The 72,089-nt window shown below is 34.7% G+C and overlaps 2 protein-coding genes across 2 annotated transcripts; both read right to left on the bottom strand.

The window, feature by feature from the left end:
- Positions 1-24,336: 24,336 nt before the first annotated feature.
- MS3_00006521 (uncharacterized protein) lies at positions 24,337-50,646 on the bottom strand. Its single transcript, XM_051214689.1, has 10 exons — positions 50,560-50,646; positions 48,629-48,802; positions 47,458-47,707; positions 47,175-47,410; positions 44,026-44,202; positions 39,406-39,831; positions 34,480-34,747; positions 32,179-32,489; positions 29,996-30,322; positions 24,337-27,445 (listed from the first exon to the last, which is right to left on the bottom strand). Exons 1-10 carry the CDS (start codon positions 50,572-50,574, stop codon positions 26,699-26,701), a joined length of 2,931 nt encoding a protein of 976 aa, XP_051067871.1. The 5' UTR covers positions 50,575-50,646; the 3' UTR covers positions 24,337-26,698.
- Positions 50,647-61,210: 10,564 nt separating this feature from the next.
- Positions 61,211-65,704, bottom strand: MS3_00006520 (uncharacterized protein). The gene has a single exon (XM_051214688.1). It carries the CDS (start codon positions 65,567-65,569, stop codon positions 61,964-61,966), a length of 3,606 nt encoding a protein of 1,201 aa, XP_051067870.1. The 5' UTR covers positions 65,570-65,704; the 3' UTR covers positions 61,211-61,963.
- Between the last annotated feature and the right edge of the window lie 6,385 nt (positions 65,705-72,089).

Below are 72,089 nucleotides of genomic sequence, written 5' to 3'. Positions count from 1 at the left end.
TCAGGTGAAATTGATGGGAAACTCTGATACTAATTTCTAAGCTAATTGGAAAACCCCGGCAAGGTGCATTGGCAACATTGAATCAATGCTACGCATTAGATAAGAAACCCTATCACTTATTGTAACTACTACAAGCATTAATTTTGAACCATCCAAATCGTGATTGATTTGTTGCATGACTGAAATCTTAACACTGGTTTACACTGGTAGTAACCAATTCCAACTTTTGTATAATGCATAGTTTTGACCATATTTCAAAAAAATTAGATACTGCATCCAACCATCTGGAATCCCACATGTTATACTAAAATGCCAGTTACATAAACTTTAAGCCTGGTTGACGTAGTTCAGAGACATTATTCACTAACCAATGATAAATCAGTGCAAATCATATGATCTTGATTTATTTTTATGTTTGATAGAATGCAAACTTTAATTTTGTTTTAAGTTATTCACTTTAAATTTATCAGTTGATAGTGTGATATTACTTTTTTTTAACCGTATCCTAAGTAGTAAATTATCTCAATGGGTTTGCAGCATGTATCGTAAAGTGTCCAGTTAAATCGTATATCGGTAAGGTAATATAACTCTTTTGGTATGAAAAATTAAATTTTTAATTGAAGTGGATTCTAGTAGTATTTGAATCACTTGGTATTATGTGAGATAATCAAAGCCTATAAAAACAGTCTATTTAGTGTAGAAGAGGAAAATGATTGACGTAAATATAAACTATTCTATATGAATCATTTCTAATTAATTTCTGTAATGGGAACCACAATGCAGGTTGTATTTAGTAAAAATTAATTATATGACTCATCTAGAATGGATTATTCAAAGAACAAATTTCCTATTTTTTTATCTACCAACTCTCAATATCTTACTGCTCAAAATAATTTTACCAAGTTAACAGGTTTAATTTTTCATAACTTTTAGTGTATACAAGGTTTGAATATCTCACATATTGCCAAGTCATTGACATACAATTAAAATTCACTTAGATTACATTTGTGATCATCTTGGTTTAATGTGATTGACTAGCTTATCAACATGCAATTTAACCTATAAGTTGTATCCATTTTATTTAATTTAGTTATAATGGGGTTTTATAACCAAGTTGAAGAACTATTCACACATCCATGAATCCAGTAGTAACTCGCTCTAATTTTTAATGCATAGAAATGAAAGATAATTCTGTTAAGAAATGAAAAAAATCAACCGAAGTCAGTTGATCACACAATTCATCAAATAGTAACTTAATTATTCTGAGGTCTTTGAAAGCGTTTTTTTCAATTTTAGATGTGAGGTTACTTGGCATACAAAGCTGTTGATTCTATGTCGAGGCACTTGTAAATGAATTTCAGACAACTACGTTAACATGACACGTTTCAGTAAATTTATGACTAATTTTAAAATATTTCATGTAGGTTAGTCTAAGATGTGACACAAAATCGTGAAATAGCTGGTCGTCAGTTTGAAATTTTCGGAGTACTATTAATCAATAAGGCTAGTTGCTTATATTTGTCTGGGAATATAATGTTGTTTTGTGCTGACTTTCCTTGAGTTTCTAAATTTCATTCAATGATTTGTTTTCTCTGCTATTTAGTACGGTTTGTCAAGTTGATATACTCTTGAATAGGGACATTTTTGGGTTTTTTTTCATCTGCTTATGAATAAACAGACAAAAGATTATATGCGACATATTACTTTTTGCTACTAAACTTCTATCTGTGATGATAAAAGTCCGTCACCCCAGTAGTCCTGATCGACAAAGTTACTCGTGTCCATTAATCTAATTTCCTTCAATTATAAATTATGTCTCTTTACTAAGCGGTTATGCTAGCTACTAAACATGTGGTGTATCTAAAAGACTTCCTGTATTCTTCGTTGAACATCATTTCGACCAAATAAGACTCTTAAACCTAAATCAATAGTAAGTGTAATTAAGCTTAACTTATACTCCATCTCTCACACACTGTGTCTTATTAATACTTCGCACTTTTTAACTGGTTTGCCACAAATCTGGGTGTCCAGTGAAACAGTCACAGTATTTGAATATCCTTTTGAGGTGCACATAATTTTGTAAGTGTGAAAGTACGTATTTTGAATGGAACAAGAGAAGGATTTATGAAATATTTTCTGAACACATGTATTGATGAAACCTTTCCTTTCATGAAAGCAACGATTTTTTTAAGTGAGATAACTAAATACTTAGTGATTAGCAAACAGAACAAGAATATTTTCAAAACCTTGAAAAAAATCAAGAAACGTTGGACGCTTGATTTATCTCGATTTATAGAAGACAGTGATATAAGTATTGGCCACGTTATCTTCATATACAGAAAATGTAAATTTTCTTAAAAATTTTGGTTCAATTAACTGTATGTGATCATACAAACAAAATCTCAAATTATACAGTGTCATAATTGGTTGGTCTCAATAGGTACATAAACAAAACATTTCCATTATAACAGTGAATGAGTCACTCATGGATAACTGACATTTATTGTTTATCTGTAAAAGATGTAACGATGATAAATGAGTCCAAACAGAATAAATAAAAAATCACCCTGATAGAGATTACGATGAATGAGTTGTGTTAACCACATCGCTTTCAAACGTTATGTCAGAAGAAATAGTATGTGACTATAAGTGCACAGTCAATCACTTGACTTGATGAGAACAATGTAAATATAGCTGATTGTTCATGAAACTCAAATTATTGATCTAACGCCTCAATGAATAAATGTTTGATGATGAAATAAATGGTCAGCAAAATATGAGTGAATGGATATAGAAAAATCATACAATTATTTACAAAATAAAACATGGTTGAAACTCATATAAAAAGGAAATGATTATTGGGTTCAGATTTTGTAGGACATTTACCAACCGGTGTAATTATTACTTATTTTTTTAAGATTTCTTATAGTCTGTCATGTCATCAAGAATTCTGACTAACATATAAGGAATTAAAACCATAATGTTGAGAACTTTTCTTCTATTCTGTATTGATATTTTATTGTTTCACTGTATAGGATGTTCAATACTTCATGATTTGTAACGTTTTTTTAAATAAATCACGTATGAATACAGTATTTACTCATATTGATATATCAGTTTAATTATTTGTTCAAGAAGATAGGGCTCTGAAAAGCTGTGGAATTCGGGGAATATGTAAGCAACAACAAACAAATATTAGGAAATGGCACTACATAAAGTAGCATCTGATGTATTCAAGAACTATTTAACTCCTAGTACAAACATAAATATTGATGGTAAAGCGTTACTTTCTTCTTCTTCTTCTTCTCCTTCTATTTCTTAATTTTTCATGTTTATGTTTAAAATACACTAGAAAAGTACAGATGTAAAACATCCGTTTCATAATTCATGCAACATTCTCTTTCTTAAGATGTATCCTTTAATAAATCACGTGTATATTATGTATTTGGAAACATGTTTTTTTACTTCAAAATTGATGCAAAATGATGACCTGATCTGTACAGATTGTAAACACACACTTTGTTTATAAAACAAATATTATAGAATGCTATTCACGTGTATCGTGAAATCTCCACTTTACCTTTTATTTATAGTCTTCTGTGTAAACGACATTTCATCAAATGCGTCTGTTTAAAAAAACCCAGATTATGTTATCTAGAAGTAGCAGAAGTCCGACAAAAATTTTTTTTTCCTTGCAGTCACTAACATTGGAAACCCAAGACATCAGTGCCTAGTTTCGTATAGGAACCGTCAGCTGAGTGTAACAGACTACAGACCTATGTTAAGTGTTATTCCTCATACGATGGTATTATTCCATTACAAATTCAAGTTATTTAAAATAATCATCACATTTCATCTCGATCTACTGAATTCAGTGAGAACTAGGAACATAACAGTAATTACCGCCAAGTGGTTAGTTAACTACGCGTACGGCTTATTTGTAACGCTTCTGACTGCGGGATTGGTCGATATGCATTTGAATTCTACAGGAACATCAGACTTTTTAAGACTGCATATACGTCTTGCTGATAAGTACCAACTTGTGTAAAAATCGCGGTCCAGTCACTCCTACTGGTTAATTACAACTACTTAACACTAAATAGAGTACTCGAGAATGTTTGGCTACCCAAACCACTGGGGGCACCGAAACTTGATAGATTGAATTACATTAACAATAAAACTATCAAACATGATATTGGCTATCTATAAATGATCAACTTATTAAAAACACATTTCTTTATCATATTGATATGGGTAGTTATAGCTTAATCAATTGGAGTATGAATGATTTATAAAAATGACCTTTTCCAGTTGTCTGTTCCATGTATTCACATCTTAAGAAGGACTATAAATAAATTACTTACTTACTTACTTACGCCTGTTACTCCTAATGGAGCATAGGCCGCAGACCAGCATTCTCCAACCCACTCTGTCCTGGTCCTTCATTTCCACTTCCACCCAATTCTTGTTCATTTCTCTCATTTCTATTTCCATTTCTCGGCGTAATGTGTTCTTTGGTCTTCCTCTTTTCCTTTGGCCTTCAGGATTCCATGTGAGGGCTTGTCTTGTGACGCAGTTTTGTGCTTTCCTCAATGTGTGTCCTATCCACTTCCAGCGCTTCTTCCTGATTTCTTCCTCCACTGGGATCTGGTTTGTTCTCTCCCGCAGTACGTTGTTGCTAATGGTGTCCGGCCAACGGATCTGAAGTATTTTGCGTAGACAACTGTTAATAAACACCTGTATTTTCTGGATGATGGCTTTCGTAGTTCTCCAGGTTTCCGTCCCACACAGTAGAACTGTCTTGACATTTGTATTGAAAATCCTGACCTTAGTGTTGATTGACAGTTGCTTTGAGTTGCAAATGTTCCTCATTTGCAAATATGCTGCTCTTGCTTTGCCGATCCGCGCCTTCACATCTGCATCAGATCCACCCTGTTTATCAATGATGCTGCCCAAATATGTAAAGGTTTTTACATCTTCCAAATCTTCTCCGTCAATTGTGATTAGATTGGTGCATGCTGTGTTGTATCGGAGAATTTTGCTTTTCCCTTTGTGTATATTGAGACCTACTGCTGCTGAGGCTGCTGCCACACTGTTCGTCTTCTCTTGCATTTGTTGTTGCGTTTGGGATAGAAAGGCCAGATCATCTGCGAAGTCCAGATCGTCCAACTGCATCCTAGATGTCCATTGTATCCCGTGCTTCCCTTCAGATGTTGACGTCTTGATGATCCAGCCGATCACCAGGAGAAAGAGAAAGGGTGAGAGTAAGCAACCTTGCCTACCACCGGTCTTCACTTCGAACGACTTTGTCAACTGTCCTCCATACACGATTTTGCAGTGTAATCCATCATAGGAATTCTGCATGATATTGACTATCTTCTGAGGCACGCCGTAGTATCGAAGAAGCTTTCATAGTGTTGTTCTGTCCATGCTATCAAATGCCTTTTCGTAGTCAATGAAGTTGATGTAGAGTGATGAATTCCATTCAATTGATTGTTCCACAATGATCCGTAGAGTTGCGATTTGGTCTGTACACGATCTATCCTTACGGAATCCTGCCTGTTGGTCACGAAGTTGGGTGTCTACGCAGTCCTTCATCCTGTTTAACAATACCCTGTTGAAGACTCTTTTTCGGTATTGAGAGAAGAGTGATGCCTCTGTAGTTATCACAGTTGCTGAGATCGCCTTTCTCCGGTATTTTGATGAGGTGTCCTTCTTTTCAGTCTGTTGGTACTTGTTCCTCATCCCAAATATTATTGAAGAGAATGTGGAGTATCCTTGCAGTTGCCGCTACGTCTGCTTTTGGTGCCTCTGCTGGGATGTCTGGTCCTGCTGCTTTTCCACTCTTGATTTGTCTGATGGCCATGCTGATTTCTTCAATTGTTGGTGGGCCAACATTGATTGGGAGGTCCATGGGTGCTGCTTCGATGTTCATACCATAAGTTATTGAATCATTGATCATAAATATATTTTTATTATATCCCAATGAATAGAAAAATTGTATTCATGACGTTTCTTGACTCAATGTAAGCCACTTCTTCAGGGTAAATAAATAACCAAGTTAAATTAACACAAGATTCAATAGTACAAAGGAAACAATGTAGAATATTTCTAGTGTAAATGAATTATATAAATGTGGAGTACTACCAAATCACTACGACTTATATTGAGAGTCAAATAAATTCTTATCAATAGTCTTTGCTTTTTGCACTTCGCGGCCTTTCTGTTATGTTCAATTTGCTGTATTTATTTAGTCTGGGGTTATTAGAAGCGTCTATGAAATCAGATAGAGCATTCAATTACCAAGACTTATTAGTTTGATATACCTGTAGGTTATAATAACACATTGAAGATACAGATAAAATATTTAACTATTACAGGTTCTAGACAGCCTAAAGCAGTTCATGCTATACATTTGTACCATGGAATTTCTTCGACTGGAATCATAATTTGTTACTTATTACTAGCTTGACATTGATAAATCAATAAAGTTATTACTAAGTTACTTTTCATTGTTACTATTTTATATTTACAGTAGAAAACAAAAGAAAACATGGCATACTGTTATGCATTTAATTATCACAAAAATGAATATTAACATCGGCCAAATAGATTGTTTATGTTGTTGTTTTTAAAATATATAACTATTATTTCTGCAGAATTTCTAAAATTCCATTTGTCCACATATCAAATGGTGAAATCAATTATTTTACAGGGATATAGATTTTTATGCTGGGTAAAAGTAACTAACTTATGTCAGTTGGTAAAATATGAGGTTAATGCTTTAGAAACCTGGTTTTTATCTACCTATAGAAATTATTTTGTCTAAAATGTGATACTACCCAATGTATAATATATCTTATGCGGAGAACACCCATGTCTAAATAATCCTTGGTTGTTCAGGTCTGTTGTTTCGACGAATATGTATAAATATATATACACTAAGAAGGATCTGATATACATGATATTGATCACCACCCAGTGATCAATCAACTGTGAATATATATACATCTTTCAGCCTTACTATAGGTACTTGAGTAGTTTCCCCTTTTTAGTGTATTTTATTTACATGGTTGAACTATTCTATATTTCTGAGCTCAAGTAGATCACATTATGAACTTAGGTCTATTTCGGCCTTTATTATCCAAAAAACACAAGTTGGTCATGTTTGGAAACTTTTGCTAAAAAATACAGTGAATTAAAGCAGTTACATAACAATATGATAACTATATCCAAATCTGTTTAGATATTCATATGTAACAGATGTGTTTAATGTATAGTGCATCATCAACAGCATAATTCGCTGGATAGATGAAGCTAAGATAAAGAAAAAGAACAGACATTGTTTAACGACTAATATCATCAATACACCTGATAGCAAAAGAAGTAAGCATCATTCATATTTTCTCATTGATCCGACCTCATTTGTAACCCATAAAGAGATAAAACTTTAATTGACTTGTACTGAAAGAATTCTAAGTAATTAATAAAAGAACTCTTTGCAAAATTATCTACTAAGCAAATGATCAGCATTAAAATCATCTAAATCGTACAGAAAGACTAGATATTCTCTGTTATAAACCTAATCGGTAGCGGTTTGTTTATTTTTTGAGCGATTCTGGACCAATCATATTTTAAAATAAATTACAATCAGTGTGATATATTGAACAGTTAAACTGTCCATAATAAATTTAAAATTTTTGCTAGTGTAATATAAATCGTTATTTCTAGATTTCAACAAAATAAAGAGCTTTGTAAACAGTAGTATAATACAGTATAGAATGTTTATTAAAAGGCTCTTCAGTGTTTATTTGAATAATTCCTTAAAATCTGGCAAACTTAAGTGAAAGCCTCCAACGATCTAACATCTAAACACAGTTCACACGATGTCTTGTCACTTACATTGGTATCAAGATTGCAGCTTGATAGATAAAATATGGCCAGCGAATGTCAAGTAACTACGAAAATCTTAAAATGAAACATAATATTTACTTCGGTTAACTTAATGAAAGCGTGAATCTCCACAAAGATCTGAAATCCCTTTCAAGAATAGGCAATAAGTATTAGAATGCTTTAAGATACTTAGTTCTAGTAAATTTGAAATGCTAAATGTTAACAGTGACTTGTTTCGTTCTTTACAGAATAAATACCAAACTACAAAATGTTTATATTTCAACTTATCAGTTTCACAATTTACAGTTTTGAATTGATAATTTTCAAAAGTTTAGTAGACGGTGTATTTGTTTGAAGCGATAGGTATAGAGTTCGAATCCTGACGAATATCTGGACGGTCAGTGCTAAATAAATCAAAATAAGCTTTCTGAATTCTACTGTAAGCCGAAAAATGACCTGTTATGTTAATCGTGATGTTTATCTTCACTAAGAAATTTATGACTAATCAGATTTCCAAACATTTTGTTAATGCAATAGTGAATTCGTTCGAGTTGTAATACTTAAAACAAAAGGAATTCTTTTCCATATTGTATTGATAATATCTTGTTGATTTATGAGTAATGAATAAAATTTATAAAGAATTTACTTATTTATGCAATTAGATGATTTCAGTAAAACACCCTTGAATCTGTTTACATGTAAATACTAAACACATAACTTTCTACGTTGCATAACAGCGCAACTTAAAATACAGCGTATTTTAATTTCTTAGCGTTAAATACAATAAACAGATTGTTTATCTACAATTATAAAGTGGGCAATAATTGTGTAATCAAACTGTGTATCCGTGTGTATTTCATATACACACATAGATTTCATTATTTTATTTATTAAATTCTAATATAGGAGTGTTACACTTAACATTTAGTGTAGCTTGCTAATGGTAGCAGCTTTTCAGTCCTTGGAATTACTTTGAATCTATTTGCTTAGTAAACTTCGACTAAAATCATTTCATTTCACGTTCAATGATAAATAGTCTTTTAATTTCTATACATAATAAAATCTTGTATTCTGCCAGCTGTTAAAAGTATGTTTGAAAATTTATTTGTTTGCTTTTCTTTGACTTTTTAAAAATCGTTTCATCATATTTGATACAAGATTACCGCAGAATATCAATTAGTCAATTATTTGCTTACTTATCATAGTTCTATACTAGTCCAATCTTAAAACTTGGACAAATTAAATGTAAAGAGCTTATTTAGTAGATAATAAGGTGCCGCTGAGTACTACATCGAATGAACATTTTATCATGGAGTCCACTATTTGATGAATTCAACCTTCTATCTTAATTACTTATTTTAAAACTTTTAATAAACATTTGTTTTGACTTGAATATAAGTTTTTATGACTTTTGATAAATTTATATATGCATGGGGAATTAGTGAAGATTTTTGGATTTACTTAGTTTACGTCACTGAATTGTTTCAACTGGATAACTACTGTAAACTAGGGAGTACTGAATAGTTGTTTCGTTCTTTTGTGGGATTTCTCAGTAGTTTTATATCACGACTTCTCTAGGAACTGAACCCAGGAAATTTAGTATTGCGACAAGCACTGACCTCGCACAATATTGCATATTGACGGAAGTTAGACGTGTGCAGCATTAAGTGCTGTTCCGGCAATTCTGGAATAAATAATTTTTAACACAATCATAACCAGATCGAAAACAAAGGTAGGCGGTTAGACAATTCTAAAATAAAATGTATCAGCTTTCCAAGTTATCCAGTTTGAATAATTCATATAACCAAAATCACATCGACTAAGCAAAGTATTATAGAAGAATTATAACGAATCATTAAACATATGTGACTCAATCTTCGATATTTATGGCCCTCTCAGTTTACATAATCACAGTTATTCATACATTTAATCTATATGAGTTTTAGATTTAAAAATTATACTTACGAGTAAAAATGATGTATGTTTCTAAAGATCCATCCATTTTATAATTGTGTATAAAAATTTATTTCTATGTAATGAAGATGTTTTCATATATATTCATCATTACGCAAAATTTCTACGCTATGAATAAAATCAAATATCAGCTGACATTTCAGATATTAACAACGAATATTGGCTAAGACTACTGAAGGACAGGTGGGAAAAAAGCATACGATTTAACTAACCAGTTTGTAAATTACTTTTGCCAGCTATCCATCCATTGATTATTTTTGTAGTGACTATGATAATTTACTTTGGTCTTTATAAATAACGTCTTCACACGTAAAGACTTGTAACTTAACTTTATCAATCTTCAGGACTGCAATTGATCAATCACTTTTAACAGGTTTATCCAGATAATGATTTACAAACAGGAAAAAAAAACACATCCTGGATTCATTGATTGACTACAATCCAGATATACTTAGACCTTATAATTTTAAAACTAAACAAACAGATAGTTTATTAAAAACGTTCATACTCAAAAGTAAATTTTTAATATAAGGTGATAATTTGCAAAAATTTAACACTTTCAATACTCGTTCGTTTCCTCTTATAACTAATGTTACTCGTACAGTCATCCATAACTTCCTATTAGCATTTAGTACATTCAAGAAATTAAAGTTATTTGCACCAAAAATACTTATACAGATCACCATCTCTTTTAAATATCATTTTTAATGCATTTGTTTTTAAACGTATTTTTGAACCAGTCCAAATCGATTTATTTTTTCGTTCTTTTTTCTTCTTCTTCTTCATAACTTCATGAGACTGATTGTGTTTTTTTGTTGTAAGATTCAATAAATTCGATAAATCGATTATGACCTCATTTTTATGTTAATTAATTTAATATTTATTCTTAGATTTGATTATTCTATTCAACAACAATAATAATAGTAATGAAATCACCTCATGTTCCGATATTAATACTTTGTTTGACCTTGAGAATTTATTATTTTTTTCATGATAGCTATATTGACCATTACTATATAGAAATGATGAGATTTTAGATAAATGAATTTGATGCATTAATGAATCTAAAGGATAAATTTCTTGATTATAACAATCTTGATTATTTAATAACTTCTAATTCAGATCTGTTTTGAAGATGTAATTAGTTAATCGGGTATTGGTATTATTTAAGGGATTATTGCAACCTAGAAAGTATTAAATGATCAATCAATTATACTTTTATATGGAATATTAAGTAAACAATCGACTCATGAATTCAACTATTAAATTACTACAATTTATACAAACCTCCATTCTGATAATAATCATCATGTACTCACTAGTGACTGGCTTTAGGAAGTATCTCTTGGAGTTCTAGTGAGAAGCCGTGACCAGTGTAGTTCAACTGAATCTGTTGTGAGGCAGTTACTCATTGAAGACAACGATGGATGGTCGCGCAATATTGTGGATCGGTTGAAATTAGACATTAACACCGTTTGATGCCGGTTCATTGGTTTAGAGGTTAAGTGTTCACTAGTGAGACGGAAGGTTTGGGGTTCGAGTCCCGCAAGAGGGATCGTGGATGCACATTGTTGAGAAGTCACATACTATGAAGAAACGGCCGTCCAGTGCTTCCAAGTTTCCCATGGTGGTCTAGCTTAAATAGACTCATGATAATAAACAAGATATAACTGATTGGTTAATTCACTAAACTGAAGGTATTTTCGTTAATTTGTTGTATAGTATAATTCTCAATCATTCGTTATTGATTTGAATCTTAGTTAAAATGGTAACCTTTAGTTAAAAGTCAAACAAATCAATTTTTTATGTTTGCAGCAGCTAATTTTCACCATATTAATGAAATTACACGTAACCGAATGATAACTGTTTTTTTTGGTGGGAAAGCCTTATATTGGCAACTTCCTCTCATTTTCGAATAAACAGAATCTTATCAGCCTAGTAAACTTTTTAAATGAATAAATATATATAAGGCCTATGGATTAGTTCACTGTTCTTGATAAATACAAATAAAACCGACCAATTCAGAGAAAGTAATACTGAGAAAATTTGTATTATTTCAGCATGATATACTGAGTTTGGTAACTTTTAAAGGATTTGGTAAAATATATCATTAACAACTATGGTTTTATAAGAAAATACATATGACACTTTGTTAATGAATGTTATCCACAGCTACATATAATACAAAAAATGTCTTATAATGATCCTGATTTTCTATTAAATGCAGATGTTTTCAGCAAATCAACATAAGAAAACTATTGAACGTATCAATAAATCACATTTATAGCCTTCATCAATAATTTGTATAACTCCTATGAAACGAGTGGCGGCCTGCTTGAGCATCTGGGCTACCTGTTCCTGCCATCTAGACATTAGTTAAAGTTATCTATTCTTTTTGTTTTAATATATCATTATGTCTATTAATCGCATAAGCTATCCTAATGCATTTCTGAAAAGTGTACAACCTTTCGTTGTCAAAGTTACAAAAAACTCAATAATAGAAAATGTGGTTGCTGGCAATATACAACGAAAAGAATGCACATTATTCAGATGTTCATTTACTGGACTTCTAACATCTAACTGGCGATCACTCAATATTCATCGCCAGGACCGACCAAGAAGAAAGAAACGGAAACTTGTTGAAATAATTTGCGCTGAGAATTCTATATTGTGCCAAAAATATAATATTGAATAAAGCTAATAATAATAATAATAATGTAATGGGTTAAATCAAGAAATAAGAATTTAGACAGGTGAAATTGCTATGTTACACTGATATCATAAGCCTTGGATGTCAACCTATATCAGACATAGTTTCGTAAGACGTATATAAGTGGAATGTTCAATTTAAATTGAGTAACTTTTCCAGATAAAATCTATAAAAAGGCCAATAAATAAGTTAAGAAAAATAATTTAAAAGTACACTTTCAGATTGCATTTTCAATAGGAAATAGGTCATATAAAAATCGCTAGAAAGAGATAACATGAAAATTAAACCAAACGAAATATAATTGTTTCTTAGTAAAGTAATTAACATTTTTTAAATGAGTAAAAAATAAGGATAATATTGACTGTAAAGCTATTAAGTAATCATTAGAAAATTATTTGGGCTAAAGGGGTGTATAGATAGGGGTAATCAATAAATTCTTTTAAGTAGTTAAAAAGAAGGAGAAAATAAGTAGTAAATTTAGTTTAAGACGTTCAAAGAAAACAAAAACTTTGGAGGAAACAAGCATCCAAATAAAATGTGAAAGACATAAATAACTTCTTTACAATGCAAATTTCTCGGCTACCAGAGTTAATGGTACGACTACGCAGTTGTCCAGACCATAATAGATGAAGCGGGACTCAAATCTGTGTTTTAGAAGTCGGAAGTTGAACATCCTAAATATTGAGCTATCACTTCACAGATTGTGTGAAATTCACTTAACCTCACTAATCTGGACTTTATTGGAATGAATTTATCATAATCTTTTTATTGACAAACACTATGATAAATCTTGATACGTCTACGTTGACCATATGACGCACTATTGACAAATGAAAATATCAGATTCTTGACAAGTATTTTCTTGAGAATAAGCTAAGGGTTCTATTAGAAATCTAGCTCCGATTTTGTGAACTTCTTTCTATTATATATGTGTTTTCTAGTTGGAAAATAGGACGTTCTGAAACTCATGTTACACAGCCAACTGTAATGGTAAGGATAAAAAAAATAGGATATTACACTACATACTTCCTTCATCGTTGATTCGTTTGCAATCACGGATACTTGTGTGGTTAGAGATGTAAAACATTCATTACTTATTTCTCTAGAAATGTTTTTACAAAGTTGCCTTTAAAGCTTTGGTAAAAAAAACCATACACTTAATCTTTATTTGACGGTGACGAGATGAGAAATATGAACGTTTTTTGCTAAAACCAAATTGATAGTTGTAAGCCATTTCAATAAGAAAGTTAAGAAACTCTAATTTCGAATCAGTTCTACAAACCAGCCACAAGATTTAAAAGGAATGATTGATACATATGCAAATAGTTCCCTTCCGTTATCTATGAAATACCTCAAAGAATACGACTCTACCATTATGTTGATTGTAATTTAGGACTAGAAATTCCTACCTATATAAACTACAATCATGGAATAGTTATTCACCAAACTTATCTATTTTAAAACAAAACGTTTAGCCTAAACATTTCATTATCCTATGTTATAACCAGTCTGGATATCAAGATTTATTATCCTTCATTTACAATTCAAAATGATCCGTCTTATCTATTAGTTGAAATACTGAACTTAAAACTTGATAATTAAACGATAATTAATCAATGATCACAATGGATAGTTTTACGAATTCTAACAGTTGAAAGAAACAAATTAATTTTCTTCCAGAAACAATTACTAACCAAAATTAATTTTAAAAAAAAGTGGTATGACCTATAATTAAGACAAACAATAAAAAAAAATCATCCCACTAACATAAACTTATTTCAGTTATTATTCACAAAGGAAAATAAAACAAGTCATAGTAAGCTTTCATTCATCCAATGAAAAATCTAACTAAAGAAATTATATATATATGCCTATAGGCTATTATGAAATAAAATGATGCGGTCAATGTTCTTTGTTTCTATCTATATATCTATCGACATACAAATAATCATATTGATAGATAAATACCTTTATAATTTCAGATCCGTACTACACCACTCACTGTTTTCTTCCAGTTATTTCGATAATCACGTGTGTTTTTGTACATTGCAATTTTGGATTATTTTGTAAATGTTGCAGTATTGTTGTAAATTTTCATGATGGTCAAGATATTACAATTGATTGAGAAATCAGTAGTAACCAATATTTCTGCTTGTCTAGTCCTTCAGTACTGATAGAACTCTATCTGTAAAGTTGTAATGTGGATATTAATCTAAGTGAAAAAAAACATCATGTGCACTATGGTGAGATGTTAGATGGTTAAATGTAGTCGATAAAATCTCTGGACTTAGGTTTCGTGATAATTGACACTCTTCAAAAAGGGATTTCTACAATCTTGCATGAATTGTTTCTCTAAGTGGAATTCGAACCTACAACTCTCGGTTGCATGGTCTCGAATGTTACAAATGAACTACTTGGGATACAAACCACTTGGCGTAGGACTGAGATATTTTACAATTGATTGGCCACTGAGTACTGATCAGTGTCCTATTTCTCTAGTCATTTATTCCAAGTCATATTTCGTCAACCAAGTTAGAACGTAAACATATTGTTCTTTTCTAATCATTATGCAATTTGTCAGTTATGCCAACCTACTCTTATTTAAATTATGTCAATCTGTTTTGACAATTTCCGTTGTTTTCTTGTTTCTTTTTGTTTTGTGTTCCTTTTTATTGGTAGATAATAACAAATAATTCTACTGGTTAACGTTTATTTTCAAGTAACTGCTCATTATTCATTACAAGCCGACAAACTTCTGTGGAAATCTTTACTATGGTCTATTATTTAGCATAGTTGAGTGATTGATAGCATTGTTATTGTATTTATCTAACATTTTACAATTTTTGTAAAAGGTCAAGTATAGACTTTTTACAATAATCATGTCATACCACATATGTAGTGAAACTTTTACCACTCTACAAATTTTAGTTCTTGAACAAACAACAAAAGGTGTCAATATAATTGAATGTTTACTTCAAGGTTGAATTACCCATAGAGATGAAAAGTTATTTCGAGAGTAATAAGCTAATTAATTGCTGGGTTTTGTCAATCAAATTAAGAAATGAGATAAACACATCAGCTGATGAAATTCATCCAGATAGAGCTGATATGGTATTTTTACGATTCCGTAATATTAATATGAAATACCATTGATAATTTGGAACATTTTCTTAATCAGTGAACAGAATAAATAAATCTTTTTAAAAAAAGATCAAAATATCTTAGATGAATCTGTACATTATTGAAATTGTTATCAAATTGAATAAATATTCAAATCTTACAATACAATGATTTTAATTGGTGGCCTGCTCAAATACTTGGGCTACCTGTTCCTGCCGTCTAGGTATTTCAACATGTCTGTTTTAACGCATCATATATTTAATAGTTGCATAACCTATTCAGGTGAGTTTGAGAAAAGTTTACGACCTTTTGCTGTAAAAATTACAAGAAAGTACAATCAGAGACATCGTGGTTGCTGAAAATGTGCATTGAAAAGAATTAACTTTATTCAAATGTCGTTTCCTGAACTGCTAACATCTGACTTGCGATCGCTCAATATTTATCGTCAGGATCGATCAAGAAATAAGAAAAGGAAATACTTTGTGCTGATAATTCCATATTGTATCAAAAATACAATATTGGATAAAGCCATTCCTACTAATAATAATAATGTATCTAATAATTTACTTTAATGTCAAAAAGATTGACGTTACAGATTATCACAAATTCACCAAATATATTTGCTGTATTTTCTTGTTACTAATAAGATAAGCAGACCCAAAGATGAAGTCATATTTGCGAAAGAAGAAAAGCGTTGCACGGCTCCAAATAATTCCTTAAGAAAAGTCCAAATAGGAGTTGAAAACTCTGGGAAACATTTTATGCAGTCAGCATTGAATAGGAGTCTTTCAGAAGTGTCACATCTCTGATTGGATGATTACATATCTTGCTACTATGTTTGGATTCGTCCCAGCTACTTCTAGAAGCGAAAAGCCATTTGAAATAACATGCATACTCTAGATTTTCTGTACATCAACTAACCTTGTAGTAAAGCATTCTTTTCACACTTTATGCCTTTTCTTTTGTGTTCAAATTGTTGTGTAGATTTCGCCTGTGGTTATAAGAAGAGCTTAGGAAACCGATTCAAGCGTTCATTTAAAAGACTTATCAGCTATAAAAATTGTATTATTTACAAAAGTTTTAATTACACTGGCGTAAACATAAGTAAGTAGTTTTACTTGTATAACAGATATCGTTCATATAGAAATTAACACTACACAGTATTGACTAATAATTAATAGTTGAAGCATAGAAGCTCAAAACCCTAGTTTATTTTATTCTGTTTAATTACACCGTTAATAAATTCCAATTTTTACAAAAATCCTCATTTTTAATTAGAACGCGAAAGGATATTTTGTACAGTCTAAAAATTAGTGTGAAACAGTTAATTCTTCTGTAGACGTAAGTCAGAAAAAAAGAATTATAATTACATAATTAGAGACCGATTGTACAAAACGGTTAACTTGAATGCACGGATAATTGAAGACAACAACCCACTACAAACAAAATCAGCAGAACGAACTAATTTAAGACTTATGGAATAAGTAGGAAACATGATGTAGGTGCTGTTATCGTTGTTTAGAGGTAAGAATAAAAACTTCACAACTAAATCATCTAAGTTAAAGGATTTAACGACAGTAAAAAATAACTAATTCAAAATCAATACTGTAATTGGGAATAGCAGCATGTACACTTATATTAAGTCAGTATTATTTCCACGATATATGCATTATAACTGGCAGATAATATCTCTTAGTGGGTTGTCATATGCCTGAACTTTATTTTACTGTACTTATGGAGTATTAAATAGTTCAATAAGACTTGAAATTGAAGTCTATCAGTTGTCATTATTTTTGATAATCTTGTGAACATTTAATAAAATTTAAAAACAGTGACTTGTAAATTATAAAATTTAGATATATAAGAACTTTCGTTTAAATTTGAACGAATAGTTTTACAATATTTGGGCGCCGGGTTCATGTCAGTCATTAAAGAGGAAGAGTGTATTTGTAAAATCTCAGCGAAAGAATTTGAAGTAAATCCAACGTTTCGCGTGGCAATCTGGTTCAAGCTTTTTCAAGCAAAATATAATCAAATAATAAATTATCAGTATTAGATATTCGATATAAATTTAGGTTTTTATAAAGTATATACATCGGAATTTCGAACTGTTAAATTATTGTAATGTGACCACGTCATAAATAATAATCAATACGTTCCAAAACGTAATTCTTCGAATACTTTGCTTTCATGGCTCGAAATTATTTTGATTTATATTTCACAAAATAAATAAAGCGTTATTTTTCCACTACACAACTGCCGTTAGCTTAACATCAGATTGATAAAGAAAAAATACCGTATCAAAATCAAATGAATTTGTTCGTTTCATGGATTCTTTTCATTTACTATTTACCATACTTTGCTAGAATTCTCGAAACCAGCATCAATCAAAAGGATTGAACTTAACCTTTGTATTTAAAGTGAGTTAAAATGGTTAATCTTTAACTTCTTTTAGTAACAGAAGCGAACAGTATCATAACTAGGTAACCCAGTTTTTCATTATTTTGTATTTTTCAACTAATTCTGGGTAAAATCTAATGATTTCAACTAGAATGTGGTTTTCTTTAGCAAGTTCTATGGTTTATCCTAAATATTCTACAAATATCATTTCAGGTATTTATAAGGAAAATATCTTGTTAAAAATTTAATGTTTAACTTCATTCACATTTAAAACAACTTGATTTTAACTGGTAAACAATTCTTATTTTTTTAAAATTCGAAACTATTTCAATGTATCAAAGTAACAAAACATATTAACTTGTATGTATTTAAAGAAAAAGCTAATACTATCGTTTCCGCTCTGTTTGAATTTCTAATTCTAGTTACTCTGTAACATTTTCAATTGATTTTCCTATACTGTTACTGATATCCATTTAGGATAATGCAATAAAAACCATTGAACCCTACCCTTTAACATTTCAATATTTTCCCCTAATATCAGTGTCTTTTAGGAAAATTAACCTTAAACTCGACAGATTTAACAAACATCTTATTTTAATTATATTAAACGTTTTTTGGTATTATTCATCTTCTTTTTTAAACAGGGATATACATAGAAAACGAAATCACCTCTTAATAATTTGTGATATTCAGACATCTTATTACGCTTGATGGGTAAAGTCAAAATTGATTAACATCAAAAAATACAATCACTTAGTCAAAACAATTTTGTTTTTGGAATTTCTAAAATATATTTTCCCAATTTCTTGAACCGAAACTTAATGTAAATCGGAGGCATTACAAATGAGAAATATGTAACTTTGTTTATATTCTTTTACAGATTAATTTAATAAATAAAATGCTAAATGAAAAGATTTATAAAAATGAGATTTTCTTAAATAGGAACTAGTTTTGTTGATAATCAATCAGAATAGAATTTTTCATAATTCATCATATCACATACTCAATGAAAACTCATAATTAACGATTAATCATATTAATTTGTTCTCTTGACAACTAGACAAAATTATCAATAATTATAATGATCTGACGGAAAAAACTATATGAACACAAATGATGTTGTACTACTTAAACTTGGATTAATTTTAATTTGGTTATTTATTATCTGAAGAAGTGACTTACATTAAGCCACGAAACGTCAGAAAATCTAATTTTTCTACTCATTGGGATATTACAAATATATCATATTTATTTATAACAATCTACCTAATGCTCAATTCATTTGAAATTATCAAATCAAACTTTGATAATGATATCTACAAATGACGTTTGTTTTTTTCATTTTCAAATGACTTTTTTTAATTTTTAACTTTCATTAGTGAAAATACTTCAAAAGTGACTATTGAAATATTTAGTGTATTGACTTGAAAGAATTAGACTGAATAAAAACGGCAAACTGATAAGTATTAGATTTAGATTTCAGTTAAAATATACACGGTAAAGTGTTGTTACATCTACATGACCTTTTAAGGATCTACGTGTTATTTTTTAAATGTTATGAAACAAATCCTATTTCATATTGTTTAACTAAAATAATGAAGAAAATAAAGCTCTGGACAAGTAAAAAAAGAATTCCAAAAGTCAGTAAACGCTCACTCACTAGTGAATTAACTAAGGAAACCAACATGTGGTTTGCTGAAATATTGTTCAAATGAATATGACAATGAGTTATCCATCAGATGACAAAATTAAACAAAGGTTAGAAGTGTCACATGACAACCAATATGACCGTATGTTTGTTGTTTAAGTAAGTAAGTATAAATAAAAAGATAAGTTTATCAGATTTCTATTAGTTTTACAAATGAAATGATATGAACAATTTTTTGAAGTTTGGCATAAAATATTTCAAGTTTTATTATTCAATATTCTATGATATATGATAATAATTTTTTTGCCAACTATATAATATCAGTTGAATAAACAATTAAAATTTCAACAACAACGAAAAAAATCATAAAATGTTTGTAATTTTTCATTGTTCATTAGTGATATTAAAAAAACTTAACGCAAATGACTATTAGGAAATTGATAATGATATGATTCAGTAAGTGAATGAATTTTTGTTTTATTATGATGTGTTCAATCTACTGTTGTTAGTTAGTACATTGGTTTCATAAATGAAACGATTGATTAATAACTGATAAATTCGATTTAATTTTTATTTTAACCTGTTACTATAAATTGACAATATTTTGTAAATTATAATTGTAACTATCTATGTGTGCTCGTTGAATACAACAATTTTATTTATTATATATAAACAGGGTGATATTCATATTTGTATAGAACTAAATATTAAACAAGATTTATCTATTTGAACATAAAATCACCCCCCCCCAATATTTTCTTCTATTAAACATCAATAGAGTTACTTATATGAACTACATAAATGTAGAGATTTATATTAAACTTGAAAATACAAACTGACATAATTGATGGCAAATACACTAATAAAATTATTTCAGTATTAAAAAAAACTCATGGAGACAAACTATAAAATTCACTTAAATAATCAGTTTTAATTAATAAATGGATTAGATTAATAATGTTTCAATAATTAATGATTTAAGAGCAAAAATATTATAATCTCAAATCTTTCTTGTTTTTCAATATAAGCCATAAATCGATTAAGGACTTAATTAAATTCTTTTGGAAATTTCAATCCAAATAAACATCAATAATTAGGTTAGTAATATGTGAAAAAATCAATAAAATGATTTAAGCATTACCATTTGACAAATATTGTCATATTAACAAGTATAGATTATTTTATCAAAGCTCATATCATAAATATTTGATGAATAACTTAGAGTTCAGATATACAAAATTGGACATGATTAAGCAATAAATGAATAAAAACCTCATTACTAGTATAGGGGTTGTGGAGATTATTAACTTTTTGATTGAGATCATGAACCGATTGATGTTGGACCACCATTGAAAACCTAGAATCACTGAACGGCCGTTTAGTCCTATTGTGGGACTCCTCAGCAGTGCGCATCCACGATCCCGCTCGCGGAATTCAAACCCAGGGCCTTCGATCTCGCGCGCAAACGCTTAACCAACTGGACCACTGAGCCGGCATCCAATGGTGATAGTGTCTAACATCAACCAATCCACGAAATTGCGCGACCACCTTCCGTTGTACTGAGGTAGATACCTGTCTCTACCCGACATGGATCCCGCAAGCGGGATCATGGATGCGGACTGCTAAAAAGTCCCACGATAGGACGAAACGGCCGTCCAGCGCTTCTAGGTTCTCAAAAGTGGTCTAACATCAATCGGTTCATGATCTCAATAAAAAAACCTCATTATAGAATACATTTTATTCATATAAGAATTTGTCAGTTTATACTTTTGATTAATCTAATGTACTTGAATGCCCTGGTACGTTTAAGGGTGGAGAGAGTGTACTCTCCTTTTTGAAAAGTTCTCACACGGCCAACAAACATTTCTTTGATGTTTATTTAGACAAAATTTTTCTTATTCTGTTGAAACGATAGAAATACGCATTGAAGCATTAGTTAACACAGTAAATATCAAATGAGAATCAAAATGATTTACTCAGAAGTGTTACTTTTAAAGCAGACTAAGTCCTTTTTTATTACTAATTCAATTAAATAAATAAATCAACTTCCAGTAAGTAGTCTTTACCACGATTTAAGTTTGTTTAATCAGCGACAAAACATACATTAATTGTCATACAATTATATAAAATAGAGATAAATTAAGTTGCTAGTATATTCTTCCCTAAAAAAACTGAATGTGTGACTACATTTAGTAACAAATAATAATATTAATTAATTACAGGGAGTAGAATCAGTTCCTCTAAAAGTGAATATTTGTTATGTTAAATGATACCAACTAGGTTAAGGCCCACACTTAAAGCTTCAAAATATTTAATATACTGCAAAGCTTTGAATATTTAAATTTGACCAAATAAATAACAGTAAACAGATATCATCTGTGATAATCGTGAATCGACTCAAGTTAGAAGTGTAAAACAGTGGATTTTAATTAGGTGATTTACATGTGTTATTGTAATGGCTTTGCTTCGTTAATCTATCCCCCTTGTAACCGTTATTACATAAACATCAATGGTGTTTAAAATCAGAAGGCAATGAGAAGCGGCGAATAAAGTTTGTTAGCGGATAGTGTAGATCACAAAGCTATAAGCACATCGAGCGAATTTGAAGCAGAGAGGCGAATATGTATGCGATCAAAGATAGAGACAAGTTTATAGTCAGATCGCATAAGGGCACAGCAAAGGCTAATAATAGGATTTGAGTATATATATATATATATATATATATATATATATATATATATATATATATATGGGGGAGGATGAATCGTCGAGTGATATTTAAGCAATCAACATTTTAGCTAGTGGCCGTAATGGTACAAAGAAATATGCGAATTTTTATTATTCTAATGACATTTCCTGTCAAGTAAGTTAGTAAAAATGCTTGATCAAAACTAACCATGATCGAAATTGGTTATAAGATAGTTGCTATATCGTGATTACAGTAGGAATTGAAAATCTTAATTTTACTTTCGTGTATTTATCAGGAAAATGAAGTTCTGTGAAGTCTTAGAACACCACGAAACAATTATTCACTACGCTTTATTCTGTAATAGTCTATGAGTACAACAATTATTTTATCTAAAGGAAGTTAGGTTATCCCCATTAGAAAACAAAAAAACCTCATGACTAGAGTTATATGAATTACTTCGCAACCGTTTACAAACACTTTCTTCTAGATAGACATTCTTTCATCAATAATTGTTATTTTAAAAATCATAAAGGTATATTCATTAATAATTCGGTTCATTTTCCAAATTAAAAATTTATTGATGTACCACACCTGTTTTTTAAATATTCATTAAGTATTGAACTAGATTTTGGAGAGAAAAAGCCAAAACTGGGCTTCATAGAACCTAGAAAAGTGTAGCGTTGTATGCCATCCATGAATATAATCAAAAGGGGGTGTTGCGGAGATTTTAGTAATTTTATATTTGAATTCATGAGTCCATTGAAGCTAGATCACCATGGAAAATTTGGAAGCACTGGGCACTTGTTTCGTCCTAGTATGGTTGACGCTAGACATTAACACCGTTAGATGCCGGCGGACTCAGTAGTCCAGAGGTTAAGCGGCCGCACGCAAGACTGACAGGTCCCTGGTCCAAATCTCGCGGGGCGGGATCGTGGATGAGCACTAATGAAAAGTTCCATACTAGGACGAAGCGGCCGTTCAGTGCTTCCAGGTTTTCCATGATGGTCTAGCTTCAATTGACTCATGAATTCAACTATTATATATATTTCAATTCACCTTGACCTTCAACAGTGAAATAAAACGGACTTTATAATTAAAAGGATTAAGTTAAGGTTATCAAAATCAATTGACTTATATGATGAAATGAAAATACTGATATGAAATAGAGTAGGATTGATTTCAGATCCTTAAACTTAAAGTGGTTTAAAACCTTAAAAATAGTGGTCAAACAATTTAAGCGTTTCAGGTGTTCAATAGAAAATAAATATGAGATGGTTTGGATTGTAGACCACTGGACTAATTTGAAATTATTATCTCATCAAGTTATGATGAATAATGATGATTATTTGAAATACATTTTGAGAATAAAGTGAATTAATGAAACTACTTTGAGAATAATTGATGAAACATGTTCTGAGTTAATGAAATCTACCTATTAAGAAAGCTCAAATTGATATGCCTACACACTGATCATATAACAGAGTATTTCTGAAATCATTTCAGAGTTCAGAATATCTACCATTATCAATCTGCTTAATTTACTTTTGAAACATTTTGTGAGTTTCAGTCCATTCAGATTAAATGAATGTAACAGAAGGAAAATAGTTAAACATTTCCTTAGATCTCATTTATCTAACGCGAACCTATAACCGTGATTTTGAGACATTATATTTGAGAGCTATTAAAACTCTACGGCTGTCCAAGCCTAAGTAGATGGAACGGACAGTGAACTTATGACTTCATAGTTGAAAGCCACCGCTTCACACAAAAAAATATCGGAGTTCGTATGATTGCCTTATATACAAAGAAAACTGATCGTCTACGGAAAATTACAATTATTTGTTGACAATGTAGTGCCTATTATCAGGTTAATAATTGGTTAGATCAAGTTTTTAATGTCTTCAGTAGGACTACATCTTACATTCAAATTTATTAGTCAGTTAGACATGAAGTTATTGGGAAACCAGAGGCGGAATAAACATATTTCCGCAATTTCACATCTGTATTTTTTCAGCAATTCATACCCTTAGCTTACGCCCGATAAGCATGGCGTGAATTTATTAACAGCTTCTGCTATTTTGCCAAAACACTATTAAAAATATTCACGTGAAGAAACTGCTAATATGACTTTTGAATGGGATTGTATAAAAAACGAACTTACATTCATTTATTTAAGTTATCACACTATATCATCGAGTGTATTTATATGATCTTAATACGGGTATTGCAGCGAAACGCACGAATTGACAAAAAATACACTGTTGTCCCGTGTTCACTTATCTAAGCTAAAAGAACATCAGAAGATCAACTAACCTGTATAGAATTATTATTTATTAACGTTGTATAATTTCAACTGATTTATCCAACACCACCACGATGTAATAGCATAAAATTGAAATCTAATACGGAAAAGTTTCTGCATTATCTATCGGCAACCAGAAATACCGATTTCAACTTTTGACACATTCAATCGACAGACAATCCTAGATTTGTACTCTGTAGATATTGAATCCAGACTCATTTTATTCCACATATTATATGCAACATTTCTTATTAGAAAATATTGCACACATATCCGTTTTCCTAATATTTCTCAAAACTTCTCGACTAGATTTTACTCGTACGATTCCCTTGCGTACAGTAGAGATGAATTTACTAAATAATATAAGAGTAATAAATATCTGTTTATTATAAATGCTAAGATATATGCATGTTATTTATACTGGTCATATTATGGTCCTTTCTTTATCAACTGTAAATTTTCCCTCCCAAATAGGCATACAATGAAAACAAGAAACGACGAATCACATTTAAAGTGAATTCCATCTTTATGGTCATAATAGTAGTAATAAGAATAATAGTTGTATAAGTAACGAAGATACTGATAGGAGTAATAATAATGAAGAATATATTCCTGTGAATATTTATGGTGACGATAATAATAGTAACAATAACGATTCTAAAAACTAATATTTGTGTTTCTATACTTAAATAATATAGTGAGGTTGGATAGAAAAAAACAGAAATTAAAAAAAAGAAAGGAAACACAAATACATAATTTAAACACTACAACATAACATAGGTAAGTTCCAACGATAATGAAATACCAGTTGACAAAAATTCAAACCTCAACAACGAAAATAACAACAATCACGAGAGGACAGTTGACAGTAGATGAATGCGAATTCAAAGATCTCTTCATTTATATTACCCAACACGCACTATAAAAATGTGACGCAAGGCTAAATGATCTTCATACCCATACTTATTTAGGTTGTACCAGCAGGAGAACAAGAGAGTTATACATATATGCGCGCCAAGTAACGAATGAAAAACGAAGTCTTATTAAGTTACAAATAAGTAAGTTTAGATGAACTAATTACAAATGATTTATCACTAGTATCGACTAAAAGATGAATAACTTGGGGTACTGCACACACAAAAGGGAACACAACTATGATGAAAATGACGAATTGTATAGTGTAAATAAATTTAAAGAAAACTCTAGAACAGGAAAAACACGGAAAAAAAACATTATTGGTGTAATGAAGATGATGAAAAGAGATTGTCAACAACTTTTGACAATACTGGGTTTATTGTTATCTATTAAAGGAAAGAACAGAGAGAAACAACATTCCAACAACAGGAACAAGAAAGGACCAACAACATATACACAATAAACGCAGTTATATATAAAACATGAAGGAAGAAAATAGTAAAATCTAAGAACGATGGGGAACTACAGTTGTATAGTGAAACAATAACAGTTATAATTATTAACATGTGTAAGATATGAGAAAACGGTATAGTAGAGAAATACTTGTTATCCTACATGTAAACGTACATTACATATACGTAAAACCGCATGTGTATATATATACCTATGGAAACTACAGTGATAACAGAATAGAATTGATTCTTTTAGAAAATAAACGCTTCTCATAGAAAAATATGCATAAAATATCCATGAGTAATAATAGTAATCATGGTAATAATGATAATAATAATGTGATAATATGTGACATTATCGATGAATTAATTATAACTATCCAATTAGAAAAGTGGAGTAAAACTGAAAGGACAATTGAATCGAGCTAATAGATGTATTTTAAAAAAGTGGATATCAGCTGTGTTTATATTCATATAAATGATATGAATAAAATGAACGGAAAATTATTTTCAGAGAAAAAATGTTTATCACATATTGTGCGGATTAACTCATCATGGAAAAAAAATGCAGAAAAATTGAATAATGAAATCAACTTCATGCATAGTGAATTCTCGAAATATTTTGAGCACCTTGATCAACAACAATAACATCTCTACAATTTGATAAAGTAACTAAACCAGCCAATCGTCGAAATGACGGATCTACTTCAATTAAGTATGGTTTAAAAAGGTATCTACTTCTATTTAAAGGACAAAAAATTGCACAAGTATGTGTTTGAAAGTTTGGATCTACTACAGAGAAACGGTTGTTATTGTTACCACTACTACTAGGGACATTAGTGGTAGTGGCAGAGTTAGTGGTATTACACACAGTGTCATTATTATTACTGTTAGTAATTATGCTAGAAGATACTGTATTGTCATCTGCTTCGTGAACGCATTGTCGACAACTGGAAGTCCACAATGTTTCCGGCCAAACGACAACACCAGAACGTTGTCTATCTGAATAAGTTGCTAGGATACATTTTCCTAGTTTATCGGTCTGAATATTAGCAGACCCAGTTGGTGCAGTACTGAATGACACACCGCCGAATTGACCACGTGATGGAGGAATCCGTGACTTTGAAGGACCACTTGAATGGCGGATTTCAGATAAACTTAAACGACCAGCATTCATATATTCCGAATTTGGATTGTCATATGAATTATTCAAAACATTAAAATAAGAAGTATCCAACGAAGTTCTTGACGGTAATGTTGAGATACGAACACGCAAATGATCATCACCTGGTTGATTTGGAGGTAACAGATCAGAAAGAAAATGTCCATCTGATGAAAATATCTAAATTAAAATGAGGACAAAAGTATTATTTAATACATCCAAAAATAATTTACAATATTTTCTCAACAAGTTAAGCTTTAAAATGAGGAAGATATTGATATCACATTACACAAATAACTTACATACTATACAACCAACTACATGGAAAAACAATACTGGAGAAATCGAGTCAAGAAATCGTATAAACAAATATAACTAAGAGTAGTGAAAGTGAACAACAATGATGAAGTATTAAGGTGATCACGGGGTTACCCGGCTTTTGTTTCTAATGTTAAAATCTTACCAGTGTAGTAAACGATAACACAAGTGGGGATAATGGAATGTATTTGAACATAAAATTACAGAACATCTTAGTAAAATCTGAGAACCATACAGTGAATACTTGATTTGCAAAATGTTAATCAATTGTCTCAAGCTTAACTGTTCCTTTTGCAAATATCAGTCAATCATCTCAGACTTCATTGTTCCTGGATTTCCATACCAATTGCTTTCTGTTCATGTTTTTTCCTCCTCGATCTTCTTGACCTGCTGCCAGACATCCTATTCCTGACTAGCGTTATATATTACTTATGTCGATATAAGTAGCACACCACACTAGTGACGGTAACCTCGAATGCTTTTTTTCTAATTTAGTTTGTCGCATGACCTATGAACTTTTCTGACTGATTGCCACTAATTTTATTTCGCTGACTTTCTGAATGCCTGAAGGTCGTGCTTTTGTTTATATGGTGAGTTGTATTACTTTAAGTTATTCTGCTTGAATAGTAATTTTTCCTATATCCCGTCTTTTTCTTATGTTTCCAGCCAATTGTTGAATTGTGTGTGAGCTGCCATTATCCAGTCCCAAGGACAACCGTTCGTATTAGGATAGCTTAGTCGTTCCTTAATTCTCAAGTATCTTAGACCAACCATGAACCCCAATATACCTGACCGTCTTACCAAGATTTAATACGTACGTGATTTGAGGTAGCCACATTACATTGCACTAATTCTAAACTATGGAGTCTGACTACTAGTGTTCGAGTAAAGATTTTTAAAAATCTTCGACAATGTGACCTAATGAATAGGCACCTATTTCCGTTCATGACAAAGACTGTAAATCTCTTGCTATGTAGATTCAAATGTCGTCTTCAAGTACAGTAATCCAATAACACTCAAGTATCAATATCTTTGCTCTCGGGAACGTGATGAAAGATAAATTTTCTATTACCTGTGTCTTTAGAATATCGTTGATGCCAGAATAACAAAAATACCAAAATTCTACAACCCTATCTAGAATTGTTATTAACAACCGGTAAAGGCAGTCAGTTAGTTACGTGTTTCTATTATTCTACCACAAGATTGATCGTAAAAATTATGATTATTGCAGACCTTTAATGATTAATGTTGGAAGTCTGGTGAGTTGAAATTTTGTATTTTAAAGCAGTCCTATAGTCAAAAGTTAAGGTAAAAAAAAAATCCACTTTTGTACGTAAATCATGTAAATTAGGATGGATGATTAAAGTATTATCAGTTTAATTAGAACTGTCTTCATAATAGATGAAAAATAGCATGATAAAATTATTTCTTAAAATATTATTCATTTACTTATAATATACATAATTGGTAAACTTGTGATGCAAAAAAAACCAAGCAGAAGGGTAGAGAGAATACGACTAAAGTAACCAGAAAAAGGGAAGGAGGCGAAACAAGTCGTCCATTAGAAGAAAAAAATGCCTAAATAATTGTCTGTTACATTTGTACTAGAAAGGCAAAAATCACACTATAATTTTAATGATGAACTGAGTTATATGATATTCTGGTTGCTAAAAGAGAAATGATGTACCAGTAGAGATGAAACGTAATCTGATTTCATAGTGAACTAACACAACTAGTTTGAGAGACGAATGATTAGAAACTAAGCGTTATCTTAATCAACGATTTATATATGAAGTAGAAAGTTCATTAGCAGAAAATATTAAATGAACGATAGAATTCAATAAGAATTAAGGATTAAGCATAATATTGCCTACAGAATAATAATCATTTAGTTTAAATATCATAGTCTAAGTTAGTATGTCTGAACAATCTAGTGTTAACTTTACTATCTGTGACACAGATCCGAATTTCACAGGGAAAGTCACTATCTCAATATTCCAGATACATCTTGCTGAAAGGATGCTAAATCGTATCTTAACCTATCAGTAAATAGTAACATAATTTCAGATTATAAAGACTAGAAAGAAAACACTACAAAGACGATACAACAAAATGTTGAATAATACTATTATCCCATTGAATAATAATTTTACTCTAGTTATCGTATTTACTATAAAATTGATATTTGAAAGATGAATAGAGATCTTTAAAAAAACAGGACTTTTGAATAGATTTAATACAACGTTAGTTCTGTAGCTATGAGGTTCTAATGTAGAAACAATGTTTAAGGAAAAAACGTCTAGTGATCTGTCAATAAAAACAAATCAAATACCAATGAAATTACGGGAAAACAGAATCATATTTTTTCAGACAAGTATGCATATTAAAAAATTTTCTAAAAACAAAACTCACTCGAATACACGTTCCTGTAGACAAAATCAATTCTCCAGAGTCAGCTACACACAATCCTGTGATTAATTTGCAAACTTTAGGTTGAGGCAAATGAGAACTAGCTTCGGTTCGAATTAAAGTACTGTGTCTAGTTGGAGTGCTTGCATCACTATCCGCATAAACGGATGTAGTATTTGTCCCAATAAACACATCCACAGAGCAGGTTTCAGGGTCACAAACAAAAACGCAACCAGCTCCATTATCAGCAATAAATAAACGACTAGTTAAGGGACATCTGGCGATACTAGTTGGCTCCTTGAACAAAGGACTTGACACGGATGAAAGTACCTAAAAGGAGAGGGAAAATCACAAATAAATCGCATTATTAAGCTAAACATTAAAAAATACAGTTCAATAGTAGAGAGAGATTGAAAAGTGAAAATTGTGGAATCACAGATATAGATAGAGAAAAAATGAACGTAACTAAGTTGCAGCTACTGATTTCAAACTATATCACCCAAGGCCTAGGAACCGTAGATTTTAATTACCACACGGATCCTAATATGGAGGTCTATATGTACCGCTCCCTGTTCCATTTAAATAGGCCATCAATGAATTGATTGAAGTTTTATCCTTATCCGAACTTCCTTAACCTCCCGACCAAATTCAGTGCGAGCCAGTACAGAGCACTGAGGGAAACAGATGCTGAGTATGCGTACCATGTGTTCCAGAAACTTCAAACGGTGAAGGTTTGAAGCGTTTTCAGTCTTTTTTATTTCTATTAGAATGGGTTTTGTGGAGATTTTAGAAATTTCACAGATTGAAATCATGAGTCAGTTGAAGCTAGACCACCATTGAAAACCTGGAAGCACTGGACGGCCGTTTCGTCCTAGTATGGGACTCCTCAGCAGTGCGCATCCACGATCCCGCACCACGCGGGGCTCGAACCCAGGACCTACTGGCTTCGCGCGCGAGCACTTAACCATTAGACCACTGAGCCGGCATCCAACGGTGTTAATGTCTAACTTCAACCAATCCACGAAGTTGCGCCACCGTACACCATTGTCTTCAGTGAGTTCCTATCTCACAACAGACCTGGTTGAACTCCACTGGTAACGGCTTCTCACTAGAACTTCGGGAGTTTTTCCTGAAGTCAGTCACTAGTGAGCAGTTGATTATTATTATTAGAATGGGTTTTGTGGAGATTTTAGAAATTTCACAGATTGAAATCATGAGTCAGTTGAAGCTAGACCACCATTGAAAACCTGGAAGCACTGGACGGCCGTTTCGTCCTAGTATGGGACTTCTCAGCAGTGCGCATCCACGATCCCGCACCACGCGGGGCTCGAACCCAGGACCTACTGGCTTCGCGCGCGAGCACTTAACCATTAGACCACTGAGCCGGCATCCAACGGTGTTAATGTCTAACTTTTTATTTCTACCTAAAACCCTGAATATACATAATATTACTGAATTAGTGATTCTAATAATGTCATGAATACATTTACAACTAAATGCCTGGAAATTACCAATACATATACTGAATGTCACATAGCTTTGCATTTATGAGGTGATTGAAGGCGATCAGTAAGAAATTCTGAACCCGGGTTTCGTCTAACCTGGTATTCGTTAAGAGTCACCATTAATCTTGGGTGGATTGGTATTTCCATTCAGATCCGAACCCTGATCAGTAAGTATTATAGGGTAAATATCTTAGTCTTACAGGAGGTCAACCACGACCCAAAAAGCCCCGGATTGTTTGTAATTGGGGTTAGAATACTATAGAGAACATCGGTTCTTCTAAGATCCCAGATGCCTTTTACTAACAAGTGCTAACTAGAACAAAAGCTAGGTTAGTAGTATCCTGCTGACTGTTTCTAACTACAGAAAGTTAAAAACATAGTACCTGCATACCCAGTCTTTTAGACTGGCGGCCACATTGCAGATTGATGAACAGGATTTGATTAATACCATGAATATGGCATTGGTTTATTAATCAGTGTAAATCCCCTCCTGTTTGGTTAAGATATACCAATAGAAGCGCTAACGTGGAAATATCTATAGCACGGTAAAGGTAATGAAATCGAAGATTCTCTTAAAGGTTTCCGTGATGTAGAAGCTATACACGATTATATTAATTATTAAATTGTTGTGAGTTAAGTATTTAATGTCCTTTGAGCAAAATGCTAGTATTGAATTCTTACCTGTTCAGTAGCTGGGTCTAACAGGAACAATTGCTTAGCCCGCCAATTTACAATCCATAAACCCTGAGGTGACCACACCATACCAGTTGCAGCTTGACCAGATAATGGTTCACCGGTCACAGTGGTATGAAGTGAACCATCTGCAGGATTTAGTACTAACAGACGGCTATTGCCTGTATCCAAAACGTAAATGAAATCACGAGTTATTGAACAATCATTTTGTGTAGCATTTGATGAGGCTTCAGAAGGACGAACAGGATAAGGTCCAAAAGCTACAGCGAACGGTTGAATCAATCCTCGACCGTCAGAGCCTATTTCATGAATTGAAGTAAAAATTCATAATCATCAAAATATATAAAATAACTTGATAACCAATAACTATTAAAGAATGGTAAAATATAACTCTCCAGAACTTTATGTGATATCAGGTGCTTGTAGAAATCTTGTACATCTATAAAGAGTAAGGAGGTCAATGTAATGTAGACAACAAAGCTCTACCTTATTAAGCTATAGAGTATAACATTACGCATAGACCTTATTAATTCACTTCAATATTGAACAAAAATGTCCGATATTCATATCACAAAAAAAGAATACACACTCATATAACATAATAAAAAGGATTACATGCAAAAATTTTGTGATTATCTTAATTGTCCAACTACTGGATCACAAACAAATCCATAATGATTGCAATTATGAGTTAAGTATTTTACAATCGACCATTCATACATTATTAAGAATATTGACATGTAAATGGTTTATAAACTTCTGATAAAATTAAAGATATTTTTATTTTAATAATTGAATTCGCGAGTCGATTAAAGCTAGACCGCCATGGAAAACCTGGAATCACTAAACTGCCGTTTCGTCCGAGTATCAGACTCCTCAGCAGTGCTCATCCACGATCTTGCTCGCGAGAACTGAACCCAGGATCTTCGGTCTCACGCGCGAAAGCATGACCTCTAGACCAGTGAGCCGGTATTTAATGATGTTAATGTCTAACTTCAACCAATCCACGAAATTGCGCCACCATCCACCATTGTGAGACAGTAACTCACCCTTTTCTGTAACTGATTAATCAAGCCTAAATCCGTAGACAATTTGTTTATAAGGAGATAATGATATTATTTAGGAGCTCAGACAAAAGTGATTGGAATAAAGTTCGGAATAGTAAGTTATTGGATAACATTTAAGCACTTTAAACACTAAATAAAGATTCAGGTACAACCCATGCTTAATTTTTTTCGTAAAATGTTACCTTGTGGTCCATAATCAAAGGTGACATTAATAAAAAGAACAAAACAACATAGACCAGTCAAGTATAATAATTACTACAACAGTGAAATATATATTATAATAAATAATAAAACAAAACTACTACGAAATAATGAAAATGTATGTTTTCGAAGGAAAACATGTTAATTTAGATTATAATTTTTTTTTTAAATGATTACTTTTGACAACGAACGAACGAAAGCTACCTGCTTTTCTATTTAACAAGTCTGTATTAGCAAGATGCAGTTCTAACTACTTCATGCTCAAAATGTAATGGGCCGATTGGTTCATTTACAACCAATCAATCACAACTGACAGGTCGAGAATATACCAGAAGCTTCTACAATACGTTGTATGTAATACCATGTTTCCACTGCTCTATCTTTCGTTGCTCAGTTCGATTGGGATAACTATTGTTCCGCCTCAATTCTTGTTCTCATTTAGGACGAGTTGAGAAAGGTATAGTGTTCAAAGAATACTAGGTAGTACAGAATAAAACATCTAGTCGATCTGAAGGCAAGTAAAACCTTGATTAAAAGATTCATTAGGTCCATAAGAAGGGGACTTATTTAGATGTTCAGTAAATATTTTCACAGTATCCTTGTGAATTTGGTAACAAAAAAGTAAAGTACAATAATAAGCAAACCGAAAACAAGACAATAAACTTTATAAATAGGAAAAATGAAGGATATGCAGCGTGAAGAGATCGAATACAAGGAAAGTCAAATCGTGAGAACGCAAGCTTCAAATGTTTATGTTGCGTAAAGATATGAACAAACGTCCTCATGAAGGTGACTTATAAACTGAAATAATTAAGCATATTGAGTTGCACGAATATATCATGGATTAACGATATCAGAAATGAAAAAGCATATGTAGGGATTTCTTTATCGGACTATCAACTGAACTTTAGGTGAGAACGTTAATTAATCAACCCAAAAAGTGATTCAGTATACTCCAAATAGTATGATACCAAGAAAGTATTAGCATATACATAAACAATAATAATACGTGAAAAATTACCTTCTTTTAAAGACCAAATACGTTTTTGTGTTGGTTTTACATGAACACTGAAAGGTGAACCACGAATTGGTCTATTGAGAATTTTTACAGATAATTTATGAAGACCTGAAAATGGGGTAATCATGCTAACCTCGTAGCAACCATTTCCAATGTCTAATATATCAGTTGGGACTAAGTGACCTCGTGGTTCTGTAAAAGCAACTTCAATGGGATCTGTTCCACTGTTTGATTGAGGACGACCATGATAGTCAACTGCTTGAATAGTGCACTAAGAATAAAAAAGAACGCAGTGCGACATGAACAATGTATTCACTTCAAAACAGATCGTTAAAAAATCCCTCTCAATGAAGTTGTTTACAAAAACTGAACTGCATGCTTTGCTTATGAACAAATGTTAGAAGTCAATATTTTTTGAGAGACAATAAATGAAATTATCGTACTTAGTGATTTGAAGATAATAATAATGTCGCTTATGATGTTTTTTGTAAATAAATATTTTTGTTAGGTATGGAAAATGTACAACTAACTGAAATAATTTCTATGCTCCAGACCACAGGATAGATGGAATATCCATTTGATAGTGCCTGCAAAAGAACATTCTGCCGTATTTTATACTAACACGATTTCAAATGAAACTTTAATGATCTTCTATATAAGAAAACCATTCTTCAGTATAATCACTTCAGGAAGAATATAAAAAATTAGGCGTAAACACCATGGAAATCAAGTAACACAATACAATAGTTGTTATCTACTTATCAAAATAAGTGAATGATTAAGACTTGAGTAGATCGTAAGGGGATTTCAAAAATCAAGTTTTCTGGTATACTTTTACTAGATTATAATCTTTGATCATTTTGGTCTTATATACAGTAGAAAGGATTGTATACATGTTTGTAAATATCATAAGATCAAATTATCAAATTTCTGAGTTAAAAAATAAACTACCTTTGAAAACAACCTTAAAGAAAGCTCAAGTTTTACAACAGTCGATTGACTTAATAAAATCTTAGCTGTTATGCTCAAATAAGGTCACTTTAAAAATATGTACAAATTAACAGACCACAAAAATGTCTTTGATCTTTAGTCTTAGAAAAGAACACAAATATTACGTTTGTAGGTTGAAACTGTGCTCAGATTTTTTTATAATCTTAGCTAAATTATTCCAACTTAAACATGTACGTATCCGGAAATTCGAATAAAGGAAATAAACGAAATTTTTTAATAGAATAGTTTTATCATGTACAGGTCGGTCAATTCAAGTCAACATAAACACAGTAACAGTTCAGAGATGAAGACAAAAAATGTTTCATGTCTGAAATTATTTATAATTTCAATGTCTGGTTATGTATGCTTATTCATCAATAGAAACAGAGCTGTCCTACGGAAATTGTGACTAGTAAAAAAGGAATTTTCAGGTGTCATAGATAATGGTAGGAAATATTGGTGTGGGGAAAGAATGGTAAATATAATTTCTGGAATGTTTCTAATTCAATAATAGATTGAACATAGAGCATAAAGTTTACTACAAAATATAGAAGTGTAGAGAACAGACGTAGTAACACTTATTACCCCTTGATTAATGAAATCTATTGAATAAAGGAAGGCTCCAGCACTTAACACAAAACAACAATTATCGATCGTATTTAAATCATATTTCACTTACCGATAGGAAAACAAATATTAATAAGTCTGGTGGTTCTTTTAGGGTACTGGGTTAAATTTCGTGTGTACAGAGTAATCAATAGTCTAATATACGGGCGAAACAGCTGCTCAATGCTTTTTAGTTTTAAATAGTTTCCCACATGATATCGGTTTTAGTGAAAAATATCTCTAAATTATAGACTCTTTACAAACAATCTCTAATTTGTCAATAATTTCTGTTTGGTCACTAGTGATTAGCCTTAAAATAGACCTCTAAAAGTTGTAATTATAAGCTTTAATCTGCAAAGTTAGCGAAGTCGAAAACGAGATAGTAACGTGTTGATGACAAAAGTTTTATAATGCGAATCAATAAAAGCTCACAGTATGGACCAGTGGATGACGAACTGGCAATCGGAAGGAAACGTGATTGGAACTAAATTCGAAGGTCATTGCTAATGTTTGGTGCAACTTATTTATCGACTACATGATTTATGTGCTCAACTGAGGCACAAGGTTTTTGTGAGGGCTGGTGATATTACCTGGGTACGTAAAGTGAAGTAGATGGAATGGTGTTCGAACATGTAACCTCCTGGTTGAAAGTCGAGTAGCTTCACCACTGAGCCCCACCCCTACTTAGGATTAAGTCTGGATGTTGTAGACTTAATCCCGTATGGGGTAGTGGGTCCACGATACTGACCACAGTAAAACTATAAACAAATAATTTTCTAGTGTATTTCAGTTTTTACTGGCCTTCTGTCTGGCATAGTTCGCAGTGAAAAATGTAGACAAAATCATCCTAATACGACAGCATATCATAAACGGTCATGCTACCCTTACACATGCCATCTACCTACATACTGCTATACCTGGAATTTTCTAAAAGGAAATAACTAATGTTTTAAAACGTAAGAATAATCCAATTACTTTTCTATTCACGAAAGCGATAAAAATCTAGACAATAAGCAAGGTAGTGTGCGAATAATATGCGACTAGCCTTTTGAAGTATACTGACAATGACAGGTTTAAGACTAAACGTGTTATCAACTAGAATAATTATGAATAGCACGATAAAGTATCTCTTAAATTGTACATGAGTGAAAAGTTTACCTAGATTATAATCATGAAAATTGCTAGCAATGAGATGACAGCTTGATTTTTCACAGTTATATAGAAATGAACAAAAGCGTTTTTTATTATGTAGAACAATTATTGTGTATAGTGTAAAATATTGATGATTTAGTTTGATCCAAGTGATAATATTGTCAAGATTATTCTACTATACAGAACAAAATGTTCATAAACAGACTCAATAATTTTATTTATTTATTTTAACACAGATATTAGTACAAGGAGGCACCAAATACATATGCGCCACACAAATATCATTTGATATGTGTGAGGGCTGTGATAATACCCAGGTACCCAAACCGAAACAGGTGGTTTTCTTAGGGGCCACACCCCGAGCCTTCGGCCTGAAAGATCTGATCCACAAGGCAGTGGAGCAACGTCAGGAGATGCAGTCCCATGGTAGCCGGTGACCAATTGTATTTTTTTTAATTATGAGAAAATGTTACAGAAGGAAAGAGACGAAAATATGAAATAATAATAGGAATAAACATTTGAATATCAGTTTCATATTTCTTATCTGAACGAACAGAACGTTTGTCTGGTATCCAGATCCCGGAAACACCTTTATCTTACATAACTTTTAGGGGATTGTTGTGTCTTCAAAAATGAATACCAGAATTGTTTTAGGCCGCGTGTGGTTGGGTCCTTTATTATGAGAGAAGTCATGTTATTTGATCCGATTATTGACTTATTCGCTCACATCTCCTGTAAAACCGATAACTCTAAAACGGCCGGGACCTTAATGCTTATTAGTCTTCGAGATTCTTGAGATCCAGTGCCCAAACAAAGAACGAAGGTTCAACACAGATTAACTCGCTATTGTACTTAATTCATTTATTACTCAAAACCCGTACACATAATACACCTCAAATGCCTGATTGGATACCAATACAGATAAGAATTTGGAATGCGTGAACAATTCATTCATAAGTGATATAAAAACGAAACAATTATTCAATAGGTAAAGCTTTAACAATAAAGAAACATAACAACAGCTTATGGGTCAGACAAACGCTTACAAATATCCGAATATAAAAATACGATTATCCAAGAATTTAATGACCGCAAAAATACAAACGATAATTTCCCGTAGGACAGTTCTGAAAGTTTAACCCTACACAAATCCTCTTTGATACGACAGTTTTTATGAACGGGATTTTTACTGTGAAACTCAGTGAACATAATCCCTACCAACTGATGATATGCAGTGATACGAAACGGATGAGTGGTGCCTGCTAATGAAAACGAATGACTAACACAAGCCTCCAAATTATTTTAAATTAAAAACGGTCAGGAAAATAAATATTTTTATACAAGAAAGTTTCATGCTTATATACAAAGTACACTTAATAAATTATTATAAACGATTGAAGAGAATTTTGTAGATCACTCGCTCTTGAATCACTTAATATCTTTTCCCATTGTATCAATAACCAGCCGAACATGTCATCATCGGACTACAATATGACATCTTTGAATAATGCAATCAGTCAGTCAGCTACAACGTAGGGCCAGGCACATATATATATGCATCGGTCCAAGTTGCCATACCTCATTAGCGCAAAAAGAAGAACACCGAATTCATAGAAATAATCACTTCAATGGTACTATTGTATAAAAGAAAGATTGTGTATAAGAATATAGTACAGGAAGAAAGAATTATTTCGTAGAAAGAAAGATACAAAGCAATCTTAATACCACGATTTGAGGGAAGATAGATAGTGTATACACATATGCCATTGTGATCGATTCCAAGTCATGTCACCCAGAGTCTCCAACCATTGGTGACGATAGTCACGCGGACCCAAATCAAGTAATCTGAATCTACCAACATAGCTAATGCAATGCATACGAAAATATACGTTTTTACAAATCTTCCTCAGTGTTTTAAAAGTGCCTTGAAGATGGATGCTACCATGCAAGAAAACTATGTCTAGAACCTACAATGAACTGTAAACAAATACTTGGAAATATTGCTGCATCATTTAGGCTAGTGATTATATATGTACTAATACGATTTACTGAATATAACTTATACTGGCAAGTAATGGTAAACATTAATTACATTTCCTACCTCAAATCTATGTAATTATCAGTTTATATAAATAAAACCCAGTCATATAATAAAAGCATGCTAAAAGAAAAAATACTTACTTTAGTATACAGATGGGTAAACATTTCATTTGGTAAACGAGCAGTACATAATGCAGGGTAAGTTGTACTAACAACTAAACGACCAAAGCCAGCAAGACAACGAGCAATATCAGGAAGGCTAACTTGATGAGGAGAAGACTGAAGAGTTATTGAAGAAGACACATTCGATCTTTGATGATGATTACGATGATAAGATGAAGAGGATGGTGATTCTGATTCATTATAATTTGTAACTGATGGGGATGATGAACATATGGTGCGTTTCGAGGCAGTACAACACATGTTTATATGATTATGTTGATTGTATGGACCGACACAGTCTTGATAACAAAGGAAGGCATTTTCACGAGGTTCAGTTAAACCACTAATCGAGTCCAATTTATCATTCAGGTAACTTATTGTTTTTGTAATACTTCGCACATCCATCTGAAGATTGAAAGGAAAGTGCGAAAAGTACACAGAAATATTATCACATTAAAAATTATGCAATTTATACGTATAAACTTGAGTAAATTGATTGAAATTATGATATATGGTAAAACCCATAAACAAAACGACAAAGAGCGACCTAAGAGAATGAAACTGATAGTTGTTAGACATTAGCCTAAAATAAATGGAAAGTTAACGACGTTTCGTTATCTTGGCTCCGCCAACCAATGTATATGAAGTAACTTTTGAAAAAACATATCTCCTAGGTTTCATAATTATCCATAAATTAGTCATCTACTCGGTGAAAAAAGTTTACTGGTTAATTATGCGGTCTTCTGAAACTTAATTAATTAGAAGTTGGACTTAGTCATTATTTGACCGACAGTATGTTACACCAATAGAGTGGTAAAAATCCGATCAACTTTATTCATCAGACATTTATCAAATCGAAATGGACGAATAAATAGGGTATAAAATTTGAAGGAGAAATATACAGATAATAGTTTTTACACTTACAAAAGGAACAGAGGAAAGTGAGAACCGATTTCTATTATTTTGACAATATTATTATGAAATGCCCCCAAATGCCCTGGTATGGACAAGAGTTAGGTGGACCCGCCCTCCCTCTCGAAATGCTCTCACATGGCCACGCGTATACAACCTATGCCAGGATGTTGCCTACGAAAATGAGAGGACGAAAAGCGAATGTCCAGAGCTTTAACCGGATCACAAACCAATGGTGCACATGGGCTCCAGTATCCTGAAGGAACAAATGGCGTATGAACCAATCGTTGGTCACCGGCTACCAGGGGACTGCATCTCCTCACGATGATCCACTGCCTTGTGAGTCAGACCTTCAGGTCAAAGGCTTGGGGTGTGGCCCCCTAAAAAACCACCTGCTTCGGTCCGGGCACCTGGGCAGTACCACAGCCCACAAACAAATAAAATGAAAATGATTATATTTACTGAAAATTCTATTCTCGCTTCGATTTACAGTCAAACAATTATTATTATTATTATTATTATTATTATTATTATTATTATTATTATTATTTACTACGTCATTTAATCACTCTTTTATTTCCACTTTATGTATCCTTATTTTTCGACTTATATAGCAACTCGCCTATGGTGGAAAATCGGTTCTGTCTAAACGTTCTCGAGTCACTGCCTGGTTGAAAATTGTATGCTACCATCCAAATACGAATGCTAAAGCAGTTTTCCTGAGACCACGTGAACCATTCAAACTGACCGCCTTCAACGTTTGCACACTTATGCAGGTCGGTCAACAGATAGTGCTGGCTATGTCTTTGGAAAGTCTTAATATCGACGTTTGTTGTCTATCCGAGACCCGTATTCAAGACTCTAGGGAAGTACTACAAATTCGCTCTCCATCTGTCGCTTCAAAAGCTTGTTTTACGTGCGCTTATCCGGGGACATTGTGGCATCTTTGTCTGGTCTTGTTGGCGTTGGTGTCGCACTAAGCGCTAGAGCTGAGGTAGCACTAATCGATTGTATCCCCATTAACAGTCGGTTATTTGCTGTTAGATTAGAAAGTTTCATCAGAGTGAGAAGAAATCGGCGTGAGAAACGATGTCTTTTCGTCATCTCCGCCTATGCCCCGACAGATTGCAGCCCGGATGCAATCAGGATGAATCCTACCACCAGTTAACTGTTCTTCTCCAAAAAGTGCGTTCGACAGATATTGTAGTACTAGCCGGAGACTTGAATGCTCAGGTCGGGTGTCTAGGCACAGAAGAGAGTTGTTTAGGTGGCCGATGGGAACTTCTTGGTCGCAGGACAGATAATGGAGACCGTCTACTGCAACTATGCACAGACCACAACCTGTTTCCGGCTAGCACTAAATTTCGGCACAGTCATCGCCGATGTGCCACCTGGCGTCCTCCCTCTGCATCTCAAGCCTGAACTCAGATTGATCACATCGCGATCAGCTACCGCTGGCGTGATTGTGTACAAGACTGCCGCTCCTTTTGGAGTACCTATCTGGACTCTGATCATGCCGTGGTCTGCGCCAATCTTACTTTACTTTTCAGTGGCCAACGAAGTGACCACCACCAAAGGATTGATGTCAGCAAGTTGGTTGCAACTTCTGTTGCTAGTAAGTATCGAACCGAGCTAGCCTCTAGGCTAGCTACCATTCCACCGAAAATTATAGATGAGCATTGGTCGCAACTGCATGACACCATGAAACATCCCGTTTTTAAGCACTGCGTTTCTTCAGGCTCCTTACAACTCATTGAAGCCCGTCGGTCTACTCTAGAAAGCACTGGAAGGCTATTCCGTCATATTATAGAACTCTTTAGAAGTGAGCCGATCCACTGGTTCAAAGGCTAATGGGTCGCCAAGAGAGTTGAAATCCCAAGGTCCCTTCACCAGTGCGGTCGTGAATACACACTGCTGAGTCTCGCACTAAAGTGAAGCAGCTGTCCAGCCCTTCATATTTAGCAACTGTTGTCTAAATACAGTTGGTTTGCAATGTAGACCATCAAAATTTGACAATCCTCATAAAACAAAACTACATAAAAAAATAATAACTTATTAATATGCAAAAGTAGTCTTACTGCATACATTTCGTTCTTGGTGACTTACATTAACAACTAATACTATAACTAAATAGCGATGATATTAGTCTATATTTATTAAGTCTACTTCGTCTTTCTGTTTGCGTTTTAAACAAAGAAAGAATAATTTCTATGACATTTGTGAATTTTTTTTGTTCACAGGATTACAGTTAAATCACCTACTTTTTATAACAGTTGGACAGAACTTCTTGTCCTTATACAACCGATTTAAAAATTTGTAAATGGCAATTTCCCGCTATTTGATAGTATGGCAGTAAATTGTTGTCGCAGACCTTTCCTTAAAGTCGTACATGTGCACTAAAGATATTATGATGTAGACATTTTGGGTTAGACAGTCAGTCAGTTAACCAATACCAACGAGAGATTTAATATTAGTTCTAGAACCCACATCTGGCATCACATCGGCACAGTGGGAAGAAATTAACAAGATAAGTATAAGATGGGGAAGTAATATTGAAAGCAATAGAAATCTGGAAATGTGTTACACAGTTCAAGAGGAAAAAGTATTGTAGTGGGCAGAACACCAGTGGGGACAATCGAATGTATTTGACACAAAATTACAGGACTTGTTAATAAAATCTAACAATCAAATAGTAAATATGTAATTTGCAAAATGTTATTCAACTGTCTCATAATGACTCAGACTTCATTGTTCTTACATTTTCATACAAATTGCATTATGTTCCCATTCTTTACTGTTCGATCCTCTTGTCTCTCTGCTTCCAGACATTCTGTTCACGAGTAACGTCATATATTACTTATATCAATATAAGTAGCACACACCACAGTATGACTGAAGATTCGAGGTAAGAGATGACAAGGAATGTTGATGAATTCTGAAATACAGCCTTGCAAGCAAATATCATCCGAAAGGTAAAGATATGAAATAAGTCGACCACTAACTGATTTTTATGACCGTAGTTATAACCTTGAGATAAATTATAAGTGATTCTAGCCAATCAAGTGAACAGTCTATGTAATTCCTAAAGATCGCCAATTAGAATTAGATGTCAAAAAAATGATATGATGAAATGAACTAACTATTTTATTCCTAATGACAAAATAATAAATAAGGTGGTCAACTTTTTAACTTATAATCAAATACTGCCTAAAATGATACGATGTATGTACATGAAAAATAAACCAGAATTTCTGTCAATCATGTTTTATACAGTTGACATTTATTGTCAATAGTGCGGATAGTACGTTTATTCAGTTAAGACCTTTTCTGTGCTAACATTAGACTGAAGGATGTCTTAGTTAGCATATCCTTTAATTAAACAAGCTTAGGTTAAGAGATGTGATTGATATTAGCCTTAATTTCTCATCACATGGCTCACAGTCTAGTCCATGAACGTTTAAGTAATAGCGAAACTGATTTACTTAGAAGAGTACCTACAGCCTAGTAACCTAATGCAACGTTAGATGCAAAAAATAGTGGATGTTATTAAGTGTTAAACAATCGAAAACAAACAATTCAGTCAAAATGACTGGTCAACCAGTAAATTTTAACAAGAACCGAACAGAATAACTGGGGTATTGCTAGTCAGTAAATTATGAAACAATTAAACAAAAAAGGATTACTTACAACCCCCTTTAAACGATCACATTCTGTACGAATTAAGTCTCTTTCTGTTTCAATTAAAGAAAGTTGATCTGTTAAGGCACGTCGTTTTTCTTCTCCAAGTCGTTTCACACAGTCTAATAATTCTCCTTGACGATGTTCAACGAGTGCCAATATCTCAGAAAAACGTGAGTTAATAGACTAGAATGGATGAAATAAATAATAAGGGATTACGTATTGAAGGAACTAAAAAAATGTAAAATAATGAAATGTGAAAACATATATCTATGGAGAGTGATAACAATCAGAAAGAGAGAAACAGCACTGGCTGACATATTAACTCAAAAGAATGATGATTCATCCTAAAAGAAGTCATAAATCGACCATCCATCTGTTTTATAACTAGTTTGTACCAATAAACAATGATTGATATGATAGTCGGTGAGATAATGTGAACAAAAGCATACAGGTTACAGAAAATGCGCTGTAGAATGACATCATTTATGAAGAAATTATCTCCACTGTCTTTAAACATACACCATATAACTTTAACATTACTTTTATGCTGATATCAATGAATATGAACTGAACTATAAAGGCATCCGAAAAATTACGTTATCCTAGAACTGCAACGTTTTGAAGACGTGAAACTTTGAAAGACAAAGCGTTACACTTCTGATCATTAGAGCTCAAACTGACGTTACAACTGTATCGAAAAACAGCCTATATTGGCATACACCACACTAGCTTTGTTAAACGAAAATTACTTGAGTGTTTTACGATAAAAACAGCAATCATACTACCTTAAAACACAGGCTTTTTGACTACTTACAACGACATATCAACCAATCTCACTATAAGTGAAAAGATATTATCCGCATACTTGATATGGAAAATTGTTCCGAAAAGTAATAAGTTTATGTTGTTACTATCAACCTATAATTCCATCCTTTATCAATGATAATTAACAGCACCTACATTCAAATCATATGATATGAAAGGGGAATATATCCCGAAGCATTCGAGAAAACTGCAGCCAAAAACCAAATGAAAAGGGTCAGGGTTATCCATACAGCTTAATGTTTCCAGTGATTATGCCAAGAATTATATTTGGATTTTCTGCCAGCCACTATCACCTTAAAACGTTTACGAGCCGAATTCAGATTTAGAAAATTATGAATAGAAGAACGAAAGGATAAACACAAGATTAGGTGTTGATAACAGAAAAAAGTTTTAGGCAAGAGAGAGAAGGAAAAAACGAGAAGTATAAGAATTAGCAAATATATTTGTTGATCCAACTTGCCATAATTCATACAGTGATAAAGAAAAAGAAAAGACGGAAGTGATCATATTAACACTGTCAGAGGACCAAAACGAACAACACAACACAGTATATACAATAAGTACGATGGAGGATGGATACGTCCGAACTTTTAAGACTGATGCCCAACCTTAGTGCCTGAAGTTTACAACTACGGTTAATAATTGGGAAACGGCTACCTGACTACATTAGTTAGATCAATGGTCAAAGGATTCATGAACGCATATTATGTTTTGGCCGGACCACCATTATCCATTTTCTAACTCAATACTAAGTCGATCAATATAGTACGGTGAGTGATGAATAGTTTTTTTATTATTTTATTGTCTTATTTACCATGTAAAAGTCCGTTTACTTGACTTTGAGTGTGTGGGCTAGTGATACCAACTGATTGTCCAAACTGAATTAGGTGGAGCGGTGTCAGAACCAGCTAATGAAAGTCAAATCCCATAACCACAGAGCGAATGCTCCACTGTGATGACTGAATTCGGATTATAAATGTCTCGAAACATACATCTGGTTAGGCTTCACAATCTTATTAATTTTATTTATCACCTTAACTCAGTACTCAACCCTTAAAGTTACTGTTGTTCAATTAAACATTCCACCGCCCACAAATGCTCTGATACGGCCGAGAGTAGAGAGAGTTCGCTCTCCCTCTCGAAATGCTCTCACATGGCCCCTGCCAGGGAAGTCCTACTCACTGCTTTTTCGTGGCGTGGGTGTTGTTTACGAAACCGAGAGAACAAAAAGCGAATGTCCAGCGCTTTGATTGGGTTGGTGGACACGGAGAGTCCACCTAGGGGAGTTGGAAAACCCTGATTCCAAACCAAGGCTGCACATGGGCTCCAGTATCCTGAAGGAACAAATGGCGTATGAACCAATCGTTGGTCACCGGCTACCATGGGACTGCATCTCCTGACGTTGCTCCACTGCCTTGTGGATCAGATCTTTCAGGCCGAAGGCTCGGGGTGTGGCCCCTAAGAAAACCACCTGTTTCGGTTTGGGTACCTGGGTAGTATCACAGCCCTCACACATATCAAATGATATTTGTGTGGCGCATATGTATTCGGTGCCCCTTTGTACCAGTATTTATATGTTCAAATAAATAAATAAATAAAGACATTCCACCATACCCAGTCAAGATTTATGATTGAGTACATGAAATTAATGCATACTATCCACCGCAACCAGCTGTTTGACAGCCAGAATGTAAAACTGGTTTGTGCCAATATTATCTGAAAAGACAATGACAGCTTTACGATTAAGTCACCCAGCTCAAACGATATGAATTGACAAAAACTATCCCCTTGAGCTACAAATATCCACTATTTTAAGGGTAAATTATTCAGGTGTTCGCTTAGCGCGGTCAACAATAAACCTTTCCATAGAAATAAATTCAAAACGAGACTTCTGTTAAACTAAAACCGACATTGTAGACGTTTTATTGTTTCAAGTTGAAAAGAGTTGACAGGACAGAAAAAACTATTTTATACCAGCAAAAGTAAAATTCAGACGTTATACAGCACTAATATTACGCATGATACATTCGTATTCGGATTGATTGATAGTCACAATACACGAGCTAAAGTCTCATTTAAATCATTAAGAACAGGTATTTTTTATATTACTGAGTTGTTTGTGTTTAATTAAATAAAGGTAAAATACAATGTTATGGCATTTGCATCATAACATGTAGGCACTAAAATGAATGTTCATGAAGAATGAAAACTAGTTAATTATAACAAATTTTACTTATAAATTTAAATTATTTCCTCATAACCCTCAACAGCTAGAGATTCATTTTATCCAACACGAAGTTGAATGTTTTTCTTTAAATCTAACGACTTACTTCAACACATGAACTAGTATTATTTGTTAAACGTTCTAGTTCACTTGTTACGGCTTCTTGAGCACAATTTAACTCTTGAGTACATAAATGCATTTTATAGAGCATAATTTCTGAACAACGTTTTAGTGCAACGTTGAATGTGATCACATTATGATTTAGGCCAGTATTCGACGATGAACTTTCTACTTGTGTAGTAATATCTTGATTTCCATTGTTCACTGGCAAACATGATGAGTCTAAAAAGTTAACAAATTCATTTAAAGGAATCAATATTCTTCATTACCATTCACATGATTTTGAACAGCATGATTACGACCTCGGCATTCACTGCAAAATACCATATCACAAGTCTCACAAAATAATAGTTCTTGTGATGGATGTATACAACATTTAGGTACAACATCTCGACGATGGGTAGCAAGTAGGTCTAATAACTGATTTACTATAAAAGCCGGAGGAAATGAAGCTGCACCACCTGATGGAATAGCAATATTCTCCCGGCAAATTGGACAACGAAATGTCTCTGACTGAGTCTAAAAAAATAGACATAAATTCAAAATTACTTAGAGAGTAATCATTCTTCAAGTTGTTTTATTTTACGCCGTATGAAAAAATGTGTGAAAAACAGATTCAAACAAAATTACAAATTCAAAGTGATTTTATCGCAGTTAATAGTTAGTAGATAATCACATGTGAGTATTTTATACATCTGTAGGGTTTTATTAAGTTACTGAACAATGGAGATATGAGTCCGTATCAAACTAATAATCTCGCAATATTACTTTCAAATCCTACTAAATATTTGGAATTAGGGATACGAGATGTCATCCTCTTCATGACAATCAACAATTAAGCACCACAACAACTAGTTACTGATTAGCATTCAGTGAACACTAATTAATACTTAGTTGATACAATTCACATGAAAATCATAACGATAAAATAAGACCGAAATAAGGGGTATGACGTTAACAGTAAAAAGTAAAGGTCCGTATTAATGATTTATTTTCCAATACGACTCATCGTCGTCAGACGTTAAAAGACCCAAAGCATGAAAGCTGAATACTTGTTTACCTAGAAGATTAACGGCAGTAATCCTTATAAACATTTAAGCAAGCTGAACTTTTTCACGAAATTAGAGCTGGTGAGGTTCCTCTAGTTTGGTAAGGAAATATTTGCGACACGATAGTGAACTCTATAAAACGAACATAAAATTATGATCCTCGAACAGAAACATTTCCTGGATCAGACAAAGGGCGATTTCAATTGAGACGAATCTATCAGTGAAACCTTGTGCTGAGGAATATGAAATTCCAACCCGATGGTGTAGAAAAGCCGTATGGCTGAGGATATTTCTTACAATACAGATTATGCTGAAATATGACTAAATGAAAAAGCTATATTAAAGGCTTAGAGTATGAATAAAATTACTGGAAGTGACAGCTAGGACTTACTTCATTTGTAAGGATTCGATCTAAACACGAACGGCATATTGTGTGTGAACAAGGTAATAATTTGGCAGCACGTTCACTTGAATTATAACCACTGAAACACGTACCACACGTCAAAAAATTATCTGCGAAGTCGTCCACATTAATCATAACAGTTTCCACTAGACGGGATGACATCTAAATATAACAGAAACAATTTCTGAGCAGTAGTGAAATATCATATCCCTAAATAAAAAATTAGTGAGATTAAAAGCTCCCTAAAAGTTTGCAAATGATTAGATGAGTTGACGAAAGTGAATAAATCAAATGATAATTTACAATTTTATTTCATCCGACTACTTTATTATTTCCAGTCCTAATCCCGTTACATTTCTAGATGTAAGTTAATCTTTTCAGTATTTGCTAAAATGAGCAAAATATAAGGATCAAATGACCATGTAATCCCGATGGGATTCACAGGACCACAACGGTGGGTAAGGTCGATAAGAGGACTGAAAGCATGGTCTCTAAGAGGAAAAAAATGAAGCATGTTAAAGGTATCACCTTTTACTCAATGTTACTACGGAAGGATCAGAAATCATTTCACGGAGGTGTCATGATCTTGAAGGACCAGTCCTAACAATCAAACCTTAATTGAATGGAGGGAGAGACCTACGAATTAAGTTTTCCCCATTATCTGAGACATTTTGTTATAGTTATTTTGTGACTACTATACAAATAAGCATGCCACTTCTTTACAAAGAAAGCCTATTCTTCTGGCTAATGTCCTTGTCACGTTACAAATCATTCGGAGGCGTGAGTAAACTATGTTATCGTGAGCATTCATCGCTCAGACACATAGTACCATTATGTTTTGTCTACAGACCACTATCCCGCTTCCTGATTTTAACGACTGAATCTTTAGAATTCCACACCATAACTAACTTATATCACATTTAGGTTTAGGTGAAGTCAGTAAGCATAACTGAGCTTCCACAGGTTAATTTATGTTTGACTACAATCTTACTTGACTGATGTTCACCTACTTTGATCTTAGAGATCAGAAGAATTTAAAACTACGCGTTATCATTGAATTTTACTGAGGAATGGATTTAATTTGCAATTATTTATTTCCATTGAATAACAACTCATCTACAGCTCTTTCAAAGTTATGAACTCAAAAGCTCGGCAAAATTATCGACCAATGGTAGGATTTCTGGCTCCCAAAAACCAAGTTCAACATGTATCTTAGAGGTAATATTTACTTACTATAACCAGTTGTAATATTTAAGGGTTTCGTTTTTAGCCGAAGCTTATTTATTTAGTTATTTGAACACAAACATTGTTACAAGAGGGCACCAAATATATATACGCCACATTAGTCAAAGCTACTACATTAGAATTACTTTGAGACATGTGAAAACATTCATAAAAAGGATGCACTTTTCAGAAAGATATCGACCATTGGCTTAACATGTACCAAGCATACAAAGTACATGGAAGTTAATGTTGATCAATAATCGACTAAAACGTTTTCGTTTATTTACAGTGAGTAACAGACTATACCTTGCCTTGCGATTTATAAAGAACCAACTAACTTACGCAACCAAGATTTTGAAGGAAAATACCTTATTACCTGAACATACTGCAGAAGGTACGAATGTGTATCTTTTGGGTTTAGTACAAAACTCACAAGCTAAAAAATAAAGTCCGAAGCTAATGATCAAACTGCCTGTTAATGTTCCTTTACTCATGGTACGATCACAGAGTTAAATGACGTTGTGGTCTTTTATGAAGACATACTAGTGAGAAATTCTTTAATATAAACTCAACTGTTTCACACAGTCAGATTAGAAGTTAATTTGGGAACAGCAAAGTTTTAAAAACTCTGTAATATACATTATATGTTAAACTGGGGTCGGAAGCCAAGATAAACTTAAAAAGACTGTACATACCATTGATGAGGTCATCTCCTAAGGGACAAACCCATACGCAACAAGCCAATCAGGTTAACGAGAACCAAACAACCCGCAGTAACAAACAGTGTCCAATGGAAATCCTCTAGATTACGCGGTATTTTGCATTTAATCGTACGGATTTGACTGAATGACTTTCTGATCAGTACAACCTAAAGTTGCTAACCGTATGTATGTTTTATTATAACTCCGAATCGCAATTTCTTGGTTAGAACTCTATTCTATCCTACGGTTTCAGTTTGGAAGTGACAAGAGGCTATGTCCCTGTATTAGACCTGGCAATGATGGTCTTTCAGTTTCAGTTTCAGTTTCAGTTTGGGAAGGACAGGAGGCTCGATGGCCTATGTTAGTCCTGGCAATGGTGGTCTCTCAGTTGATCCAACTTTCTTTTGAAAGAGTCGACGGATGGAGCCTCAACCACGTGCTGAGGTAGTGAATTCCACTCGTTGATGATTCGATGGGAAAGTCGATGGTCAGCTGATAAGTAATTTGTTCTCGGCTTATGAAGTTTTTTGGAGTGTCCTCGTAAATTCTCTGTTTTGAAAGACAAGAAAAATGAAGGCATATCAGGTGCAAATTTGGCACTAAGCAGTTTGAAAACTGTAATCAAGGTGCCTCTAGTTCTGCGATAAGACAACGGGAAAAGGTTCAGCTTGACCGCTTGAAACCGATCGAGCCTTGCGATTGCGGCTTCTAGGTGTTTCCTGTTGGATCCCATCTGGCAGACGGGAAACAGAAGACCCTACTTTTCTTGAGCTTTTGTTTGAGGCAGGCCCCTTTGGAGACTGCTTTTCCTTCTTTGACGGGCCTGAGTCATCTATCATCGGACTAACCTTAGTTTCCTCCACGTTGATTTGCGTGTCAACAGACCGAGTGCTGTTTGACGCGTTCCGACTATGCTTGCTAAAACACTTCTTTGCAGCATCAACCAGTGAGACGGCCTCGGTTGATCCAACTTTCTTTTGAAAGAGTTTACGGATGGACCTTCAATCATGTGTTGAGGTGATGCATTCCACTCGTTGATGATTCGATGGGAAAGTGAATGATCGGATTCAGATTAATGTAGTAAGGACAGAAGGCCTACAGCCTATGTTATTCCTTTTCTATTATGCCTCTATGAGTTTCCAGTCTTCTCTTGAACGAGTCATTTGGAGGTGCGGACACCACTGCTTTGGGTAACAGGTTCCGAGGATTGATGACTCGGTGTGAAAACCTGCATGATACGGGTATTTTGTTTGTTTCTCTAAGATGTCCCAATCTAGTCGGAGGAAAAAGAGTAAAAATGCTAGGTCCAAAATCATTTCTTAGTATTTTATACATCGAAATTATACCTCCCTTTAGACTGAGATAAGACAGAGTAAAGAAGTCCAGCTTTTCAAGCCGCTCTTCGTATGGTAAGCCTCGTAGTTTTTGAATTGCTTGGATAGCTACCCTCTGTACTTTTACCAGGATATCCGAGTCACCTTTCAAACAGGGGCTTGCAGCATAAACGCAGTTTTCAAGCCTAGTTCCCACCATGTGCATACTGTAGTGAACATAGTAGTATCTGACTTGGTGGATATCCGTTTTAAAGCCCATAGGGTTCCAAACTCCTTAGCTGCAATCATCCAGCAGTGAACCATGGTCTTAAGATCATGACTCCCTGTCACCTCAAGATCCTTATGAGGCCGGACCATGGGTACAGGCGCTTCCTCTATGCTGTACCTACTAATCTTTGTATCCCCAAAGTGCATGTAAACACACTTCTTGCGTTGATAGGCGTCAGTCACTCTTTAGACTAGTTAATCACATTATTTAAGTCTACCTGAAGTGTGCATGCATCTTTTTTTACATCGTCAGCGTATAACAACATCGCGTACTCAACTATACTTGAGAGTTCATTTACATACAGTACAAAAAGTAAATGACCTAAAAAACAGAGTCCATCGGAACTCCGCTAAGTACTGGTATCCGGTTAGGGTACTTGGAATTCACTCCTACTTTCTGTCCATGATCTACCAGGAAATCCTTAAGCCATTTTAGGAGAGGTCCGCTAATGCCAAGATTTTCTAACTTCAAGGACAGTCTATTTGTTTATACCTTATCACGTGCTTTGCTGAAGTCTATGTAGACAACATCCACTGACTTTCCATTGATCCCTTGCCATAAGGAGGTTTGTTACGCAAGATAAATTTTCTGAAACCGTGATGTTCACTGTTTAACAAGTTGTTGGTTTCCACAAATATCACTATGGTCTTTCTGACTATTCTTCCCAGTATTTTAGCTGCGACACAGGTAAGGCTGACAGGTCTATAGTTTGGTGGAAGTTGTCCTGGTCCTGTTATATATATGGGAGTAACAATTCCATCGTACCAGTCCATAGATAACACACCTTGGTCAAGTGATATATTGAACATTGCAGTTAGTGTGCAGTTTGTCTCAGGATTTTGGGATGTAGTTCATTAGGTCCTGTTGACTTTCCCGTGTCTAAAGTGCTAAGAGCCTTAAGTCCACAGTGAGCAGACGGTTTGTTGACTTTGCATTTGGGTCTAGTTCTTCGTCCAGAAGAGGCTCCTGAGTGAAAAATGCTTAATCTTGATCACCCTCTATCATTTCAGATCTACTCCCTCACTTAATTAGTTTGGGAATCCCATGCTGCATCCTTGTTCTGTAATTTATATACGGCATTAGTCTCTTAGGCTATTTGAGTGAAGATTGTGCCAACTGCATTTCTTATTTTCTCCGAGTTTTCCTGATTCTAATTGTACACTTCTTTTTTACCGACGCGTAGAGTTCCATAGTACTCGCTGTGCCAAGTCTGATGGCAACGTTCCAACATTTCCTTTGTCCTAGTAAACGTTGAATATGGAGGTCTATCCAGGGTACATATGGTTGAGTTACCTGGTTGTATAACTGCCTGAGATGAGTCCATGCCTCTTCTCCTATGCCCCTGAATCAATTACCCAGTTTTCAGTTGATGCTGCAGAGTTTATCGCCTCCATATCTGCATTCCATATTTCAGGACAGGCCGGCGCAACTGTTCGACAGGCCATCTCAGCCATAAGCTTGAATAAGATGACTTCATGATAACTTCTTCCTGAAGGTGATAGGAAAGTCATTTGACCGACACCATCACCGTATGTGAAGACTAAGTCCAAGAGAGACGAGGAGCTCCGTAGGTCATGTCTGGTGGGATCTCTAATGTGCTGTAATAAAGCTAGTGCAATTAGGATTTCTAACAGTTTGCAATCAACTGACGTTATCGACGACCCTACTGCTAAATTTACCCAGTTTATATACGGTGCATTAAAGTCGCCTACTATAAGGCTTTTACTCACATTACACCAGGACTTAAGTTTTTTTTAGGAAAACGTCATCCACCACACATTCTGCACTGTGGTATACTACAACTAATTCAATATCTTGCAGTCTACATTTCAGCCTGCAGCGCACCGTACCCCATGTCCCTGAATCATGTGACACTGTTTCAACAGTTCGTATGGCTAAGGTACTTTTTGTGTATAGGATAACGTCGCCTCCTCTACGGTTTAATCCTGAGGTTAATCATGTTTCTAAGACAGCAACAACACCCGGATTTTCTTTATCCACCATTGTCTCGAGCTCCGCCATTTGTGTAGCACACCTTCAATTTGTGGAGAACTTTCCCCTGCCACCCATGGTGGTTTGAGGATTGTTTTGCTCCAAAGTTTTACGACTTGAAAACCCTTAAGTACGAGGTTTCTTCCACCGTTTTGGTGGCACTCATCTATTTCTACTTCTGCAGCTCATCTATTATACACACAACCAGGCTGAGATCCTCACGGATGTATATTTCGGATCCAACCAGTTCGCATGAGGTTCCTAGCATCAGGTTTCATACTTCGACCATAGCAAAGGTAACCTTCAAGAGGCGGATTTTCTGAGCACTTTCAGAATCCACCTTTTCTCTTATTCTATAAAGCTTACGGATGCCAATCCCCATGTCTGTTTCTAGGGGTAGCTTGCTTATTAAGGACTTAATATGAATTAGACCGTGCTCAAATATGACCTCTAGTTCCCTATCGGAAGATTCTCTTAACTTATGAAAAATGACTGGCCTCTCAGAGAAGTCTGTCTTGGCACGCTGTGGAATTTTAATTCCTGGAATAGTCTAAACCTGAAATTCGGTTTTTGGATATATGTCATACCTTACAAAATCCTCAGTATTTCACAATCTGTTGGAGAACATTATTTCTGTAAGTACCATTTTACAAGCTTACAAGTTATGGACTGTGGGTAAGGTATCAATGCAGTGTTTCTATTGACTATAGTATAAAGCATAGTTTGCCAATCAGAGTATAAGTATTAAGAAGGATATAATGTAGGGTAGTTGTTTACTAAAGCAGGTGAAAAAGTATAGAGGTACATGAGTCGTAGATAAGGTAACGAGTGAAGAAATAATATTAATTACTAGTCAGCATAGTGTACTAGAGAGTAGAGAGATAATAAAGAATAAACAGGAAAAAACTCACACTAACTTGGTGATGATGTTATTTTGTCTTATCATAACCAGTTGATGGGTAACATGCTCCATAGATGCAAGACCACTGGTAGTAGGCAGTCGATTGCGGTCCTCTTGACTTTTTACAAAGGTATTGAGTGTGCCTTAGGAACCGAGTTTAGTTGAACAGTATCGACAGTTTCAATGAGTTACCTGTCTACTTCAAGTAAAGAAACAGGGTGGAAAAAGTAGCTAATACAACTGCAAAGTGGGAAAAATAAGGCAAACTGAACTTCATGTCCATTTTGGTCTAGACATGGAGAGAGCCTATGATGTCTGAGTGGAGAGCAGATGTGTTCGTACGTGCTAGATCAGTGCAAGTGAGGGCTTGATCAAGGAGTTTTACAAACGTATGTAATTCATCTGCTATGCGTATTTTGGGGAGAGGACTGTTCCGTATTATTGCATGCCTGATGAGGAAAATGTTTTTCCGAGTTTTTGATCTGTATTTCTGGACTTTGACGGTAGATACTGTGTTTCGAAGTTCGTATCATTATTTTGAACTTCTCGATATTGGGATTTTGTCCCATCAGTGCTCAGCAACCTAAATCTATCACACATTCTTCTCCCCTTACAGAGAACAGTGCGAACCTTCCTACTGAACTATGGTGGAAAGTTTCTCTCACTCCCTGGTGTGGTCCGAGGAATGTGGGGTGTGTTAACTTTGAAGTACGAATGTCGAAGTACATCCCAAGCCTTTTTATTTGGGGACTCCGGCTCTATTGTCCAATTCACTGACAACGCTGAGTGTATAATATGTTTTATATTTGCTTTCCAGACACAAAGTCTAGGTTGTGCCGAAGAGTGCTAGTTTTTGATAACTATATGAAGGTTAAACTTTAGGACTGCGTGATCGCTTTTACGTATGGGTGGCATGTAATCGAGTTTCATGACATCATCCTCACAATGGGTCAGTGTAAGATCTAGTCAGGACGATTCAGAGTCCGGGTCGTACGTAGTCGCTTCCTTCACATATTGCACTAGGGCATATGTGTTTGGACTTCATCTGTGGTGGGAGGACGCTTCTTCGAAAGATACACAGCAACACAGACAATATAAGTTAGAACTCTACAGTTAACACATCATTTTCTGAATTCAGTATTCCAAAGAGATGACTTAGAAGAAAGTACTATTTCAGCGATGAATGTAAGGCCCAGTAATTACTTACTGCTCTAACCTACCATTTTTAGTACTCTCTTCAACATTGAGCCACCTTACTGTGATTTTGATGCAATTTCAAAATCATGCCCTTAAGATATGATCACTTATATGCTTCGTTTCAAACTCCCCTCTAGATTCTCATAGCTAGTGAGAAAATGCCTCTGATTTCGAGATACTGAGATCTACCTTCTACAGTGTTCCAGTAAAGATTGGAATGTGTCAACCCATTCAAATCCAAAGTCAAAAGTTAAGAGGTTTGAAGATATATTTGCTAGGTTGTTGACATATCGAGGGGTGATCAGTCTAGGCTGGCTAGCGGTCATAGGAGATGTGAAGCACGACGTACCCACTCATGATCTGGTTCGGATGCATAACCGAGTGTCTTTAGCTAGGTGAGCCCATTAAAACTAATGAGGTCAGCATATAATGACACAGACTTACAGAGCCACTAGTTTCGGGGGCTTATTTATCGACACATTATTTAACTTCTTCCTCATATGCTTTTTCATATGATAAGAAGGGTCAAAACGTACTGTTTAATAGTGGCAGATTATTACTATGTCGTGAACTCTATACTTCATTCTGCAATTCTTAACTTAGGATACCGGTAAACTTCGACTCTGCTGTTGAACTAGCTCTATGAGGTTTATGTTGGCTACCGAACATGAAGATCTAGGCAACATACTCTCGGTGTAATTTCCAACTTCCTCCATTCAATTTCTACCCTTCGATGACACAAAGCCCAATTTTAGGTGAGAATATTTCTTGCTATCAGACAATAAACATTTTTTAGAAGACCTGTTGCTGCCAGTATGTCGCTCTACGTTATGGAATTCCTACTCCTCCTGATTCCTTCGACGTAAATCAGTATATCGTTTGACACAGCCTCAGTAGAACAGGCAAGAATGTAGTATACGGATGAATTGAAACAAGTACTACCATATGTCAACCAATTTTGAGCTCATCAGCAAACAGCCTTTTGTAAGCGAACAGCCTATAGATATAACAATAATATCACTAAGTGTTAACAATTTTCACGTGTCCAACGAATTAATCAATATGTTTTAATGTAATATAATATATTTCTGCCAGGGCGGATTTTACAGGTATAATCTGTAAGTTACAACACTAGTTTGCTCAAGTCAAAAGCTGCATAGCCGTGCCCTCAGAACATGATGCTGAATAAAGAAGGAACAAAGAGGTAACTAGGCACTTTTACTGTTCGATTTTTTTTCATATGATGCCGGCCACAATGTCCTAGTGTAAAAGTACAGGTAAGCATGTTATAGGTTGTCTTAGTAGAATAGCCAATCCACCACAAAATTGGGAACATAAATCTGAATAGTGAGCGTAAAAGGACAACCTCAGTATCACCTATTTATTGTCTTGTTCTCAATCGTAAAGAGCCTGATCTAGATAAAGTGTTCAGGACAATCTATCACTAAGTTGAAAAAACCACATGAAAAACCATTGTTGTTGGCGTGATTTTTCCTGTTTTCCTAACACTCGAAATGACCAGACAGATTATTAAAAGTCTCTGCACCGCTTCTAGTTAGAGTTAGCCACTTGGGGTTAGGATTGAGAGTTATAGCACCTCTCCTGTACTTGGAGTGGTTTATAATTAATTTTATCAAGCCCTTTCATTAACTTATTCGACAGGTGGTGTCCTTAGGACAGTAAAGACTTATCTATGTCTTTGTATTGTAATTAATATAGTGTTTTTATAAATATGAGTGCTCAATCACATGTGACAGCCTACGCTCGTATCCCACTAGCTAGCTTAAATCGCTAGGTAAGTCATTCGTTTTTCTATATATATGCTTAAATCATATTAGTTGATTTGAGTCTTCGTTCGACTCCTTATTCGACTTTTAATTCGAGTCTGTATTCGCACTCTCAAACCCATGCGCTTGGAGCTTATTGATATTTTCAGTTCGTCGATGAACTGTGGTCAGCGCTTCGTATTGTCTTCCGAACCTCACACACCGTTGTGATTAATTTTATAACGGTTATCAGGGGGATTGATATGCTAAGCATAAAGAAGTATTTTGAAGACAATCTAACACAGGGTTTATGTTATATAACAAACCACTATACAAAAATGCCTTGAAGTCGCGTGGATGTATGAAGATCGCACGAAAATGCAGGAGGCACTGTCTAGTCAGTTTGTCCAGAAAGGGTTGTCCAACCAGGTTAAAGTAAGTCTCAGGATTAAGGTTAGGATATATGAGCATTGTCAACTCTCCAGTTCTGTTCAACATGCACAGACAGATTTGAGTAGTTTGTACGTTCAACACTATCATTTTTCATCCCCTGATAGCATAAATTAGGTTTGGCGTTCCATTTTAAAAGTTTTGAGCAGTATATAAACGTACTTTTCTGCTCGCTATACGTGATATGTGATATGCCTGAAAGTCACATTTTCAATTCTGACTGACACGTCGCTACATGTGCCATAGCAGATGAGCGTTGGCAAAGTTATATACCATAACACACTCACATGGCAAGGGAAATCAAATACCACCCGGGAGTGTACAGTTTTGAAAATTTGTGTATACCACGTAAACCGTGGTATTTTAGATTTCTGAGTGGATTAAGAAGGACATGTTGTAAATCGCTGCTCGAACATTTGTCTTCTATGGACATAGTTTGTTGACCACAGTAGATCAGTATTACCAATTGTCAGGGTAGAGCTGATGAAATATTTTTGAAGTTTATTGAGCTTTTTGATTAGGTCGGACGTGCTTGTCTCCGATTCATGGATCTAAATCACATTTGAACAGGGCATCGTTGGTTAGTTCGAGGTCTTCCCCAAGTCTCTTAAGTACCGAGTGGAATAGACCAGGCGTTTTTAGATCCTAGCTAGACTTGAAATTCAGGCGACAATCCTACCAAATGACTGACCTTTGAATAAACTTGAAAGCAATTCATTCTTTGAAAGGGAAGCAAGAAACGCTTTTTTGACACTTCATATCCAGAACAATGCAATTAACGAAACATGTGGCCCGAATTCCTGCAAACAGCCTACACAAAGTTACCTCGGTCTTACCGGATATACTATATCGAGACAGATCGAACACATTTACATCACTGAAAAATTCAAAAGATCAATGAAAGATGTGAGGACAAAGAGAGCAGCTGACAAAGCCTCGGACCACTACCTGGTGGTCGCCGAGATGAAACTGAAGCTAAGGAAGCAATGGACCACTGGTGAAGTAGTACTAGAAAGGTTCAGTTCAGCCTTTCTTCAACATATTGACAAACCCAAATAATTCAGCATAGCTGTCGACAGCAAGTTCGAAGACTTACAAGATATACTGGTAGACGAAAAAACTACAATGGAGAACAAGTAGAAAGAGATCAAAGAAACACTAAGTTCAAATTGTCAGATGTTGAGCCGCATTATGCATAATCATCATAAGGAATGAATCTCCATCGATATGGTGGAAAATATTCATGAAAGAAAGAATAAGAAGACAGCAATTACCAACAGCCGAACAAGAACAGATAAAGTCAAGGCACAAGTTAAATTCATAGAAGCAAACAAGCAAGTGAGGAGGAGCACTAGAGCCGACGAGTAGAAATATGCGGAGGAGCTAGCAATGACAGTGCAAAAAGCTTCGAAAGAAAGAGATATGTGACAGCTATACGATAACGAAGAAAATGACAGGGAAATACAGTAGGCCAGAGAGATCGGTCAATGACAATAAAGGTCAGACAATCATTGAAATTCAGGAACAGAGAAAGAGATAAGTAGAACACTCTGAAGAACTCTTATTATTATTATTCACAAACATCTTATGGGTACATAAGTGTTGTGAAGAAACCATTTCGGGTTTCTTCGAAAATGCAGTAATACACAAGTTTTAATAGTGTTAGCATTATATTCGCCATATTTGAAAAAAGAGGGTGATAATAATAGAATAATAATAACAAATATGCAAATAGTTTAATAGACGTGCTTATGAACACAGAACAAGAATAAACGACTATGTATGTATCGTCAAATTAGTAACAAAAATAAAATAGAAAATAAGTAAGAAAAGATAACTTATTATTGCAGTAAAATATGACGCTAGAATAAATGTTTGTGCAGTTATAGATTGGAGTGATGCTATAAAATTCTCAATTAAGTGAAAAGGATAATGAAATATCAATACGTATGAGTCATTTATGCACATTGAAGACAAAACGGGTCTGAGAAGTCAATTTAAATGTAACACAAGTTATTGTCTTAATTACAAACTTGGTAATCTGAGGAATAAAGATAGAGAGAAAAAGTGGACACCTAGTGAAAGGGTTAAACCATGGTAATAATAGTGATCGTGTAATGAATGTCGACCTTTAAAGTAAACCAACAATTTAGAAAAATAAAATAAAAATCCTTTAGTGCATTCGGATACATACATGTAGATTTATGTAATAGTATACAGAGTGAAACCGGATATTAATATAAACATTTGTGCAATAATAATTAAGAATTATGTTATGAATAATTTAAGAATGGAAAATCGTATAATAATAATTCATAGGCCAAAATAAAGTTCAAAGTAAGAGGGAGATGTATATGAATAGTTTTGTTATTCAACAATTATACGATAAAAATATAAGTATAGTACTGGTCCACAAATGGATCACAAAACTTACTATTCATGATGCTTATCGGGACATAATAATGATAAATTGGACTACATTCATACTAGCTCTTGTTGCTAGAATGAAATGCTACTGGAGGCTCCAGATGAGAGAACACAGTATTAATCAACAGTGAGTTGTGATATAACACTGCGGGTATGTTCATATGATGGAGGGGAAGCCAAAGTTAGAATAAGGAGTGATAAGTCGTGTAAGGTTGAACGCTATATACGATTCCTAAGCTAATCCGATAACCCGCAGTCTAGAACTACACAGCGACTTGAACTCCAGAGAGAAGACACAAGAATGAGAGAAAGCACTTTATTCCAAGGTTCATCTTTGTACAGAAAATCATGGGTATTTATAGATTTTGGCGTCTGTTAAATCAACATCATTTTACAGCCAATCCGATAACAACACATTATGCTACCGACCAATAGTAGCACGCCACGTTGGAATTCTAGAACGTTCCATCACACTCTGATTGGCCAGGACTCTTCGGCTCCTTGTGGGCCTCTGGAGGCTCCGTTGAAGTTCTCCGGAAGCCGACCCAACACCTCCCCGAATAAGATTTCTTTCTGGGATCCACTTGTAGTTTGATAACTGGATTGCGACGGCGTCCCATTATTCTTGTCGTCTTTCTTGTCCAAGACTTCTTTTCAGTGTTCCTGGGCGTTTGTGGCATTGGTGCGTCTAAGATTAATTCTAACGGGAAAGTCGGCCGGTTACTTCGAGTCTGCACTGTCCTTTTGTCCTTAAGGATTTGATTTGTATGACGTATACATGTCCCAAAAGCTCCTCAAACTTTGTACAGTACTCTTCCCAGTTTTTGCACCACTTCGCCCGGCTCCCATCGGTTCTTCCCGATGTATGATTTAATGTAGACTTTGTCGCCAATACTGAAGTTCCGGATACTTGGATCGTGACTACGCTCATCCACTAGTTTGGATGGCAACATGGCATCGAAGACTGTTCGAATACGCCTTCCAAACATGGCTTCCGCGGGAGATTTGCCGTCTTGAACATTTGGGTTTGGGGTGGATCTGTATGATGTCAGAAATTTTGTGATCACCTGCTCAGTCGTCCCTTCTCCTCCCCTTTCAGTAATGCTCGTTTAAAAGTGTCCACAAAGCGCTCTGCTTGTCCGTTTGATTGTGGATGATAGGGTGGAGAACGAAGATGATTTATTCCGTTTGTTCTGCAGAAATGTTTAAACGATTCTGCGGCAAACTGAGAGCCGTTATCCGTCACTAAGGTCTCTGGCACTCCGAAACTGCTAAATAGGGTAGACAACTTGCGGATCGTTTCTGACGTTGTACAATTTGGCATGATGTATACTTCCGGCCATTTAGTGAATACATCTACGATAATTAGAAACATTTTCCCTTGGATTGGACCGGCAAAATCTGCGTGAAGTCTTACCCAGGGTCCCGCGGGCATAGGCCAACACTGAGGCTCGCATTTCGAAGGATTTTTAGCGGCTTGGATACATGATGAACAGTTACGGCATTTATTCTCGATATCTGTGTCCATTGACGGCCAATAAGCATAGCTACGAGCCAAAGATTTCATTTTACTGATTCCAGGATGGCCACTGTGAAACTGCTTGAGGACCTTGTGACGTAGTAACTTCGGGACAACAATGCGATCACCGAACATAATACAGGAGTCAACAACCATTAGAGAGTCCCGTCGACGAAAATATTGCAAGAGTTCTCCGTCGAGGCGATTGTTTGGCCATTTTGTCAAGACATAGCTTTTAACTGAGCTCAGTATCTTATCACTTTCAGTTATCTTCTTGATAGTTTCAAAGGTTACTGGGAGTCCATTAACTGCGTCATCCAACACGCGATGAACTTCTTCCTCGGCTTTTATATTTGCTACAAGAGTCTCCTCCGGGGTTTTCGATTGGGAGCCTATTAATCTCGACAATGCGTCAGCTTGCCCGAAAGCGGTAGTAGACTGATACTTGATCTTGAGGTCGTAACCCAGAAGTGTGGTTGCCCATCGTTGGAGTCGGTTAGCTGTATGAACAGGAATTCCTTTCTTTGACCCAAAAACTGCAAGTAGTGGCTTATGGTCTGTTATTAGGGTAAAATGTCGACCATATATCATCTTGTGGAACTTTTTCACTGCAAATATAATCGATAGGGCTTCTTTCTCGATTTGGCTATAGTTCCTTTCAGTCGTTGTCAAAGATCTGGCAGCGTGTGAGATAGCTTTTTCAGACCCATCAGGAAAAATATGAGAGATAACTGCGCCCACACCATAGTTAGAAGCATCTGAAGCGACGACTATCGGTAGAGAAGGATCATAATGTGTCAATAAGAGATCGGAAGTTAGGAGTTGCTTGATTTTCTCAAAAGATGCTTGGCAGTCTGCAGACCAATTCCATCTTGTGTTCTTTTGTAGTAGGTTGTTTAGTGGAGCACGTAGACGATGGAGATCGGGGAGAAAGGTACCGTAATGACTGACCAATCCCAAGAATGATCGTAGGGTTGTAACGTCCCTGGGTCTAGGCATTGTTTTCACTGCTTCAATGTTCTCTGGATCTGGTCGTCTTCCGTCTTTATCTATTATGAACCCAAGGTACCGTACTTGCTGCATATAGAAGTCACACTTTTCCGCTCGGAGGCGAAAACCATAATCAGCTATGCGTTCTAGTACCTGGTCCAGTTTCTTCTGCAGGTCCATTTTATCTACTGCCGTAATTATGATGTCGTCTAGGTAGGCTGCAGCTCCTGAAATACCTTGTAACATGGTATCCATAATTTGCTGAAAAATAGAGGGTGCTGTCTTTACCCCAAAAGGTAGTCGGTTATACCGGAACAGACCTTTGTGTGTGTTGATCGTTAAGAGATCTTTGCTTTCATCAGATACAGGGATTTGTAGGTATGCGTCTGATAAGTCCAATTTTGCAAAATATCTGCCACCGTTCAGCTTAGCGAAAAGATCTTCTGGTAAGGGTAACGGATACTGATGAGACTGTAGCGCTTCATTTAATCCCGTGGAGTAGTCTGCACATAAACGAACACTTCCATTCGACTTCTTGACCACCACTATTGGTGCAGCCCAATTCGAGAAGTTCACAGGCTCGATAACACCTATTTGCTGAAGTCGTTGTAATTCTTGTTCAACTATTGGAAGAGCAGCATAGGGTACAGGTCTTTTAGGTCGAAAAATGGGAGCAGCTTCAGGTTTTAGAGTTAACAGTGCTTTAGCTTTCGTACATTCTCCCAATCCTTCTCTAAACACGTTTTGATGTCTTTGTAGCATGGCGTTTTTCTGATTCCATTCTGGGGTGTTGTCTGTACTTACTCGTCTGCAGATACTGTTGATAGAATGATCTGCTAGTTTAAGTGTTTCTATAAGGTCCAACCCCATTAAGTCTAGTGCTGGCTTCTTAGTAAGATACAATATTGCATTTGTTGTTACCGTACCTTTAGAAACAATGCATGGCACTTCAACAATATTCAACTTCCCTCCAGATGCACTGTGTGCCAGCTGTGTTGTTGGGAAAACTGTGGGTCTCCCAATGTTCTTCCACGTTTCTGGGCTGATTAAAGTAATATCAGAAGCTGTGTCCAGCTGAAGGCGGGTACGGTGTTTATTAATATTCAAGGTCACATACTTTCTTTGGTGGCAACTTCGTGCTCTGTTATGTGATACCAATATCTTGTTGGTTGGAGCACTATATCTGTATTTCGTTGAGTAAGATTTCACGGAACGTTTTCTATAGTCTCTTCTCCTGCAGAAGTTTTCTTTATGCCCCTTCCGATGACATTTGCTGCAACGATGTTCTTTATATGGGCAAAACCTCTTATAGTGCCAACCTCCACATGCCCAGCATGGAGATGATGGTTTGTCGCTGTTATTTTGGAAATTATGGGTACTGGAACCTTGAAAGACTTTTCTCTTGACTGCATTGACGTTACGGAAACAGTTACCGTTTTCTACCATTGAGGTATCATGCTTTAAGTTTACTAACCTTTGGCACTCAGTAGTCACTTCTTGCAGGGTCATGTTAGGGCAGTGTTCGAGTTTGCTTAGGATTCTGGTTCGGATATCGGCATCTTCGGGTGAACGCAGGCTGCAGATAAATACTAAGCATTTAAACTGATCTTCAGACATGGACGACAATTTAAATCTCTCACATTCTCGGTTCACAGTTCCTGCATGCTTCACCCAGTCATCTCCTGGTTCTTTCGTTAACTTTAAGCACTGGTAACGGATATTAAATAGAGATGATTGTTCTCCAAAGATTTGGGATAGGGTTTTGACTGTATCATCAAAACTAAAATCTCGTGGGTTCTTCGGAAGAATGAAGTTGCTATAGCGTTCATGTTCCATAGTCCCAAGTTTTCTAAGAAGTATTCTGACTTTTGAAGCATCATCCAGTTTGCAAAGATCAATATAAAACAAATCTTCATACTTCTTAAACCACGACTCGAAAGTTACACCTGCTACACCATCAAAATTAAATTCATGGATGGCGTTAATGACTGAATCAGTATGTGATACTTGAGATTCACTAGAAGCAGGGTTTTTCTCGGACAGGCAGAATTTCTGCATCAGGGTTTCCATGATTCTAATATGGGACTCTTCAAACCTCTTTTCTTGACGCACCATATAAGCTTCTAATTGCTCCAAGGAAATATTCATTGAAGTTTTCATCCCCGTCGCCACTGATAAGTCGTGTAAGGTTGAACGCTATATACGATTCCTAAGCTAATCCGATAACCCGCAGTCTAGAACTACACAGCGACTTGAACTCCAGAGAGAAGACACAAGAATGAGAGAAAGCACTTTATTCCAAGGTTCATCTTTGTACAGAAAATCATGGGTATTTATAGATTTTGGCGTCTGTTAAATCAACATCATTTTACAGCCAATCCGATAACAACACATTATGCTACCGACCAATAGTAGCACGCCACGTTGGAATTCTAGAACGTTCCATCACACTCTGATTGGCCAGGACTCTTCGGCTCCTTGTGGGCCTCTGGAGGCTCCGTTGACGTTCTCCGTAAGCCGACCCAACAAGGAGGCAAGTGTTAACTTAGAATCCTGAAACGAAACGGAAAAGTAGAAGGCTAAACATATTGGGGCGAGAATTGAAACCAGACACAGAGAGAATGAATAGCAACTGGAAAGGAATGCCCACGACAGGGTTAGACGGAGAACGCTGGTGTGTGGCCTACGCTCCTCCACGAGGTGTAACAGGCGTAAGCAAGTGAGATGAAGTTCACGTAGCAGGATTAAGAAAACCAAAGTTCTTTGTAGCAAACTGTCAGATACCTCGCTTGGACATTCTGTATATTGAAAGAGTGAATAATCAAATATGGTCCATCTTACTGACCTCTACCACTATAGTGTTACGTTCAGTACCCAAAACGGGAAGTAGGAACATCAAGAGTGGTACAAGTGAAGACCTATCAATCTCAAAACACAACCAACGTAGTCGAAAATGCACTCATCATATATAGATCGCGCATTCATCTTGATAATTAATCAGAATAAAATCACATATACAAAAATACTCAGAATTGTAACAAACCACATGCTGCCTGCCTTGCTGAGCACAGTCCACGTTAAATTAATACAAGGATATCGTGTCCCGAATGGACATCACACCCAAATAAGCAAATGTCATACCGAATAAAATATCACTGAAAAACAAAGAAAGATACTACCTAGAGTAACTATCATATTGAAGTTCACCAAAAACAGAAATGAGTCAAAATTTAATTTTGTGTATTTATCCTGTCATATCATGTGGATATCAGTCTCATATTTTACCATAGTTAGCGAACTCGTTCCTCGAAACTGACCATCCATGAAATCGGGACTATTGAGGTGAATGTAGGAGACATTCACGAAGGTTGTTGATGACCATAAATTATATAACATTATTACGTAACATTATTATTAGGCAGTACGGAAAGGAGAGTCACCAACCAAAATTTTGAGGGGTTGTTTCACAGGTCCTTCTTAATGTTGATCAAGAGGTGAATGAATTTTATTATTCTCTGACTTCTCTTATTTTGAGGAAGGTGTGAAAATGATACTTCAGAAGTGAGGAACTGTTTATTTCAGTGTTGCGCATTGCTCCATATCAGCCCAGAAGTTCAGAAATTTCTGTCGAAATTATTCCATAGCCACCGTTGATGTAAGTAACCTGTCAGTGATTGCTTGAAAATGATAACTTCAGATAGGAGCTTTATAGCTTCGCTGACATTGGATTTAAACTAACAGGGAGTAATTCTCCGGAGACATCTGCTTCGAATTGTCGAGTAGAGCTCAGGTTCGGATTTTGATTTAGAGAAACATCTGTAGATAATTCCATATTGATGCTGATCATGGTGTTTGGATCCGCAAAATTTTAGGTTAAGCTTCTGTATAGAAATGAACCTGAAAGTTACGAACTCATTGAGGCAAATGATTAACGGAACTGTACCTTGGTAACCAAGTGATTCTAATAGAAATATAGTGTACTTCTGATCGGAAAATGTTGTACTGTACCTAAATCGTTTTTGATAGATACTACACGGTCAACAGACTCACGAAAATAAAAACAGATTTGCCTGATCTATTCCGGAATTGAACGCTCAAATTTTTCAATGGTAATACGAGCTTTTAGAAAACAGGAAATGTGATCCCCATTCCTTAGGGACGGTTAATTCACTGAATCAATTGATAACAGTCGGAAATGCAGCCAAACAGTCCAGCAGCTACTGAAGTACATTCAATGAAGAATACGTAACTGACCAACTATATGATGGCAAAGAGAGGAGCAATATCTAAAACTGAGCAAAATGAATTATTCTGATCCCATGAGACCTAAAACATGTGATCAGCCTACTAAGAAAAACAGCAAGAAGTTGTCAACTATGCTTGAGTGACAACGACGAGTTATTTTCACATAAACGTTACATCGAGGGATTTTCAAACACATCCACACAAAATGTGAAAAATGGATCTTAAATCTGTGTCATTCCTCCATCATAGCTTTTGTCTTATTATTCAAGAGTTTTAAAAATGCTTGTATCGCAAATCTTTGTAAACTCGTTTATTTGGTGGTTTGAACATGTAGGGTCGTATGTTGTTTAAAAGACCTCTCATGAAACAGACCAATTAGTGGCAGATGTAAATACATTCATAAACAATTCCAATTAGGTATTTGCACTGAACAGAATCAATGTCTAAATATTTGCGGTCAACGTTTAAGATTGCCGAATTCGGGTATCCACAATAGTGCATCTTAGATACATATGGGACCTTAGTACCGTTTCAAAGGTAAATTCAAGGGATCTAGCATTCAGTTCACAATGGAAGAAAGAAGTTGAAATCCAAAGGTTGTCAATCCAATTTTCTTTCTCGGCGACTATGCAGTACGAGCGTCCACAAATGTTTCTCGACTGTGTTAGTGATGTCATATTTCCGAATAATCTTGGTTTTCAATTCAGATAAATGAGCTTTCACAATTTCATCCCTTAGTCAGTATTTTGGCTATGTGAATTTAACCTATGAACGAAGAAAGCCTCTTGTAGTTAGGATGTATGTTAGTCTTGTAGTGCTACCCGTTCATAACCACACGATCTTTGAAGCTCAACGTATAGTTACTGAGAATATTCACATTCAGCGCTTAACAATATAGAGAAGGTCAAAAGTGGTGAAAGCAAGAACTGTAATCTAAATGTCATGGCTCGAACACGCAGACGTGGTCACTATGTAATGTGTTCCTTTTCACATTAAATATACTATTTTATCGTCAGCCCAAATATGTCCCTCAAAAGTGTTAAACATTATAATGCTCATTATCACAATAGAACAAATATACAGTGTTGGAATTAAGATACTACGATAGCAGCAAAGATAAGTGTGCTAAAACCAACATAGATTAAAATCTCAGCCTGAAATTGTAAGCCAAATGCCTATCAGAATGAAAAAATCTCACTCAGATCCACATAGATTTAATGAAATATTCAAACCTTGTAGTCCATACTTGGTGTGCTACTGACCAGGATCTTACATAACGACCTACCCTACCATGTGTTCTGGTTCCAAGTCATTAGGAACCACTAGGTTCAGACATGTCCTGGTTATTGACATAAAATGATGCTGATGTTTATGTTGTTATGAAAAGATAAGAACTATTTACATCACATTATTCACCAAACTTGTCATTTTTTCGTTAAGACCCAGTGCGTTTGTATATGGATTGATATAATTCTTACTAGAACGCATAGATATCCATAACCACTTTGTTTATTGGGTAAGGAACATTACCGGAAGATGTTTCCTCGATGAGTGGCGACTGCTCCTTCCTCGTATTTTGTACTGAGAAATCCGTCAAGAAATTACCGTTACCAGTTTAAGCTTGTTCTGTCAATCATTTTGCTCTAAGACTTACCTGGATGCACATAGATCTCAAGTGTTGACGAGCATCTATCTGTCAGAAATGCCCAAAAGGCAGCAGCCGCCACTGAACGAGCGAGAGAAGGTGACATTAATTGCTCAGGGGCCACTATCATCAGTGTTTAACTAACCAAACAGCCTTCTGATATGTCAGATTCAGACTTACGCATTGAGAACAGAAAACCGACAACCTGGGTTTATTCCTCCAAGTCAGTCTTTTTTAGCATCCAGCTTTCTTTTGAATGACTCAGTTGAAAGTAGGGATATAGTTTTCTTTGTACTATAGGTTTCGGAAGTTAATACTCTGAAGGGAAAGCTCATATCATGCGTTAATTACGTTCGTTCATAGCCTTTGAATTCGCCCGACATGTCCTCTGAGTTGTCTAAAACTAAAAGCAAGTAATGAAGAGCTTCAAATATAGTTTATACTCCGAAAAGCCCTTGAAAAGTTAAAAATATTATATTTTCCTAACCGTTCAGTTAGTTAAGCGGGAGCTCCTCCCGTTGTTTTGCAAAGTTCACAGCCATGAGCGTTTTGAAGATGAGAAATTTTCATACTTGTTGTGAATATACTTTCCTTTTGTGTACTTATTGCTTCAATAATATGTTTGACCTGCTGTGGTGTTTAAATGAACTGATGATTCCTTTGTACTTGTTGAATGCTTGATTTTGAATTCCAAATACAGTACATTCGATAGTGCTTATCTAGTACTTGATCCGATAACGTTATTTCTGGATTCTTAGTTCATACTATAATTCAATTACTTTTGACTATCACATTGGCGTCGCGAGCAGGAGCCTGTGATGGTATTGTTGGATGTACATTCAACTTCTGAAGGTTTTTAGGATAACTTTGAAAGGTTCGAAATCTGGGCTGTGATCAAGGAAGATATTGAGGATGTTAATATTGCAGCACATTTCCTCACATTCATCGGAAAAGAAGCATACAGCTTATTAAAAACTTTGACTTTACTGGGAAACCCTACTTCGCTTTCTTATACAATTCTCGAGGATCTACTGCTAGACTATGTTAAGTATACAAATTTCGAATGTCGTAAAGGAGGAAGATTTTGTAAAAGGATTCACGAGTATATAAAAAATTCTACTGCGTTATGTTATCCCAACCCAGTGGGTACTCAAGGTTATGCAGATAATTCATTGAGGAGTTGCAATGAAGTTCACGAAGATTGGCACAAGTTTGGTCAATGTTTGTCCTGTGGCAGGTTCCACTCTTTTAATTCATGTAAATTCCGTAATTCTGAGTGCTTCAAATGTGGTGATATTGGATATATTTAGTCAGTTTGTAATACTACTGTTTATCTTGCTGCGACGAATATTAAGTCTTGTAATTGTGATTCTGTTAAATTCAGTGTTCCTAGTGATCATTTATCTTTATCAACGATTTCAGAAGACACTGTAGAGTCATATAGCAGTTCAGAGTTAAATGGAACTCAGAATCCCTGTAAGACAACAGTTTCTAATCAATCGATTTGTCAGATTTCTCATGTTATTGTACCAGATATGGTTTTTCCTAACGATTCACTTATTTCTGATGACACTCCTTGCAAATCTGAGGAAAATATGTTAAATGAACCTAGTCATGATTAAAAACCTGAGGCAGTCTTGATAGATGCTGATTTTTCGAATGATCCATTACTCTGCAATGACATTCCTAATAAATTTCATGAAAATATTTCAGAAGAATCAAATCCTGATGTCATATCATATTTTACCTATCCTCATACGGCATTTGATCCTTGTGAAAAACTTGTTCAATGTGAAGCACGAGTACTAAATGACCTCGATTTTGATTACAATTCGGATGATTTCATATCAACTGCTGTTTATCCTTATCACGAAGTCACTTCTAATGTTTACTTTAACCAATGTGAGAAATATGTTTTGAATGAAGCCACATCATAAATTGGGGATATAAAGATCCAACATTATTTTGTGGGGGAGGATAGTCCAAAAGTCTATGGTTTAAATTCTAGGTAGCAGCGGTTTCAGTACACAACCGACGTGCTGATTACACAATTCCAGGAAGCAGGTGAGTCTGTTCCGATTTCGGTTGTTAATTCTTACACTAATTAGTGCATTCTAGATAATAGAGTTTCTATCCAATACAATGTCAGACAGACACAGGATGAACTTGAGAAGACGTACAATTGATTGCAGACACCTAGACTCCAATTTAAGCTGTGGTGGATGTGGTGTTTGAATGAACTGGTGATTCCTTTGTACTTGTTGAATGCTTGATTTCAAATTATAAATACAGTACATTCGTTTATGGTTATCTAGTACTTCTTGGTCCGATTACGTTATTTCTGGGATTCTTAGTTCATACCGTAATTCAAATACTTTTGGTTATCACGCCTACTTAAATTTAAATTGTTTTAGCTAAAGTTTAGAATTTTCTTTAAGTTCTTTTTGTGGTGCTCTACTTTTAGTTGATTCTCAAAGTGCTTAGTGTCCTGTATATTTTTGTTGGAGATTTTCCTGAAATCTGATTGCATTAGTCGTCTATACTTACGAATGTGAGCAGTCATGTTGCATTTTTCTTTTTCAGGAGGGAATGCAACATGAACATAAAAACCGGTTTGCTTGAACCCAGTTCAAACCCACCCCATACAAAAGATTCTGGAATCTAAACTTCTTTTGGCTATGTATATTTTGTTGTTCGTGCAAGAGGTAACTGGTTTTCTGGGGTTTGCCAGTAAGAAGGTTGACGATAGCGGCACCAGTGAAATCGATACTGACAGTGAAGAATGTACCA

Source organism: Schistosoma haematobium, chromosome 2 (genome assembly GCF_000699445.3).
Source record: "Schistosoma haematobium chromosome 2, whole genome shotgun sequence".
Taxonomy (NCBI): domain Eukaryota; kingdom Metazoa; phylum Platyhelminthes; class Trematoda; order Strigeidida; family Schistosomatidae; genus Schistosoma; species Schistosoma haematobium.
The sequence above is the reverse complement of the archived record's forward strand: the minus strand, read 5'-3'. Positions and strand labels throughout refer to the sequence as shown.

Bases quoted from the DNA above. Each gene is read 5' to 3' on its own strand.
- MS3_00006521 (XM_051214689.1), bottom strand. The intron at 44,203-47,174 runs GTAAGTCGTTAG...CATCCATTCTAG, and splicing joins ATACTAGTTCATGTGTTGAA to TCTATTAACTCACGTTTTTC. The intron at 34,748-39,405 runs GTAAGTATTTTT...TTTTATTCTTAG, and splicing joins TTACCCATCTGTATACTAAA to TGCACTATTCAAGCAGTTGA.
- MS3_00006520 (XM_051214688.1), bottom strand. From the start codon at position 65,569: ATGAAAACTTCAATGAATATTTCCTTGGAGCAATTAGAAGCTTATATG.